Raw genomic sequence first — 68397 nt, 5'->3', positions numbered from 1 at the left:
TTTGTCTAACTGGGACTAGAAATGCTCCTTGCTGATTCACGTCTGGATGTTCGTAACCATCGGTTGAAGCAAACCCCACTGCTGTTGTTGAGACGCTGTGCACCAATAATGGTCCAACACATTGACGGCCTTCAGGCCAGGAAAGTCACAACATTTGCACACGAAGGACGCATTCACGCAAGTACCCCATGCTCCGTTTTGAAGTTTTAAAATGAAACATCTTTGAATTGTGTTGTGTTTTGAGTTAGATGATTTTATTTCTTCATTAAAAGCTTATATCAATTTACATCTGGAAGACTTCATTGAAAAGGACATTTCGGGTGAATTTTCTCTCGTCATTAAGTAGATGGCCTTGCCGGGGGTTCGGTTCAATGCGGACACAAACAGTGTACACACACACAATGTACACACACAGTGTACACACACACAGTGTACACACACAGTGTACACACACAATGTACACACACAGTGTACACACACACAGTGTACACACACACAGTGCACACACACAGTGTATACACACAGTGTACACACACAATGTACACACACAGTGTACACACTGCACAGTGTACACACACAGTGTACACACACAGTATACACACACATTGTGTAAACACAGTGTACACACACAGCATACACAGTGTATATACACAGTGTACACACAATGCACACACACAGTGTACACACATAGTGTACACACACAGTGTACACACACAGTGTATACACAGTGTATACACATAGTGTACATACATACACAGTGTACACACACACACAGTGTACACACACACACAGTGTATACACAATAATGTCCACGTTGTTGCTGAGCTCACACACCCGAGGGAGCAATGGAAAATGAATCTAAATCAACTTAAACTCCAACTCTGTTACGTCCCCACTCTTAATTACCTCATCGGCGTGAAACGCCAGGGTAAGGTGTACCTCGCTAGTGACGTCATGTCACCAAGGTTTTCACCCCTCCCCCGTCCACCGCGCTCTTGAGCGTGACGTCACCTCCGCTCGGGTTACCGCCGATATCGTTCCAGTGGCAATCCGTATTTGGGCAAAGCTACGCCCAGTGACCGGTGGCTCATTAACATAATGTGACCGTTAAAGCCGTCGCGAGTTTATTGCGACGGGTTCAGCGCCCACGCCCCCATCCCGCGACGTATGGGCCGGCCTCATTAACATAATTTATTCACTTAGCCGCTCGTGGAAGGGCAGTGACGTCATACTACTTCCTGCTGTCGCGAGGTAACAGGAAGTTGCCGTTTGCGCGCTTGCACTGAAATCCGAGGTGAGAAATTCTCATCGTTGTGGTGGTGGTGGTTGTTGTTGTTGTTTACCAAGGTAGAGCCTCGCTCTCTCTCTCGTAGGGATGTCAGTTGAGTAGCAGCGAGCATGGGAATCGATGTCCAGGTTGGAACTTTACAACGCGGGGCCTAGCCACGCGGGGCCTTGCCTCCTGCCCTCGCCTGATTGCATTCACTTTAATTATCTCGCTTAAGTTTAATTTGTCTTCACCCGGCTCGCCACTTTGTAACTTTGTTTTATTGTAAATATTCACGCAGTTTTTTTATTTTTTTCACCATGCCAAGCCCGCTTGAGCTGCTATACCGCTCTTGTTATCAGAAGCGACCTGCCCACAACAACACAAGGTGAGACTTTGTCAACGTGTGTGAATGTTTTGACTTAAAACTTTGGTGACTGCAGGAATTAATATTCTTGGTTCTTTCGGTAAAGTCACGTAGATAGAAAATTAAATAACGTAATAAAAATAAAAAATAGTAAATAAAGCAAAAAAACTCGCGTTTTGATCGCAACACAAGTGGTCTTTATTTAATTCAATTGTATTATCTGTTATTGTTATTTTCTGTCTACGTAACTTTACCGAAATCAACAAGAATACGTGTGTAAATGTCTATCGGTCAAAGACGCTATACGGAGAGACGCGCAAACTCCAAATATACAGCAGGCGTCAGGGTCGGGATCGAACCCACGACTTCCTGTACACCAGGTGAGGTAGTTAACATCTCACCACAGAGAGAGACACGCAAACTCCAGTTAGCCTCGGCTGTGTTCGTTGAGCCTCAATTACTTACTTGGTGGAGTGAGGAAGCATTCATGCCAAGCAGATGAAAGGTGGCCAGGCATGATTCTAGACACGCCACCAACTGTTTAACCAGTGACAGTGTACAGTTTGTGTTTGCAGTAACGTCTATTAACTCTGTTGAACACGGAGGTTATAGCATAACAATAGTTTGCTTTTGTTTTCCTCTGGAACTCTTTATAAGATTGGAAACAGGAAGTTTACACAGCACACACATTCAGCTGAAGTCGGAACTGTTCATCCCAGCATTCAAGGACATCTGAGCCTGGATTCACACCTCTAAGTTGCGATTGAACGTTAATTTATGAATTTCTGCATAACACAAATAGTATTTTTTCAACACTTTTTGCTATGTCAGCTGAATTTAGCTCTCATAAATATTCCTTTTGTAGCCAGACAGCTGAAATTGTGTACTCAGAGTTTTGGGTGAACATTCATTTTGAAGATACGAGGGCTTCCATGCATGTTTATAATAATTTGCCCTCTCATTGTGTGCCATAACAGCCCTGTGATGAACTTGGGACACTTTTATACTACATCCTGAATATATGAATAAGTATAGACGTGTAAGTCACATGTGACTATATATGCATTCCTCTGTGCATCGATACTGACGTGTCGATGGTGTGGATATTATTTTTTTCTGTCTGCAGCTGACGCTGGTCTGATGGAGCAAAGGCAGTCGGCACAGCTCGGTACGACAAGTCAACAATGCGACCAGCGTGCATACAGCACGGACCGGACTGGAAATTTGACACGGCACCAGAGAACTCGCACAGGAGAGAAACCCTTCAAGTGCAGTGTGTGTGGGAAGGCTTTTGCATGGCCATCTGCTCTTAAAATACACCAGAGAACACACACGGGAGAGAAACCCTTCAAGTGCAGTGTGTGTGGGAAGGCGTTTCCACGTTCATCTGCTCTTGTAATACACCAGAGAACACACACGGGAGAGAAACCCTTCAGATGCAGTGTGTGTGCAAAGGCGTTTGCACAGTCATCTGCTCTTGTAATACACCAGAGGACACACACAGGAGAGAAACCCTTCAAGTGCAGTGTGTGCGTGAAGGCGTTTGCACATTCATCTGATCTTGTAAAACACCAGAGAACACACACGGGAGAGAAACCCTTCTGGTGCACTCTGTGCGGGAAGGCGTTTTCACAGCAACAAAATCTTCAAGTACACCAGAGAACACAGAAGCATCAGAAGATCCACAAGGAGTGGAGTTTGAAATCAGCTTGTGAAAGTCAAAGTGCCACAATAAGCCCATCCCTCATGATACAAGAACCGGAGGAAAATCCCAGCTTTGACACTGAAAAGGAACTGAGGTGAAATATGAAGAGGTGAAGGTGAAGAGGGAAGAAGTGATGGTGAAGAGCAAAGAAGTGAAGGTGAAATGTGAAGATGAAGATTCAACTCCAAAATGGGACCTTCATATTGATAGAGGCAACGTGAAGCAGGAGGAGAATTCTGACTGTGAGGCAGAGCGAGGCAACTCCCAGCAGTTTTAGATTTGAAGCTTTCGTGACTGAAAGGATCCATACTATTTGGTTCTAATCGGTAAAGTCACGTAGGTAAAAAATAAAACAACAAAAAAGGCCACTTGTGTTGTGGCCGAAACGTTGTGATTTTTTGTTTTATTTTTTACCTACGTGACTTTACCGAATAGAACCAACGAGTATGGATCCCAGCAGTTTGTGGAAGTGTGGGTGGACTTACTCCTAGACAATACAACGTCAAGTGGAGACCCGGTAGATGTGAGAGCCAGAGACGATGTCGCTACAATAGATGCACCTTTGTCACAGGCCTTTAATGACAAGAATGTGAAGTTGAACACTCAGCTCCTAGGTTCAACCTGCAGAGTAAGGACGGCCAGTCTTTGTGGACCTGTGGGTTGGGTTGATCTCTAACCAGGAGCGAGAGCCAATAAGCTCCCAAGCATTCACTATTTTATCAATTGCATTTATATGGTGCCTGCTTAATCGCCTCTACGTGACTTTACCGAAAGAACCAAGGAGTATGGATCTCTGCAGTCACAAACTTCAAATCTAGATTGTCTCAGCAATTCGAAGTTTTGTATCCCGTTTCAAACACTCGAAGAGCACCCCCAAGTAGCAGCTGCCCCTGTGTGGCACAAGGTGGTGACCCTGCACCGGCCTGCATGTTGGCAAGAGCCTGTCAGTAGGGGGCATTGGTTGATGTGGCATCTTAGTTGTGGAGTTTGTAGGTAATTTTTCGATTTAAAGCTTTCGTGACTGCAGGGATTCATCTTCTTGGTTCTTTCGGTAACGTCACGTAGAAGGGAAATAATTAGGTAATAAAAATAAAACATGAAATAAAATTCTCACGACGTTTTGGCTACTTGCGAACGTCGTGAGAATTTATTTGATTATTATTCTCTTATTATTTCCCTTCTACGTGACTTTGTAGGTAATTTTTGATTTAAAGCTTTCGTGACTGCAGTAATTCATATTCTTAGTTTTTTCGGTAAAGTCACGTTGAAGAGAAACAACAAAATAACAAAATTTTGTTATTTTGTTGTTTCTCTTCAACGTGACTTTACCGAAAAAACTAAGAATTTGTAGGTAATGTTTAGAATTTCGATTTAAAGCTTTCGTGACTGCAATGATTAATCTTCTTTGGTTCTTTCGGTAAAGTCACGTAGAATGAGAATAAAATAATAAATTGATAAAATAAAATAACACAATAATATTCTCACGACGTTTTGGCCACAACACAAGCGGCCTTCATCAGGTGAAGGGGGCGAGACTGTCTGGTAGGACAGCGCTGGAGTGAGAGAGCCACGTTCAGATCACGGCTTTTAAGCTGTGTGAGAGGAACAAAGAGCCTTGACAAAGGAATTAGCATAAAATTTAGCATTGAAATGGCTGAATGATTAGCTTGTGACTGGTCACAGAAATAGCTATGTTAAAAGTTAAAGCATACACATCCGCAGAGGCACCCATTGTTAAAAGGAATTAGCATAGAATTTAGCATTGAAATAGCTAAGTTAAGGCATACACATCCGCAGAGGCACCCCTTGACAATGGGATTAGCATAGAATTTAGCATTGAAATGGCTGAGTGATTCGCTTGTAACTGCTACAGAAATAGTTACGTTGAAGTCAGAGCATACACATTCACCGAGGCACTTAGTACAAATCAAACAGGAGAATTTAGTATTGAAATAACTAGGCGAATTTAGCATTGAAATAACTGGGTGATTTGCTAGTGACTGGTCACAGAAATGACTACACATCTGAGCTATTCACAGTACTATATAGTGAACCAATAAAAACTAAAATATAAATTACCTTCATGTTATCAATAAACTCTATATTCTCCAATCAGCTAAGCTACCAACCATAAGTCGTTATATAAGAATCCACCCATTTTTTCGCCATATAGCATTGTGATATATAACGACTTATGGTTGGTAGCTTAGCTGATTGGAGAATATAGAGTTTATTGATAACATGAAGGTAATTTATATTTTAGTTTTTATTGGTTCACTATATAGTACTGTGAATAGCTCAGATGTGTAGTCATTTCTGTGACCAGTCACTAGCAAATCACCCAGTTATTTCAATGCTAAATTCGCCTAGTTATTTCAATGCTAAATTCTCCTGTTTGATTTGTACTAAGTGCCTCGGTGAATGTGTATGCTCTGACTTCAACGTAACTATTTCTGTAGCAGTTACAAGCGAATCACTCAGCCATTTCAATGCTAAATTCTATGCTAATCCCATTGTCAAGGGGTGCCTCTGCGGATGTGTATGCCTTAACTTAGCTATTTCAATGCTAAATTCTATGCTAATTCCTTTTAACAATGGGTGCCTCTGCGGATGTGTATGCTTTAACTTTTAACATAGCTATTTCTGTGACCAGTCACAAGCTAATCATTCAGCCATTTCAATGCTAAATTTTATGCTAATTCCTTTGTCAAGGCTCTTTGTTCCTCTCACACAGCTTAAAAGCCGTGATCTGAACGTGGCTCTCTCACTCCAGCGCTGTCCTACCAGACAGTCTCGCCCCCTTCACCTGATGAAGGCCGCTTGTGCTGTGGCCGAAACGTCGTGAGAATATTATTGTGTTATTTTATTTTATCAATTTATCATTTTATTCTCATTCTACGTGACTTTACCGAAAGAACCAAAGAAAATGTTTAGAATGTTATTAATTTTGACCGAGACGCCAGCGTGCAAATGGCAATAGTACGTTGTACATACACTGTTAAGTAGACGGTGCATATTTTTTAAAAATAGCTTATTGTTAATACGATGTAACCTGATGCAGTATATTTCACTGCTGTAATTAAATTTTGTTAAAATGCCTGTCAATAATTTAGAATGAATGCTTGTCTGATTGTGCGTGTGCATGTAACATTTTGTCTGAGGGCTAAACATTGAATAAGTGATGTTAGGACAAAGTGTGTCTGTTTGGAAGTAACCTGTACAGAGAACTCGGGTGAGACCTGTTGTTCTTGTGATACGGGTCAAAGGGTACTTTTGTGTTTCACGAAGCGTCGGCCTCTGAAGTAACTCATCGTCTTTGCAATAGGGAGCACGCTCGGATCATTCATCAGTTACAAGGCATACCACTTAAAAGTTACACGTATAGGGGGAGGTACATTCTCTACAACACGAATTGTAGTTTTGTTACGTGTTGATGTAGATTTTGTCTAACTAGGACTAGAAATGCCCTTTGCTGATTCACGTCTGGATGTTCGTACCTATCGGTTGAAGCAAGCCCCACTGCTGCTGCTGCTGAGACGCTGTGCACCAATGAGGGTCCAAGCATTTTAGGGCCTTCGGCCAGGAAAGTCACAACATTTACGGCACACGAAGGACGCATTCACGCAAGCGGCCCATGCTCCGTTTTCAAGTTTTAAAATGAAACATCTTTGAATCGTGTTGTGTTTTGAATTAGATGATTGTTATTTCTTCATTAAAAGCTTCTTTCAAGCATATTTCGTCTCTAACAGCGACTACAGGGACCACGTGATTGTTAAAAAAATGTCTTTGATTATAACTATATTTGCCTACAATTCGTATTGTGTAGCTTATTTAGACTATAACTCATTCACTACCCAAACTGTATTGACTTGAAAACATAGGAGCTGATATTTGTAAGCAATGTCTTTGTTATTTATACGTTTGACAAAAAAATATTTGCACAAATTGAACTTGTTCAGATACAAGGTGAATTCACAAGGCTTTGTAAAAAATCCAATATTTCAGAATTTTGCCTTAATGGAGAATATTTTTTTTTAAATGTTGGTAAAAATAAAGATTCAGAAATATATATTGTGCCGTGTCTACAATTTTATTGTAAAGTGGAATTGGTAGAAAAATATATATATTTGTACACGTAGAGGCGTTGTGGTCCATAAGTCTGGTGACACAGAAGTTTAATTTATTAGGTATAGCCCTGTGAGCCATGCGGCTCATAAGTCGGGTGCAACCGCAACAAACATAAGTCTGGTGACACAGAGACGTTGTGGTCCATAAGTCTGGTGACACAGAGACGTTGTGGTCCATAAGTCTGGTGACACAGAGGCGTTGTGGTCCATAAGTCTGGTGACAGAGACGTTGTGGTCCATAAGTCTGGTGACACAGAGGCGTTGTGGTCCATAAGTCTGGTGATACAGAGGCGTTGAGGTCCATAAGTCTGGTGACAGAGGCGTTGTGGTCCATAAGTCTATGGGCTGTGTTGAGTCTATGGCAGTGTTGAGTCCATGGGTAGTGCTGAATCTATGGGCAGTGTTGAGTCTATGGGCAATGTTGAGTCTATGGTAGTGTTGAGTCTATGGTAGTGTTGAGTCTGTGGGTGGTAGTGTTGAGTCTATGGGTGGTAGTGTTGAGTCTATGGTAGTGTTGTGTCTATGGTAGTGTTGAGTCTATGGGTGGTAGTGTTGTGTCTATGGTAGTGTTGAGTCTACAGTGAGGGAAAAAAGTATTTGATCCCCTGCTGATTTTGTACGTTAGCCCCATGACAAAGAAATGATCAGTCTATAATTTTAATGGTAGGTTTATTTGAACAGTGAGAGACAGAATAACAACAAAATCCAGAAAAAACGCTTCGCTACGTGGCCACGAGTGACGGTGAAATATGAAGAAGGGGCGACCCTGAAGCGTGAAGGTCAGGAATCTTCTCCGGGTGCTCCTCCTCCCACGTTTGCAGGCGCCTATCACCGTCATCACAGCATCCCAATGGCAGTATTCTCGACACGAATATCTCGAGACTCAAGGAGGCTATTCTGGACAAATTCATTCGCGTTATTCTTATTATTATTGTAATCCTCATGTGTGTATGTTGAACTTCTTTCGCACAGTACGTAGCAAACCTTGCTATACATCCTAAATAGAAGAGTCATTCTATGCAGAGGCCGGTGCCTGCCAATAAATGTATAATTTCCACCCTCAAGCTCAGATGAGAGCCGTCAAATGTATATTTGACAATGGTGACACTTTGATTTGTGTTTCTGGATAAGGTTAACATATAGGTTGCATTTTGCATTCAAACATGCTTATACAGGAATACAGCTTCTGACCTTCAAGTGTGCATAACGTTAATTTTATTTAAGCCGAGATGCCATTCATTAATGTGAATGGAAATAAGCTCAAATATATGTTTTATGAAAGTATACCACATTGATGAAATGTATGGTGTGCATTATTGAAGGTCTGTGAACTTTCTAACAGTTTTCCCAGGAAGTGAAGAAACTTGTCAAGCATTTCTAAAACACTTTATATAAACAAGGTTAATGTTTTAATGGTATCTGTGAAAGCAGAGGATGGAGCTCTTTTTTCATCAGCGGAGTACGGTGCCCACACTCCTCTTACACAGCAACTCTTTGAGTTATGGATCACGCAGAGATCGTAAAACTCTGCACGCCCGACTTGCAGGGCAGCACTGTGGTGTCTGTAAGAGCATTCATTTTTATCTATGCACGTAGTCTTCAGTCTCGGTGGTGCTTTCCTGGGTAAATATTCTAATGAAATATGGATGATGAACGTTAGCAACTGCTCAATCTGCTGTGTGTGTATATTTACATTTCTGCTCTAATTTGATGCGTGAGAAGGGGAGATCCATTTTTCACTTAATGGGAACCAGTCTCCCCGAAAAAAGACTGCAGTATAGTGGTTGTACAAATATACTTACAGCTTTGTTGAACAGCACCACTCACCTTCATTACAGTGGAGATAACCCATGTATATCAGTTCACCAACATTGATCTGTTGTTCACACATTAATAAGGTTGTGGTTATGGTGGTGGAAACAGAAAAATGCATTTGTGGGGGCTACCGTCCCCCGCCATCACCGAATTGTCGGGGCCGTTGGCCCCCGACTCCCCCGTTAAATTCATACCACTACCACAACTACAACACCCGTTGTATGATTATGCCCGTGGGTACCCGTGTACCTCACGGCGCAGCTCTACTCACGCGGTAACCACCGCCAGCAACATCGCGTACTTGAATTGTGTAATCTTGTTTCATTTACCTTCGCAGCCGGTCGGAAGCAACTAATTAGGCCGCGCTGCGCAATTCCCGGAACGCGCGGCGTGTGCCGTGAGCGCCGCTGCTCCTGCACGTCCCCGTACTGGCGCGGGCGAAGTGCAACCAGTACCACACAATGCAGAGGCTCACCACACCACGCACGAGTGCATTTAATGATCGAAGGACCCGTACTTTAATTCCCAGGGCGATAGCACGTTGCTGCTGCCCCGGCATGCGTGTCAAGCCCCGAGTGGACTCACCCGTGCGAGCGTAAACACGTGGGTAAAATTACTCACTCACGCGCAAACAAAAGAATCACCGCGGGCAGGCTCGCCACACCACGCACCGCCCCTCCGTACTCACAGAGACAACACGATACGGTTTATACCCTACGGACGGTTTATTCCCCACGAATAAACGAACTAGACTGTGCGTGTCAGTACGGACCAGCAGGACAGGTCTAACCTATCTCGCTACTGCCTGATACTTAATCGACCTGTCTGCCCTCTATTTTCTCTCCCCGTGCTTCCCCAAAGCGTCCCTTTTTATCCTCCTTTCAAAGCCCTCACACCGCCCATCCGCGGTGCATCACGGGTCAGGCCGTTAATTCGCGGTGCATCATGGGTAGGGCCGTTAATCCGCGGTGCATCATGGGTAGGGCCGTTAATTCGCGGTGCCTCATAGGTAGGGCCGTTAATCCACGGTGCATCATGGGTAGAGACGCTAACCCGCGGTGCACCATGGGTAGAGACGCTTAACCCGCGCTGCCCCGCTCCCCACCTGTCTGCTGGTCCGCGTGTGTCCTAGGCATCTCCTCACTGCAGTTCTCAGCGAGTTCTCCATGGTCATTTAATTCTAAGTTAAGCCACGGCGCCGCAGTGCCATTTGGCCTGGGGGGGGGGGTGCCTGCCAATTCCCTAACCCTGAGAAACCGTGGAGCACCCCCACGAGGGGGCCTCTCGGGTAACAACTCAGGGCAGGTGCCCCCCCCCTCCCCATGAGGCCCTACTTGAGTGTGTGTGTTTAGGTGGGGGGGGGGGCAGGGGAAGTGCTGTGATGGGAGCCAGGTGGCTTCTCGGTCGCAGCAGCACAGCGACTGCCCCGGTTTCGACGGAGCGGCTTCTCTGTTGTGGCACCACAATGGCAATTGTCATCCCGGCCGAGGGCCGCCTGACAGCGAGGGACATCCGTCGCTTCATTACTGAGAACTTCCCCTTCTATCAGAACAATGACAAGAAGCGGGGAAACTCTGTCCGTCGCTGCCTCACGTTTGAAGACTGCTTCGTTAAAGTGCCCAGAAGGCCGGGCCGGCCGGGCAGAAGCAATCACTGGGTCGTGGACCCGGCGGCTGCGAACATCTTTGATGACGGCTCGTATCAGCGCAGGAGGAAGAGGTTCAAACGGTGCGGTGTGGGGTGAGTGGGCGAATGACTGGATGGGTAGGTGAGTGGGTGGGTAGGTGAGTGGGTAGGTGAGTGGGTGGGTGAGTGGGTGGGTAGGTGAGTGGATGGGTAGGTGTGTGGGCGAATGACAGGGTGGGTAGGTGAGTGGATGGGTAGGTGAGTGGATGGGTAGGTGAGTGGGTGGGTAGGTGAGTGGGTGGGTAGGTGAGTGAGTGGGTAGGTGAGTGGGTAGGTGAGTGAGTGGGTAGGTAGGTGAGTGGGTGGGTAGATGAGTGGGTGGGTAGGTGAGTGAGTGGGCGAATGACTGGATGGGTAGATGAGTGGGTGGGTTGGTAGGTGAGTAGGTGGGTAGGTGAGTGGGTGGGTAGGTGAGTGGGTGGATAGGTGAGTGAGTGGGCGAATGACTGGATGGGTAGATGAGTGGGTGGGTGGGTAGGTGAGTGGGCGAATGACTGGATGAGTAGATGAGTGGCTGGGTAGGTGAGTGGGTAAGTGAGTGAAAGGGTGGGTGAATCGGTTGGTGGGTGAGTGGGAGGGTGGGTGTGGATGTGTACTGTGATGCATCTGCCAATTGTCTCAAGTGAGTCAACCCATGGCATCTGGGTCTGTCCCGTGACCTGTCAGCGAACTTGGCCTAAGCTCCGTGGTGATCTCACGGGTGGTCGGGGCATTTAAACTGGAGCATGATGTTTATTTTGCTCCCCATAGAATGTGGAGATTTTACGTGGTAACAACTTCTTTAAACACCACCGAGGCGTCGTTAAGCGTCTCTTTCAAACCGTGATAGTTTGCGAACGGTAGTTTCCCTTATCTCCAGATATATAAAAGGCAAAGTTGTGATTATGTGTGTCTGTTCAAAATGTTTAGCGTACTTCCCGACATGCAACAAACTTTAAATTTGCCATGTGGGTACTTTCCAGACTGTACACCGTGCAAACATTATAAAAATACACTTTTAGCTTCTATTTTAGGGGGGGGGGGGAGCTCAATAATGCATTTATTTTTTGCACGGCAAGTGAGCTGTGACATCAAATCTGTCACGTGACCCGCGCACGTGGAAGCGTAACGCATTGTAGTGTAGCGGTTAGCGTTGTCTGTGTGTCTGTGTGTGTGTCTGTGTGTCTGTGTGTGTCTGTGTGTGTGTCTGTGTGTGTCTGTGTGTGTGTCTGTGTGTGTCTGTGTGTGTCTGTGTGTCTGTGTGTGGCTGTGTGTGTGTCTGTGTGTGTCTGTGTGTGGGGGGGGGAGCGGTAGTGTAGTGGTTAGCGCTACGCTGCGCTACGAACCCGGCGACCCGAGTTCGATTCCCGCTCACGGCCACCACCGGTGACGATTATTTCAACCGGTCCTGGGCCTCCCCTAGGTCGACTCAGCCTCAAACGTGTAAATGTTGTGGTGTGAACATCGGGAGACAAAGGCGGCCGGACGTGGTGAATCCAAGTCCCGGGCGAAGCCGGGTAGTTAAAGCTCGTGCTGTTATATTCACAATCAGATGTTTTTATTTCGACTCGAGGAAAATCGGTGAAATCGGAAGCCAACGATAGGCCCCAGTTGTGGGCCCTTCTTAACCTGGTAACAAAATAATATTCTTAATCAGTGATGTCCTCACCTAAGCGTGTGAGACGAGACGGACGCACAAGACTCTAGTCTCCCTTTGCTGTACATCACTCACAGAGCACCACAGCGCCCCCCCCCCCCCCCACCAGATCCACAACAGCGTTCGCCCCGCAAGACTAAGGCAGCTTCTCCCTGCCTCAGCTGGACCATCAACAACGGCAACATTTGTGTCAACAACAGCAGCAACAGCTAACTTGGCGCCTTTATCATTACGTCTTCAGCACGGCAGCAGCAGCAGCACGGAACAACTTCAGGGCATGACTCAGTCGCAACTCGCGTTTAAAATCGTCACGCAAGACGGCTCTCCGCGAGACGTCGCGGGCACACGGCGAGTTACTTTTTTCCCCGAATAAAACTCGGGACAACGTGAATGCGTGGAAACGAGAAACGATGTCGGAACGCAACGGGGCATCGCAAATCGTAAAGATTTTTGCGAGAGCGAGAAAGAAAAGCTTCCTTCTAGACGTCGCCGCCGCGCGCCAACGACGGCACCAGCGCGAGCAGAAGCGCCGTGGGCCAAGCGGCACCGGGGCAGCAAGACGCCTTGCTGGTGGCGGACGCCCGCCCCGCTGACGTCGTCGCCGCTGACGTCGTCGCCGCTGCTGATGACGTCGTCGCCGCTGCAAAGGGGCAAGCGGAGAAACGAGACGTCAGTCGCCATCGCTACGATGAGAGCGATGTACGAGTACCGGGGGGCCTCTTACAACCCTCCGCCTCCTCCTCCATCTCCACCACCACCAACACCACCAACACCACCAACATCAACACCACCAACACCACCAACACCACCACCACCAACACCACCAACACCACCAACACCACCACCAACACCACCAACACCACCACCACCAACACCACCAACACCACCAACACCACCTACACCATCACCACCAACACCACCAACACCACCACGAACACCACCATCACCACCAACACCACCAACACCACCACCAACACCACCACCAACACCACCAACACCACCAACACCACCACCACCAACACCACCACCAACACCACCATCACCACCAACACCACCACCACCAACACCACCAACACCACCACAAACACCCCCAACACCACCACCAACACCACCATCACCACCAACACCACCACCACCAACACCACCAACACCACCACCACCAACACCACCAACACCACCAACCCCACCACCACCAACACCACCACCACCACCAACACCACCAACACCACCATCACCACCAACACCACCAACACCCCCAACACCACCAACACCACCAACACCACGAACACCAACACCACCAACACCACCAACACCACTAACACCACCAACACCACCAACACCACCAACACCACCAACACCACCACCAACACCACCACCGCCACCACCTCCTAGGGGATGGAAGATTTGTTGGAGGTTGTTGTTAGTTGAGACTGAAACCTCTTCCTCACTTGTTCACTCAGCCACTCACCCACCCACCCAATCACTCATTCAGAGAGACGATCCATCACACTACGTTTAAAACTATTTGGGAAATTAAAACGCCGACTGTCACATCATCGACGTCGGGTGCCCGATTGTAACTCCTCTGCGGTGAGCGGTGTACCACCACCACCACCCCCCGCGTGTCAACAACGCTCTTTGCCAAAACAGCAAACCCCTGCCCAGAGTTGCGATGCTGAGAATATTTTTAATGTCAAAGTGTTCTTTTATCTCCGTTTGACCGCAAATTGGTTGACTGCCCTCGATGTGTGCACCTCCGTGAGTCTATGGGAGCCTTTAACATTGAAGTCTATGGGAGCCTTTAACATTGAAGTCTGTGGGAGCTTTTAACATTGAAGTCTATGGGAGCCTTTAACATTGAAGTCTGTGGGAGCCTTTAACATTGAAGTCTGTGGGAGCCTTTAACATTGAAGTCTATGGGAGCCTTTAACATTAAAGTCTGTGAGAGCCTTTAACATTGAAGTCTATGGGAGCCTTTAACATTGAAGTCTATGGGAGCCTGTAACATTGAAGTCTATGGGAGGCTTTTACATTGAAGTCTATGGGAGCCTTTAACATTGAAGTCTGTGGGAGCCTTTAACATTGAAGTCTATGGGAGCCTTTAACATTGAAGTCTGTGGGAGCCTTTAACATTGAAGTCTGTGGGAGCCTTTAACATTGAAGTCTATGGGAGCCTGTAACATTGAAGTCTATGGGAGCCTTTAACATTGAAGTCTATGGGAGCCTTTAACATTGAAGTCTTTGGGAGCCTTTAACATTGAAGTCTGTGGGAGCCTTTAACATTGAAGTCTGTGGGAGCCTTTAACATTGAAGTCTATGGGAGCCTGTAACATTGAAGTCTATGGGAGCCTTTAACATTGAAGTCTATGGGAGCCTTTAACATTGAAGTCTTTGGGAGCCTTTAACATTGAAGTCTATGGGAGACTTTAACATTGAAGTCTATGGGAGCCTTTAACATTGAAGTCTATGGGAGCCTTTAACATTGAAGTCTATGGGAGCCTTTAACATTGAATCCAAACATGAATGGGGCAAGCACTTGGGAACCCGAGCAGCCAATGGAGATTCACGGAGTGGCCAGAAACCCAGTTTTTTTTAAACCCAGGACTTTCCGCGCCGCCGACCTCATTGGGCTGACCAGGGCCATTTGCATCATCTGGGTGGTCAGACGATCCAAGCCGCCGCCCTCCCGCGTACCTGGCGAGGTAGCTAACAGCTCGTCGTCGTCATCTTCGCCCTCGTCAGCACCGCCGTCACGGCCGCTACCGGCGTTGGGGGCCGATGGCGAGGACGTAGAGGCCTCCTTGCCATCGTCCTGGCCCTCGTCCTCCTCGTCCTCCTCGTCCTCCTCCTCATCCTCCTCCTCATCCTCCTTGTCCTCGTCCTCCTCCTCCTGCTCGTCCTCCTCCTCGTCCTCCTCCTCGGCCCCCTCCTCGTCCTCCTCGTCCTCCTCCTCGTCCTCCTCACCGTCCGACGCCACTGTGGGGGTGGTTGTGGGGGTGATGGTGGTGGTAGTTAATGGTGGTGGTGGTGGCGGCGGCGGCGGGTGTAGCGATCTACGCCGCGCTACGCCGCGCTACGAACCCGGCCGAACCCGAGTTCGATTCCCGCTCACGTCCACCAACATGCGGTGACGATTATCTGAACCGGTATTGGGCCTCCCCTAGGTCGACTCGGCCTCAAACGAGCACCCGGCGCGGTGTGTTGCGAACATCGCCAGCACCGGGGAGACAAAGGCGGTCGGGCGTGGCGCTGGCCACCCACCCCCTCGTGCGCCGTGCCGGCCTTCACAGGTGCTACTTGCTAACAGCACTTGCCCCTGCGGCCTGTTGAGGCTACACCAGACGTGGGCAAAGTACGGCCCCCGGGCCTTCTAGGGCCCGTTGGGCTTTTTAATCTGGCCCGCCGAACTTGTCCAAATATTATTATTATTAAATTAAATTTGACCTTTCTCCTGTAATGCCCCCGTTTCCCCATTAGACGGCGCTGTTTTCACGATGTTTGATCAGTCACGTTTCGACATGTTTTTGTATTGTTCATGTTCGTGCAATTTGTTAAATTGCCTTGCAAATAAATGCTTTGCTACCTGTTAAAGGCCAAATCCTTTCACGTAATGATTTTTAACACGTCATTTATATTTAGTTCACACAAACACTCCATCCATCTGTTCCTGGCCCGGCCCCTCTGTCAAATTTTAGAATCCACTGTGGCCCGCGAGTCAAAACATTTGCCCACCCCTGGGCTACACGGTGGGGGATCTTCATCTTCGATGGCGGCGGTTGCGGTGCGGCGGCGGTTAACGGCTCGGCGCCGGATCGGAGAGGGATTCCGGCCGACGGGTTTGTTGCCGGCGGCGACTTTGCTCACCTTCGACGGAGAGGTGCGCCCGCAGCTGGCCGGTGTTCAGGTTGTTGGTGGCGAAGCAGGTGTAAGTGTCCGTGTCCTCGCGCCGCAAGTCCACGATGTGAAGGGTGCCGTTCTCGAAGATCTGGAAGCGCTCGCCCTCAACATTCAAGCTCCGGTAGTTCCTGAACCTGGCGGTGCGCGGGAAGGCATGGGGGGGGGGGGCAGGCAGGGGGCGTGAACCGTTGAGGTTTGACGGCGATGCCGTCGGGGGTTTTGAGATCCGGGGTCGGCGGCTTCGGGAGACGCGGAGGCGAACGTCCCGCGGGACGTTGGAGCGGCGAGGTTCACGCGGCCCTCCGCCGCGTTGAGTGCCCCTCTCGCTCTCTCGCTCTGAGCCACGTCCGTGTGGCGGCCATCGACAGTCGCCCAACCCCGCCCCCGCGCGCGCGAAATTATAAATGTTAGCCTATGGGAGCCTTTAACATTGAAGCCTATGGGAGCCTTTAACATTGAAGTCTATGGGAATCTTTAACATTGAAGTCTATGGGAGCCTTTAACATTGAAGTCTATGGGAGCCTTTAACATTGAAGTCTATGGGAGCCTTTAACATTGAAGTCTACGGGAGCCTTCAACATTGAAGTCTATGGGAGCCTTTAACACTGAAGTCTATGGGAGCCTTTAACATTGAAGTCTATGGGAGCCTTTAACATTGAAGTCTATGGGAGCCTTTAACATTGAAGTCTATGGGAGCCTTTAACATTGAAGTCTATGGGAGCCTTTAATATTGAAGTCTATGGGAGCCTTTAACATTGAAGTCTATGGGAGTGTTCTATGTTGAACTTCTTTCGCTCCGTACGTAGCCAGCCATGCAAACCCGCTGGCGGCATTCACAAAACAGACTCAGCTCCCGTGCCTCTGATTAGCACGGTTGGCCACGTAGGGTGCGAAAGAAGTTCAGGGCACGTACACATACAGAGAGACCCACGGACACCCAGCTCCACGGAGGCACAGATTAGCACGGTTGGCCACGTAGGGTGCGAAAGAAGTTCAGGGCACGTACAGCCCTCGCGCCAGGGAGTGTCGAGGCGCGGTGACGGCGTGCCGAACGAACGAGGAGCCTCTTCGTCGTCAGGGCCGTCGTTTGCGACATGGCCCGGGTAGCTTCTGAAAAACAGCTGCACGGCTCGGTGGGCATCAGGCGGTGAAATAAACAAAAAGAGTCTCCAGCGAGCGGAGAGCGAGAGGAGAGGCGGAGAGGGACGGACGCTCAGGTGCGGCGTTCGGTCTCACCACAGGATGGTGGCGGGCGGCCACGCCAACACCGAGCACTCCATGTACACCGCCTCTCCCTCTCTCGCCCTGTACATCCTGTCTGGCTCCGACAGCATCTGCGGGGCGCTGGCTGTGTGAGGCGGTGGTGGGGGGGCAGAGACAGCGCGCGGGCAGAGGTCGCTCCCGAGGGGGGGGGGGGTGGTGGGGTCGCTCCGGGACGTCGGGGGGCTGCCGCGTCCCTCCTACGAGTCGTGGAGGGGGGGGGGGTCGTAGAAGGCGATTCGCACAAAGTGGGTTTTTAAAAAAAATATAAAAAAATCGATTTTCAGAACCCTCTCTCTCTCTCCCTCTCGCCTGCGAGGTTCTGCGGCTCGGAGTGGTGGTTTCTCGCGTTGGCCTCTCGTCACCGTGGCGGTCGCGTGGATTTCTTTCTCCGGGTCCTTCCGGGCGTCTCTCCCCGTGCGCCGCGCTCAGAATCGACGTCGCGCGTTTCAAAGCGTTTGGGCCGCAAAACGAAAAATGTCCACTCGCGCTGACGACGGCGACGGCCCGGTCGCCGGTGAAAAAGCGCCACGTAGCTCGGTGGGGCCCTTACCTGCCGGTCAAACACAAAAACAAAGTTTTTCGCAGTTTTAGTTTTCCTAACGAGGGGACGCCAGCCCGGCCCCCGGGGGTCTTCGTGGGGGGGTCACGCCGGGGTCGCGGGTCGTGAGCGACGACTCCGTTGTTGTCCACCCGGCGGTGGGAGTGAGCTCACCGCGGTGCTTCCCGTCTAGGCGGGTGGCACGTGGTGGGGGTGAAGTGTGGGGCACTTCAAGAGGTTTGGCTGGCGTGGTGGAGGAGTGGGGTCCAACGTGCACCTGCCTAGAGGGGAGCTACCTACAGCCCTCTGTGCAGTGAAGGACCTCCTCCTTATCCTCCTCCCCCTCCTCCTCCTCATCCTCCTCATCCTCCTCCCCCTCCTCCTCATCCTCCTCCTCCTCATCCTCCTCATCCTCCTCTACCTCCTCCCCCTCATCCTCCTCATCCTCCTCCCCCTCCTGCTCCCCCTCCTCATCCTCCTCCCTCCTATTCCTCCTTCCGCCAACAGGGGCACGAGCAAGTACTTGCAGTGCTGCACCTTAACAAACCGCGTACTCAACTGGGCCCTGTACGTGTGTGTGTGATGTCGCAACCGTGCACCTTTCCGTCGTGTGTCCGGAGGTTGCTGCTTTGCTGCATTCGCCAGATTTGAGCTTCTTTGGTACCGTACGTGGCCAGAGATGATAACCGCAGCTGCGGGCGAAAATACAGCAGAGTGTTAGTAGGGTCTCTGTGTGAGTAGTGTATGGGTCTCTCTGTGTGAGTAGTGTGTGGGTCTCTCTGTGTGAGTAGTGTGTGGGTCTCTCTGTGTGAGTAGTCTGTGGGTCTCTGTGTGAGTGTGGGTCTCTGTGTGAGTAGTCTGTGGGTCTCTGTGTGAGTAGTGTGTGGGTCTCTGTGTGAGTAGTGTGTGGGTCTCTCTGTGAGTAGTGTCTGGGTCTCTGTGTGAGTAGTGTGTGGGTCTCTGTGTGAGTAGTGTGTGGGTCTCTGTGTGAGTAGTCTGTGGGTCTCTGTGTGAGTAGTGTGTGGGTCTCTGTGTGAGTAGTGTGTGGGTCTCTCTGTGAGTAGTGTTTGGGTCTCCGTGTGAGTAGTGTGTGGGTCTCTGTGTGAGTAGTGTGTGGGTCTCTGTGTGAGTAGTGCGTGGGTCTCTGTGTGAGTAGTCTGTGGGTCTCTGTGTGAGTAGTGTGTAGGTCTCTGTGTGAGTAGTGTGTGGGTCTCTCTGTGTGAGTAGTGTGTGGGTCTCTGAGTGAGTAGTCTGTGCTTCTCTATGTGAGTAGTGTGTGGGTCTCTGTGTGAGTAGTTTGTGGGTCTCTGTGTGAGTAGTGTGTGGGTCTCTCTGTGAATAGTGACTGGGTCTCTGTGTGAGTAGAGTGTGGGTCTCTCTGTGAGTAGTGTGTGAGTCTCTGAGTGAGTAGTCTGTGCTTCTCTATGTGAGTAGTGTGTGGGTCTCTGTGTGAGTAGTGTGTGGGTCTCTCTGTTAGTAGTGTGTGGGTCTCTGTGTGAGTAGTGTGTGGGTCTCTGTGTGAGTAGTGCGTGGGTCTCTGTGTGAGTAGTCTGTGGGTCTCTGTGTGAGTAGTGTGTGGGTCTCTGTGTGAGTAGTGTGTGGGTCTCTCTGTGTGAGTAGTGTGTGGGTCTCTGAGTGAGTAGTCTGTGCTTCTCTATGTGAGTAGTGTGTGGGTCTCTGTGTGAGTAGTTTGTGGGTCTCTGTGTGAGTAGTGTGTGGGTCTCTCTGTTAGTAGTGCGTGGGTCTCTGTGTGAGTAGTGTGTGGGTCTCTCTGTGTGAGTAGTGTGTGGGTCTCTGAGTGAGTAGTCTGTGCTTCTCTATGTGAGTAGTGTGTGGGTCTCTGTGTGAGTAGTTTGTGGGTCTCTGTGTGAGTAGTGTGTGGGTCTCTCTGTTAGTAGTGCGTGGGTCTCTGTGTGAGTAGTGTGTGGGTCTCTCTGTTAGTAGTGCGTGGCTCTCTGTGTGAGTAGTTTGCGGGTCTCTTTGTTAGTAGTGCGTGGGTCTCTGTGTGAGTAGTCTGTGGGTCTCTCTGTTAGTAGTGTGTGGGTCTCTGTGTGAGTAGTGTGTGGGTCTCTGTGTGAGTAGTCTGTGGGTCTCTATGTGAGTAGTGTGTGGGTCTCTGTGTGAGTAGTGTGTGGGTCTCTGTGTGAGTAGTCTGTGGGTCTCTGTGTGAGTAGTGTGTGGGTCTCTCTGTTAGTAGTGCATGGGTCTCTGAGTGAGTAGTGTGTGTGTCTCTGTGTGAGTAGTGTGTGGGTCTCTCTGTGAGTAGTGTGTGGGTCTCTGTGTGAGTAGTGTGTGGGTCTCTGTGTGAGTAGTGTGAGGGTCTCTGTGTGAGTAGTGTGTGGGTCTCTGTGTGAGTAGTGTGAGGGTCTCTGTGTGAGTAGTGCGTGGGTCTCTGAGTGAGTAGTGTGTGGGTCTCTCTGTGAGTAGTCTGTGGGTCTCTCTGTGAGTAGTGTGAGGGTCTCTGTGTGAGTAGTCTGTGGGTCTCTGTGTGAGTAGTCTGTGGGTCTACTGTGTGAGTAGTATGTGGGTCTCTGTGTGAGTAGTGTGTGGGCCTCTGTGTGAGTAGTCTGTGGGTCTCTGTGTGAGTAGTCTGTGGGTCTCTGTGTGAGTAATCTGTGGGTCTCTATGTGAGTAGTGTGTGGGTCTCTCTGTGAGTAGTGTGTGGGTCTCTGTGTGAGTAGTGTGTGGGTCTCTGTGTGAGTAGTGTGTGGGTCTCTATGTGAGTAGTGTGTGTGTCTCTGTGTGAGTAGTGTGTGGGTCTCTATGTGAGTAGTGTGTGGGTCTCTGTGTGAGTAGTGTGTGGGTCTCTCTGTGAGTAGTGTGTGGGTCTCTGAGTGAGTAGTCTGTGCTTCTCTATGTGAGTAGTGTGCGGGTCTCTGTGTGAGTAGTGTGTGGGTCTCTGTGTGAGTAGTGTGTGGGTCTCTCTGTTAGTAGTGTGTGGGTCTTTGCGTGAGTAGTGTGTGGGTCTCTCTGTTAGTAGTGCGTGGGACTCTGTGTGAGTAGTCTGTGGGTCTCTGTGTGAGTGTGGGTCTCTGTGTGAGTAATCTGTGGGTCTCTCTGTTAGTAGTGCGTGGGTCTCTGTGTGAGTAGTGTGTGGGTCTCTCTATTAGTAGTGCGTGGGTCTCTGTGTGAGTAGTCTGTGGGTCTCTCTGTTAGTAGTGCGTGGGTCTCTGTGTGAGTAGTGTGTGGGTCTCTGTGTGAGTAGTGTGTGGGTCTCTGTGTGAGTAGTGTGAGGGTCTCTGTGTGAGTAGTGCGTGGGTCTCTGTGTGAGTAGTGTGTGGGTCTCTCTGTGAGTAGTGTGATGGTCTCTGTGTGAGTAGTCTGTGGGTCTCTGTGTGAGTAGTCCGTGGGTCTACTGTGTGAGTAGTCTGTGGGTGTCTGTGTGAGTAGTGTGTGGGCCTCTGTGTGCGTAGTCTGTGGGTCTCTGTGTGAGTAGTCTGTGGGTCTCTGTGTGAGTAATCTGTGGGTCTCTATGTGAGTAGTGTGTGGGTCTCTCTGTGAGTAGTGTGTGGGTCTCTGTGTGAGTAGTGTGTGGGTCTCTGTGTGAGTAGTGTGTGGGTCTCTATGTGAGTAGTGTGTGTGTCTCTGTGTGAGTAGTGTGTGGGTCTCTATGTGAGTAGTGTGTGGGTCTCTCTGTGAGTAGTGTGATGGTCTCTGTGTGAGTAGTCTGTGCGTCTCTGTGTGAGTAGTCCGTGGGTCTACTGTGTGAGTAGTGTGTGGGTCTCTGTGTGAGTAGTGTGTGGGTCTCTGTGTGAGTAGTGTGAGGGTCTCTGTGTGAGTAGTGTGTGGGTCTCTGTGTGAGTAGTGTGTGGGTCTCTCTGTGAGTAGTGTGATGGTCTCTGTGTGAGTAGTCTGTGCGTCTCTGTGTGAGTAGTCCGTGGGTCTCTGTGTGAGTGTGGGTCTCTGTGTGAGTAATCTGTGGGTCTCTCTGTTAGTAGTGCGTGGGTCTCTGTGTGAGTAGTGTGTGGGTCTCTCTATTAGTAGTGCGTGGGTCTCTGTGTGAGTAGTCTGTGGGTCTCTCTGTTAGTAGTGCGTGGGTCTCTGTGTGAGTAGTGTGTGGGTCTCTGTGTGAGTAGTGTGTGGGTCTCTGTGTGAGTAGTGTGAGGGTCTCTGTGTGAGTAGTGTGTGGGTCTCTGTGTGAGTGTGGGTCTCTGTGTGAGTAATCTGTGGGTCTCTCTGTTAGTAGTGCGTGGGTCTCTGTGTGAGTAGTGTGTGGGTCTCTCTATTAGTAGTGCGTGGGTCTCTGTGTGAGTAGTCTGTGGGTCTCTCTGTTAGTAGTGCGTGGGTCTCTGTGTGAGTAGTGTGTGGGTCTCTGTGTGAGTAGTGTGTGGGTCTCTGTGTGAGTAGTGTGAGGGTCTCTGTGTGAGTAGTGTGTGGGTCTCTGTGTGAGTAGTGTGTGGGTCTCTCTGTGAGTAGTGTGATGGTCTCTGTGTGAGTAGTCTGTGCGTCTCTGTGTGAGTAGTCCGTGGGTCTACTGTGTGAGTAGTCTGTGGGTGTCTGTGTGAGTAGTGTGTGGGCCTCTGTGTGCGTAGTCTGTGGGTCTCTGTGTGAGTAGTCTGTGGGTCTCTGTATGAGTAATCTGTGGGTCTCTATGTGAGTAGTGTGTGGGTCTCTCTGTGAGTAGTGTGTGGGTCTCTGTGTGAGTAATCTGTGGGTCTCTCTGTTAGTAGTGCGTGGGTCTCTGTGTGAGTAGTGTGTGGGTCTCTCTATTAGTAGTGCGTGGGTCTCTGTGTGAGTAGTCTGTGGGTCTCTCTGTTAGTAGTGCGTGGGTCTCTGTGTGAGTAGTGTGTGGGTCTCTGTGTGAGTAGTGTGTGGGTCTCTGTGTGAGTAGTCTGTGGGTCTCTGTGTGAGTAGTGTGTGGGTCTCTGAGTGAGTAGTGTGTGGGTCTCTCTGTTAGTAGTGCGTGGCTCTCTGTGTGAGTTGTGTGTGGGTCTCTCTGTTAGTAGTGCGTGGGTCTCTGTGTGAGTAGTGTGTGTGTCTCTGTGTGAGTAGTGTGAGGGTCTCTGTGTGAGTAGTGTGTGGGTCTCTGTGTGAGTAGTGTGTGGGTCTCTCTGTGAGTAGTGTGTGGGTCTCTGTTTGAGTAGTCTGTGGGTCTCTGTGTGAGTAGTGTGTGGGTCTACTGTGTGAGTAGTGTGTGGGTCTCTGTGTGAGTAGTCTGTGGGTCTCTGTGTGAGTAGTGTGTGGGTCTCTCTGTGAGTAGTGTGTGGGTCTCTGTGTGAGTAGTGTGTGGGTCTCTCTGTGTGAGTAGTGTGTGGGTCTCTATGTGAGTAGTGTGTGGGTCTCTCTGTGAGTAGTGTGTGGGTATCTCTGTGAGTAGTGTGTGGGTCTCTGTGTGAGTAGTGTGTGGGTCTCTGTGTGAGTAGTGTGTGGGTATCTCTGTTAGTAGTGTGTGGGTCTCTGTGTGAGTAGTGTGTGGGTCTCTCTGTTAGTAGTGCGTGGGTCTCTGTGTGAGTAGTGTGTGGGTCGCTCTGTTAGTGGTGCGTGGGTCTCTGTGTGAGTAGTCTGTGGGTCTCTCTGTTAGTAGTGCGTGGGTCTCTGTGTGAGTAGTGTGTGGGTCTCTGTGTGAGTAGTGTGTGGGTCTCTCTGTGAGTAGTCTGTGGGTCTCTATGTGAGTAGTGTGTAGGTCTCTGAGTGAGTAGTGTGTGGGTCTCTCTGTTAGTAGTGCGTGGCTCTCTGTGTGAGTAGTGTGTGGGTCTCTCTGTTAGTAGTGCGTGGGTCTCTGTGTGAGTAGTGTGTGTGTCTCTGTGTGAGTAGTGTGAGGGTCTCTGTGTGAGTAGTCTGTGGGTCTAATGTGTGAGTAGTGTGTGGGTCTCTCTGTGAGTAGTGTGTGGGTCTCTGTGTGAGTAGTGTGTGGGCCTCTGTGTGAGTAGTCTGTGGGTCTGTGTGAGTAGTCTGTGGGTCTCTGTGTGAGTAGTGTGTGGGTCTCTGTGTGAGTTGTGTGTGGGTCTCTATGTGAGTAGTGTGTGGGTCTCTGTGAGTAGTGTGTGGGTATCTCTGTGAGTAGTGTGTGGGTCTCTGTGTGAGTAGTGTGTGGGTCTCTGTTTGAGTAGTGTGTGGGTCTCTGTGTGAGTAGTCTGTGGGTCTCTGTGTGAGTAGTGTGTGGATCTCCGTGTGAGCAGTGTGTGGGCCTCTGTGTGAGTAGTGTGTGGGTCTCTGTGTGAGTAGTCTGTGGGTCGCTGTGTGAGTAGTGTGTGGGTCTCTGAGTGAGTAGTGTGTGGGTCTCTGAGTGAGTAGTGTCTGGGTCTCTATGTGAGTAGTGCGTGGGTCTCTGTGTGAGTAGTGTGTGGGTCTCTCTGTGAGTAGTGTGATGGTCTCTGTGTGAGTAGTCTGTGGGTCTCTGTGTGAGTAGTCCGTGGGTCTACTGTGTGAGTAGTCTGTGGGTGTCTGTGTGAGTAGTGTGTGGGCCTCTGTGTGAGTAGTCTGTGGGTCTCTGTGTGAGTAGTGCGTGGGTCTCTGTGTGAGTAGTGTGTGGGTCTCTCTGTTAGTGGTGCGTGGGTCTCTGTGTGAGTAGTCTGTGGGTCTCTCTGTTAGTAGTGCGTGGGTCTCTGTGTGAGTAGTGTGTGGGTCTCTGTGTGAGTAGTGTGTGGGTCTCTCTGTGAGTAGTCTGTGGGTCTCTATGTGAGTAGTGTGTACGTCTCTGAGTGAGTAGTGTGTGGGTCTCTCTGTTAGTAGTGCGTGGCTCTCTGTGTGAGTAGTGTGTGGGTCTCTCTGTTAGTAGTGTGTGGGTCTCTGTGTGAGTAGTGTGTGTGTCTCTGTGTGAGTAGTGTGAGGGTCTCTGTGTGAGTAGTCTGTGGGTCTAATGTGTGAGTAGTCTGTGGGTCTCTGTGTGAGTAGTGTGTGGGCCTCTGTGTGAGTAGTCTGTGGGTCTCTGTGTGAGTAGTCTGTGGGTCTCTGTGTGAGTAGTGTGTGGGTCTCTGTGTGAGTAGTGTGTGGGTCTCTATGTGAGTAGTGTGTGGGTCTCTCTGTGAGTAGTGTGTGGGTATCTCTGTGAGTAGTGTGTGGGTCTCTGTGTGAGTAGTGTGTGGGTCTCTGTGTGAGTAGTGTGTGGGTCTCTGTGTGAGTAGTCTGTGGGTCTCTGTGTGAGTAGTGTGTGGATCTCCGTGTGAGCAGTGTGTGGGCCTCTGTGTGAGTAGTGTGTGGGTCTATGTGTGAGTAGTCTGTGGGTCGCTGTGTGAGTAGTGTGTGGGTCTCTGAGTGAGTAGTGTGTGGGTCTCTGAGTGAGTAGTGTCTGGGTCTCTATGTGAGTAGTGCGTGGGTATCTCGGTGAGTAGTGTGTGGGCCTCAGTGTGAGTAGTGTGTGGGTCTCTGTGTGAGTAGTGTGAGGGTCTCTGTGTGAGTATTGCGTGGGTCTCTGTGTGAGTAGTGTGTGGGTCTCTCTGTGAGTAGTGTGATGGTCTCTGTGTGAGTAGTCTGTGGGTCTCTGTGTGAGTAGTCCGTGGGTCTACTGTGTGAGTAGTCTGTGGGTGTCTGTGTGAGTAGTGTGTGGGCCTCTGTGTGAGTAGTCTGTGGGTCTCTGTGTGAGTAGTCTGTGGGTCTCTGTGTGAGTAATCTGTGGGTCTCTATGTGAGTAGTGTGTGGGTCTCTCTGTGAGTAGTCTGTGGGTCTCTATGTGAGTAGTGTGTGGGTCTCTGTGTGAGTAGTGTATGGGTCTCTGTGTGAGTAGTGTGTGGGTCTCTCTGTGAGTAGTGTGTGGGTCTCTGTGTGAGTAGTCTGTGGGTCTCTATGTGAGTAGTGTGTGGGTCTCTGAGTGAGTAGTGTGTGGGTCTCTGTGTGAGTAGTCTGTGGGTCTCTATGTGAGTAGTGTGTGGGTCTCTGAGTGAGTAGTGTGTGGGTCTCTCTGTTAGTAGTGCGTGGGTCTCTGTGTGAGTAATGTGTGGGTCTCTGTGTTAGTAGTGCGTGGCTCTCTGTGTGAGTAGTGTGTGGGTCTCTCTGTGAGCAGTGTGATGGTCTCTGTGTGAGTAGTCTGTGGGTCTCTGTGTGAGTAGTCCGTGGGTCTACTGTGTGAGTAGTCTGTGGGTGTCTGTGTGAGTAGTGTGTGGGCCTCCGTGTGAGTAGTCTGTGGGTCTCTGTGTGAGTAGTCTGTGGGTCTCTGTGTGAGTAATCTGTGGGTCTCTATGTGAGTAGTGTGTGGGTCTCTCTGTGAGTAGTCTGTGGGTCTCTATGTGAGTAGTGTGTGGGTCTCTGTGTGAGTAGTGTATGGGTCTCTGTGTGAGTAGTGTGTGGGTCTCTCTGTGAGTAGTGTGTGGGTCTCTGTGTGAGTAGTCTGTGGGTCTCTATGTGAGTAGTGCATGGGTCTCTGTGTGAGTAGTGTGTGCGTCTCTCTGTTAGTGGTGCGTGGGTCTCTGTGTGAGTAGTCTGTGGGTCTCTCTGTTAGTAGTGCGTGGGTCTCTGTGTGAGTAGTGTGTGGGTCTCTGTGTGAGTAGTGTGTGGGTCTCTCTGTGAGTAGTCTGTGGGTCTATATGTGAGTAGTGTGTAGGTCTCTGAGTGAGTAGCGTGTGGGTCTGTCTGTTAGTAGTGCGTGGCTCTCTGTGTGAGTAGTGTGTGGGTCTCTCTGTTAGTAGTGCGTGGGTCTCTGTGTGAGTAGTGTGTGTGTCTCTGTGTGAGTAGTGTGAGGGTCTCTGTGTGAGTAGTCTGTGGGTCTAATGTGTGAGTAGTCTGTGGGTCTCTGTGTGAGTAGTGTGTGGGCCTCTGTGTGAGTAGTCTGTGTGTCTCTGTGTGAGTAGTCTGTGGGTCTCTGTGTGAGTAGTGTGTGGGTCTCTGTGTGAGTAGTGTGTGGGTCTCTATGTGAGTAGTGTGTGGGTCTCTCTGTGAGTAGTGTGTGGGTATCTCTGTGAGTAGTGTGTGGGTCTCTGTGTGAGTAGTGTGTGGGTCTCTGTGTGAGTAGTGTGTGGGTCTCTGTGTGAGTAGTCTGTGGGTCTCTGTGTGAGTAGTGTGTGGATCTCCGTGTGAGCAGTGTGTGGGCCTCTGTGTGAGTAGTGTGTGGGTCTCTGTGTGAGTAGACTGTGGGTCGCTGTGTAAGTAGTGTGTGGGTCTCTGAGTGAGTAGTGTGTGGGTCTCTGAGTGAGTAGTGTCTGGGTCTCTATGTGAGTAGTGCGTGGGTATCTCTGTGAGTTGTGTGTGGGCCTCAGTGTGAGTAGTGTGTGGGTCTCTGTGTGAGTAGTGTGAGGGTCTCTGTGTGAGTATTGCGTGGGTCTCTGTGTGAGTAGTGTGTGGGTCTCTCTGTGAGTAGTGTGATGGTCTCTGTGTGAGTAGTCTGTGGGTCTCTGTGTGAGTAGTCCGTGGGTCTACTGTGTGAGTAGTCTGTGGGTGTCTGTGTGAGTAGTGTGTGGGCCTCTGTGTGAGTAGTCTGTGGGTCTCTGTGTGAGTAGTCTGTGGGTCTCTGTGTGAGTAATCTGTGGGTCTCTCTGTGAGTAGTCTGTGGGTCTCTATGTGAGTAGTGTGTGAGTCTCTGTGTGAGTAGTGTATGGGTCTCTGTGTGAGTAGTGTGTGGGTCTCTCTGTGAGTAGTGTGTGGGTCTCTGTGTGAGTAGTCTGTGGGTCTCTATGTGAGTAGTGTGTGGGTCTCTGAGTGAGTAGTGTGTGGGTCTCTGTGTGAGTAGTCTGTGGGTCTCTATGTGAGTAGTGTGTGGGTCTCTGAGTGAGTAGTGTGTGGGTCTCTCTGTTAGTAGTGCGTGGGTCTCTGTGTGAGTAATGTGTGGGTCTCTGTGTTAGTGTGGGTCTCTGTGTGAGTAATCTCTGGGTCTCTCTGTTAGTAGTGCGTGGGTCTCTGTGTGAGTAGTGTGTGGGTCTCTCTGTTAGTAGTGCGTGGCTCTCTGTGTGAGTAGTGTGTGGGTCTCTCTGTGACTAGTGTGATGGTCTCTGTGTGAGTAGTCTGTGGGTCTCTGTGTGAGTAGTCCGTGGGTCTACTGTGTGAGTAGTCTGTGGGTGTCTGTGTGAGTAGTGTGTGGGCCTCTGTGTGAGTAGTCTGTGGGTCTCTGTGTGAGTAGTCTGTGGGTCTCTGTGTGAGTAATCTGTGGGTCTCTCTGTGAGTAGTCTGTGGGTCTCTATGTGAGTAGTGTGTGAGTCTCTGTGTGAGTAGTGTATGGGTCTCTGTGTGAGTAGTGTGTGGGTCTCTCTGTGAGTAGTGTGTGGGTCTCTGTGTGAGTAGTCTGTGGGTCTCTATGTGAGTAGTGTGTGGGTCTCTGAGTGAGTAGTGTGTGGGTCTCTGTGTGAGTAGTCTGTGGGTCTCTATGTGAGTAGTGTGTGGGTCTCTGAGTGAGTAGTGTGTGGGTCTCTCTGTTAGTAGTGCGTGGGTCTCTGTGTGAGTAATGTGTGGGTCTCTGTGTTAGTGTGGGTCTCTGTGTGAGTAATCTCTGGGTCTCTCTGTTAGTAGTGCGTGGGTCTCTGTGTGAGTAGTGTGTGGGTCTCTCTGTTAGTAGTGCGTGGCTCTCTGTGTGAGTAGTGTGTGGGTCTCTCTGTGACTAGTGTGATGGTCTCTGTGTGAGTAGTCTGTGGGTCTCTGTGTGAGTAGTCCGTGGGTCTACTGTGTGAGTAGTCTGTGGGTGTCTGTGTGAGTAGTGTGTGGGCCTCCGTGTGAGTAGTCTGTGGGTCTCTGTGTGAGTAGTCTGTGGGTCTCTGTGTGAGTAATCTGTGGGTCTCTATGTGAGTAGTGTGTGGGTCTCTCTGTGAGTAGTCTGTGGGTCTCTATGTGAGTAGTGTGTGGGTCTCTGTGTGAGTAGTGTATGGGTCTCTGTGTGAGTAGTGTGTGGGTTTCTCTGTGAGTAGTGTGTGGGTCTCTGTGTGAGTAGTCTGTGGGTCTCTATGTGAGTAGTGTATGGGTCTCTGAGTGAGTAGTGTGTGGGTCTCTGTGTGAGTAGTCTGTGGGTCTCTATGTGAGTAGTGTGTGGGTCTCTGAGTGAGTAGTGTGTGGGTCTCTCTGTTAGTAGTGCGTGGGTCTCTGTGTGAGTAGTGTGTGGGTCTCTGTGTTAGTGTGTGGGTCTCTCTGTGAGTAGTGTGAGGGTCTCTGTGTGAGTAGTCTGTGGGTCTAATGTGTGAGTAGTCTGTGGGTCTCTGTGTGAGTAGTCTGTGGGTCTCTGTGTGAGTAGTCTGTGGGTCTCTCTGTGAGTAGTGTGTGGGTCTCTATGTGAGTAGTGTGTGGGTCTCTCTGTGAGTAGTGTGTTGGTCTCTCTGTTAGTAGTGCGTGGGTCTCTGTGTGAGTAGTCTGTGGGTCTCTGTGTGAGTAGTGTGTGGGTCTCTGTGTGAGTAGTGTGTGGGTCTCTATGTGAGTAGTGTGTGGGTATCTCTGTGAGTAGCGTGTGGGTCTCTGTGTGAGTAGTGTGTGGGTCTCTGTGTGAGTAGTGTGTGGGTCTCTGTGTGAGTAGTGTGTGGGTCTCTGTGTGAGTAGTGTGTGGTTCTCTCTGTGAGTAGTGTGTGGGTCTCTATGTGAGTAGTGTGTGGGTCTCTGTGTGAGTAGTCTGTGGGTCTCTGTGTGAGTAGTCTGTGGGTCTCTGTGTGAGTAGTCTGTGGGTCTCTGTGTGAGTAGTCTGTGGGTCTCTGTGTGAGAAGTGTGTGGGTCTCTGTGTGAGTAGTCTATGGGTATCTCTGTGAGTAGTGTGTGGGTCTCTGTGTGAGTAGTCTGTGGGTCTCTGTGTGAGTAGTGTGTGGGTCTCCGTGTGAGTAGTGTGTGGGTCTCTGTGTGAGTAGTGTGTGGGTCTCTCTGTGAGTAGTGTGTGGGTCTCTATGTGAGTAGTGTGTGGGTCTCTGTGTGAGTAGTCTGTGGGTCTCTGTGTGAGTAGTCTGTGGGTCTCTGTGTGAGTAGTCTGTGGGTCTCTGTGTGAGTAGTCTGTGGGTCTCTGTGTGAGAAGTGTGTGGGTCTCTGTGTGAGTAGTCTATGGGTATCTCTGTGAGTAGTGTGTGGGTCTCTGTGTGAGTAGTCTGTGGGTCTCTGTGTGAGTAGTGTGTGGATCTCCGTGTGAGTAGTGTGTGGGCCTCTGTGTGAGTAATGTGTGGGTGTCTGTGTGAGTAGTCTGTGGGTCGCTGTGTGAGTAGTGTGTGGGTCTCTGAGTGAGTAGTGTCTGGGTCTCTATGTGAGTAGTGTGAGGGTCTCTGTGTGAGTAGTGCGTGGGTCTCTGAGTGAGTAGTGTGTGGGTCTCTGTGTGAGTAGTGTGTGGTTCTCTCTGTGAGTAGTGTGTGGGTCTCTGTGTGAGTAGTGTGTGGGTCTCTCTGTGAGTAGTCTGTGGGTCTCTGTGTGAGTAGTCTGTGGGTCTACTGTGTGAGTAGTCTGTGGGTGTCTGTGTGAGTAGTGTGTGGGCCTCTGTGTGAATAGTCTGTGGGTCTCTGTGTGAGTAGTCTGTGGGTCTCTGTGTGAGTAATCTGTGGGTCTCTATGTGAGTAGTGTGTGGGTCTCTCTGTGAGTAGTGTGTGGGTCTCTGTGTGAGTAGTGTGTGGGTCTCTGTGTGAGTAGTGTGTGGGTCTCTGTGTGAGTAGTATGTGGGTCTCTGTGTGAGTAGTGTGTGGGTCTCTCTGTTAGTAGTGCGTGGGTCTCTGTGTGAGTAGTGTGTGGGTCTCTCTGTTAGTAGTGTGTGGGTGTCTGTGTGAGTAGTCTGTGGGTCTACTGTGTGAGTAGTCTGTGGGTCTCTGTGTGAGTAGTGTGTGGGCCTCTGTGTGAGTAGTCTGTGGGTCTCTGTGTGAGTAGTCTGTGGTTCTCTATGTGAGTAGTGTGTGGGTCTCTGTGTGAGTAGTCTGTGGGTCTCTGTGTGAGTAGTCTGTGGGTCTCTGTGTGAGTAGTCTGTGGGTCTCTGTGTGAGTAGTCTGTGGGTCTCTGTGTGAGAAGTGTGTGGGTCTCTGTGTGTGTAGTCTATGGGTATCTCTGTGAGTAGTGTGTGGGTCTCTGTGTGAGTAGTCTGTGGGTCTCTGTGTGAGTAGTGTGTGGATCTCCGTGTGAGTAGTGTGTGGGCCTCTGTGTGAGTAATGTGTGGGTCTCTGTGTGAGTAGTCTGTGGGTCGCTGTGTGAGTAGTGTGTGGGTCTCTGAGTGAGTAGTGTCTGGGTCTCTGTGTGAGTAGTGTGTGGGTCTCTCTGTTAGTAGTGCGTGGGTCTCTGTGTGAGTAGTCTGTGGGTCTCTGTGTGAGTAGTGTGTGGGTCTCTGTGTGAGTAGTGTGTGGGTCTCTATGTGAGTAGTGTGTGGGTATCTCTGTGAGTAGTGTGTGGGTCTCTGTGTGAGTAGTGTGTGGGTCTCTGTGTGAGTAGTGTGTGGGTCTCTATGTGAGTAGTGTGTGGGTCTCTGTGTGAGTAGTGTGTGGGTCTCTCTGTGAGTAGTGTGTGGGTCTCTATGTGAGTAGTGTGTGGGTCTCTGTGTGAGTAGTCTGTGGGTCTCTGTGTGAGTAGTCTGTGGGTCTCTGTGTGAGTAGTCTGTGGGTCTCTGTGTGAGTAGTCTGTGGGTCTCTGTGTGAGAAGTGTGTGGGTCTCTGTGTGAGTAGTCTATGGGTATCTCTGTGAGTAGTGTGTGGGTCTCTGTGTGAGTAGTCTTTGGGTCTCTGTGTGAGTAGTGTCTGGGTCTCTATGTGAGTAGTGTGAGGGTCTCTGTGTGAGTAGTGCGTGGGTCTCTGAGTGAGTAGTGTGTGGGTCTCTGTGTGAGTAGTGTGTGGTTCTCTCTGTGAGTAGTGTGTGGGTCTCTGTGTGAGTAGTATGTGGGTCTCTCTGTGAGTAGTCTGTGGGTCTCTGTGTGAGTAGTCTGTGGGTCTACTGTGTGAGTAGTCTGTGGGTGTCTGTGTGAGTAGTGTGTGGGCCTCTGTGTGAGTAGTCTGTGGGTCTCTGTGTGAGTAGTCTGTGGGTCTCTGTGTGAGTAATCTGTGGGTCTCTATGTGAGTAGTGTGTGGGTCTCTCTGTGAGTAGTGTGTGGGTCTCTGTGTGAGTAGTGTGTGGGTCTCTGTGTGAGTAGTGTGTGGGTCTCTGTGTGAGTAGTATGTGGGTCTCTGTGTGAGTAGTGTGTGGGTCTCTCTGTTAGTAGTGCGTGGGTCTCTGTGTGAGTAGTGTGTGGGTCTCTCTGTTAGTAGTGTGTGGGTGTCTGTGTGAGTAGTCTGTGGGTCTACTGTGTGAGTAGTCTGTGGGTCTCTGTGTGAGTAGTGTGTGGGCCTCTGTGTGAGTAGTCTGTGGGTCTCTGTGTGAGTAGTCTGTGGGTCTCTGTGTGAGTAGTGTGTGGGTCTCTCTGTGAGTAGTGTGTGGGTCTCTGTGTGAGTAGTGTGTGGGTCTCTCTGTGAGTAGTGTGTGGGCCTCTGTGTGAGTAGTCTGTGGGTCTCTGTGTGAGTAGTCTGTGGGTCTCTGTGTGAGTAGTGTGTGGGTCTCTCTGTGTGAGTAGTGTGTGGGTCTCTGTGTGAGTAGTGTGTGGGTCTCTGTGTGATTAGTGTGTGGGTCTCTCTGTGAGTAGTGTGTGGGTCTCTGTGTGAGTAGTCTGTGGGTCTCTATGTGAGTAGTGTGTGGGTCTCTGTGTGAGTAGTGTGTGGGTCTCTGTGTGAGTAGTCTGTGGGTCTCTGTGTGAGTAGTGTGTGGGTCTCCGTGTGAGTAGTGTGTGGGTCTCTGTCTGAGTAGTGTGTGGGTCTCTGTGTGAGTAGTGTGTGGGTCTCTCTGTGAGTAGTGTGTGGGTCTCTGTGTGAGTAGTCTGTGGGTCTCTATGTGAGTAGTGTGTGGGTTTCTGTGTGAGTAGTGTGTGGGTCTCTGTGTGAGTAGTCTGTGGGTCTCTGTGTGAGTAGTGTGTGGGTCTCTGTGTGAGTAGTCTGTGGGTCTCTGTGTGAGTAGTCTGTGGGTCTACTGTGTGAGTAGTCTGTGGGTCTCTGTGTGAGTAGTGTGTGGGCCTCTGTGTGAGTAGTCTGTGGGTCTCTGTGTGAGTAGTCTGTGGGTCTCTGTGTGAGTAGTCTGTGGTTATCTATGTGAGTAGTGTGTGGGTCTCTCTGTGAGTAGTGTGTGGGTCTCTGTGTGAGTAGTGTGTGGGTCTCTGTGTGAGTAGTGTGTGGGTCTCTGTGTGAGTAGTGTGTGGGTATCTCTGTGAGTAGTGTGTGGGTCTCTGTGTGAGTAGTCTGTGGGTCTCTGTGTGAGTAGTCTGTGGGTCTCTGTGTGAGTAGTGTGTGGGTCTCTGTGTGAGTAGTCTGTGGGTCTCTGTGTGAGTAGTCTGTGGGTCTACTGTGTGAGTAGTCTGTGTGTCTCTGTGTGAGTAGTGTGTGGGCCTCTGTGTGAGTAGTCTGTGGGTCTCTGTGTGAGTAGTCTGTGGGTCTCTGTGTGAGTAGTCTGTGGTTCTCTATGTGAGTAGTGTGTGGGTCTCTCTGTGAGTAGTGTGTGGGTCTCTGTGTGAGTAGTGTGTGGGTCTCTGTGTGAGTAGTGTGTGGGTCTCTGTGTGAGTAGTGTGTGGGTATCTCTGTGAGTAGTGTGTGGGTCTCTCTGTGAGTAGTGTGTGGGTCTCTGTGTGAGTAGTCTGTGGGTCTCTATGTGAGTAGTGTGTGGGTCTCTGTGTGAGTAGTGTGTGGGTCTCTGTGTGAGTAGTCTGTGGGTCTCTGTGTGAGTAGTGTGTGGGTCTCCGTGTGAGTAGTGTGTGGGTCTCTGTCTGAGTAGTGTGTGGGTCTCTGTGTGAGTAGTGTGTGGGTCTCTCTGTGAGTAGTGTGTGGGTCTCTGTGTGAGTAGTCTGTGGGTCTCTATGTGAGTAGTGTGTGGGTCTCTGTGTGAGTAGTGTGTGGGTCTCTCTGTGTGAGTAGTGTGTGGGTCTCTGTGTGAGTAGTGTGTGGGTCTCTGTGTGAGTAGTGTGTGGGTCTCTCTGTGAGTAGTGTGTGGGTCTCTGTGTGAGTAGTCTGTGGGTCTCTATGTGAGTAGTGTGTGGGTCTCTGTGTGAGTAGTGTGTGGGTCTCTGTGTGAGTAGTCTGTGGGTCTCTGTGTGAGAAGTGTGTGGGTCTCCGTGTGAGTAGTGTGTGGGTCTCTGTCTGAGTAGTGTGTGGGTCTCTGTGTGAGTAGTGTGTGGGTCTCTCTGTGAGTAGTGTGTGGGTCTCTGTGTGAGTAGTCTGTGGGTCTCTATGTGAGTAGTGTGTGGGTCTCTGTGTGAGTAGTGTGTGGGTCTCTCTGTGAGTAGTCTGTGGGTCTCTCTCTGAGTAGTGTGTGGGTCTCTCTGTGAGTAGTCTGTGGGTCTCTGTGTGAGTAGTCTGTGGGTCTCTGTGTGAGTAGTCTGTGGGTCTCTGTGTGAGTAGTCTGTGGGTCTCTATGTGAGTAGTGTGTGGGTGTCTGTGTGAGTAGTGTGTGGGTCTCTCTGTGAGTAGTCTGTGGGACTCTCTCTGAGTAGTGTGTGGGTCTCTCTGTGAGTAGTCTGTGGGTCTCTGTGTGAGTAGTCTGTGGGTCTCTGTGTGAGTAGTCTGTGGGTCTCTGTGTGAGTAGTGTGTGGGTCTCTGTGTGAGTAGTGTGTGGGTCTCTCTGTGAGTAGTGTGTGGGTCTCTATGTGAGTAGTGTGTGGGTCTCTGTGTGAGTAGTCTGTGGGTCTCTGTGTGAGTAGTCTGTGGGTCTCTGTGTGAGTAGTCTGTGGGTCTCTGTGTGAGTAGTCTGTGGGTCTCTGTGTGAGAAGTGTGTGGGCCTCTGTGTGAGTAGTCTATGGGTATCTCTGTGAGTAGTGTGTGGGTCTCTGTGTGAGTAGTCTGTGGGTCTCTGTGTGAGTAGTGTGTGGATCTCCGTGTGAGTAGTGTGTGGGCCTCTGTGTGAGTAATGTGTGGGTCTCTGTGTGAGTAGTCTGTGGGTCGCTGTGTGAGTAGTGTGTGGGTCTCTGAGTGAGTAGTGTCTGGGTCTCTATGTGAGTAGTGTGAGGGTCTCTGTGTGAGTAGTGCGTGGGTCTCTGAGTGAGTAGTGTGTGGGTCTCTGTGTGAGTAGTGTGTGGTTCTCTCTGTGAGTAGTGTGTGGGTCTCTGTGTGAGTAGTGTGTGGGTCTCTGTGTGAGTAGTCTGTGGGTCTCTGTGTGAGTAGTCTGTGGGCCTCTGTGTGAGTAGTCTGTGGGTCTCTGTGTGAGTAGTCTGTGGGTCTCTGTGTGAGTAGTGTGTGGGTCTCTCTGTGAGTAGTGTGTGGGTCTCTGTGTGAGTAGTCTGTGGGTCTCTATGTGAGTAGTGTGTGGGTCTCTGTGTGAGTAGTGTGTGGGTCTCTGTGTGAGTAGTCTGTGGGTCTCTGTGTGAGTAGTGTGTGGGTCTCCGTGTGAGTAGTGTGTGGGTCTCTGTCTGAGTAGTGTGTGGGTCTCTGTGTGAGTAGTGTGTGGGTCTCTCTGTGAGTAGTGTGTGGGTCTCTGTGTGAGTAGTCTGTGGGTCTCTATGTGAGTAGTGTGTGGGTCTCCCTGTTAGTAGTGTGTGGGTGTCTGTGTGAGTAGTGTGTGGGTCTCTCTGTTAGTAGTGTGTGGGTGTCTGTGTGAGTAGTCTGTGGGTCTACTGTGTGAGTAGTCTGTGGGTCTCTGTGTGAGTAGTGTGTGGGCCTCTGTGTGAGTAGTCTGTGGGTCTCTGTGTGAGTAGTCTGTGGGTCTCTGTGTGAGTAGTGTGTGGGTCTCTCTGTGAGTAGTGTGTGGGTCTCTGTGTGAGTAGTGTGTGGGTCTCTCTGTGAGTAGTGTGTGGGCCTCTGTGTGAGTAGTCTGTGGGTCTCTGTGTGAGTAGTCTGTGGGTCTCTGTGTGAGTAGTGTGTGGGTCTCTCTGTGTGAGTAGTGTGTGGGTCTCTGTGTGAGTAGTGTGTGGGTCTCTGTGTGATTAGTGTGTGGGTCTCTCTGTGAGTAGTGTGTGGGTCTCTGTGTGAGTAGTCTGTGGGTCTCTATGTGAGTAGTGTGTGGGTCTCTGTGTGAGTAGTCTGTGGGTCTCTGTGTGAGTAGTGTGTGGGTCTCCGTGTGAGTAGTGTGTGGGTCTCTGTCTGAGTAGTGTGTGGGTCTCTGTGTGAGTAGTGTGTGGGTCTCTCTGTGAGTAGTGTGTGGGTCTCTGTGTGAGTAGTCTGTGGGTCTCTATGTGAGTAGTGTGTGGGTCTCTGTGTGAGTAGTGTGTGGGTCTCTGTGTGAGTAGTCTGTGGGTCTCTGTGTGAGTAGTGTGTGGGTCTCTGTGTGAGTAGTCTGTGGGTCTCTGTGTGAGTAGTCTGTGGGTCTACTGTGTGAGTAGTCTGTGGGTCTCTGTGTGAGTAGTGTGTGGGCCTCTGTGTGAGTAGTCTGTGGGTCTCTGTGTGAGTAGTCTGTGGGTCTCTGTGTGAGTAGTCTGTGGTTATCTATGTGAGTAGTGTGTGGGTCTCTCTGTGAGTAGTGTGTGGGTCTCTGTGTGAGTAGTGTGTGGGTCTCTGTGTGAGTAGTGTGTGGGTCTCTGTGTGAGTAGTGTGTGGGTATCTCTGTGAGTAGTGTGTGGGTCTCTGTGTGAGTAGTCTGTGGGTCTCTGTGTGAGTAGTCTGTGGGTCTCTGTGTGAGTAGTGTGTGGGTCTCTGTGTGAGTAGTCTGTGGGTCTCTGTGTGAGTAGTCTGTGGGTCTACTGTGTGAGTAGTCTGTGTGTCTCTGTGTGAGTAGTGTGTGGGCCTCTGTGTGAGTAGTCTGTGGGTCTCTGTGTGAGTAGTCTGTGGGTCTCTGTGTGAGTAGTCTGTGGTTCTCTATGTGAGTAGTGTGTGGGTCTCTCTGTGAGTAGTGTGTGGGTCTCTGTGTGAGTAGTGTGTGGGTCTCTGTGTGAGAAGTGTGTGGGTCTCTGTGTGAGTAGTGTGTGGGTATCTCTGTGAGTAGTGTGTGGGTCTCTCTGTGAGTAGTGTGTGGGTCTCTGTGTGAGTAGTCTGTGGGTCTCTATGTGAGTAGTGTGTGGGTCTCTGTGTGAGTAGTGTGTGGGTCTCTGTGTGAGTAGTCTGTGGGTCTCTGTGTGAGTAGTGTGTGGGTCTCCGTGTGAGTAGTGTGTGGGTCTCTGTCTGAGTAGTGTGTGGGTCTCTGTGTGAGTAGTGTGTGGGTCTCTCTGTGAGTAGTGTGTGGGTCTCTGTGTGAGTAGTCTGTGGGTCTCTATGTGAGTAGTGTGTGGGTCTCTGTGTGAGTAGTGTGTGGGTCTCTCTGTGTGAGTAGTGTGTGGGTCTCTGTGTGAGTAGTGTGTGGGTCTCTGTGTGAGTAGTGTGTGGGTCTCTCTGTGAGTAGTGTGTGGGTCTCTGTGTGAGTAGTCTGTGGGTCTCTATGTGAGTAGTGTGTGGGTCTCTGTGTGAGTAGTGTGTGGGTCTCTGTGTGAGTAGTCTGTGGGTCTCTGTGTGAGAAGTGTGTGGGTCTCCGTGTGAGTAGTGTGTGGGTCTCTGTCTGAGTAGTGTGTGGGTCTCTGTGTGAGTAGTGTGTGGGTCTCTCTGTGAGTAGTGTGTGGGTCTCTGTGTGAGTAGTCTGTGGGTCTCTATGTGAGTAGTGTGTGGGTCTCTGTGTGAGTAGTGTGTGGGTCTCTCTGTGAGTAGTCTGTGGGTCTCTCTCTGAGTAGTGTGTGGGTCTCTCTGTGAGTAGTCTGTGGGTCTCTGTGTGAGTAGTCTGTGGGTCTCTGTGTGAGTAGTCTGTGGGTCTCTGTGTGAGTAGTCTGTGGGTCTCTATGTGAGTAGTGTGTGGGTGTCTGTGTGAGTAGTGTGTGGGTCTCTCTGTGAGTAGTCTGTGGGACTCTCTCTGAGTAGTGTGTGGGTCTCTCTGTGAGTAGTCTGTGGGTCTCTGTGTGAGTAGTCTGTGGGTCTCTGTGTGAGTAGTCTGTGGGTCTCTGTGTGAGTAGTGTGTGGGTCTCTGTGTGAGTAGTGTGTGGGTCTCTCTGTGAGTAGTGTGTGGGTCTCTATGTGAGTAGTGTGTGGGTCTCTGTGTGAGTAGTCTGTGGGTCTCTGTGTGAGTAGTCTGTGGGTCTCTGTGTGAGTAGTCTGTGGGTCTCTGTGTGAGTAGTCTGTGGGTCTCTGTGTGAGAAGTGTGTGGGCCTCTGTGTGAGTAGTCTATGGGTATCTCTGTGAGTAGTGTGTGGGTCTCTGTGTGAGTAGTCTGTGGGTCTCTGTGTGAGTAGTGTGTGGATCTCCGTGTGAGTAGTGTGTGGGCCTCTGTGTGAGTAATGTGTGGGTCTCTGTGTGAGTAGTCTGTGGGTCGCTGTGTGAGTAGTGTGTGGGTCTCTGAGTGAGTAGTGTCTGGGTCTCTATGTGAGTAGTGTGAGGGTCTCTGTGTGAGTAGTGCGTGGGTCTCTGAGTGAGTAGTGTGTGGGTCTCTGTGTGAGTAGTGTGTGGTTCTCTCTGTGAGTAGTGTGTGGGTCTCTGTGTGAGTAGTGTGTGGGTCTCTGTGTGAGTAGTCTGTGGGTCTCTGTGTGAGTAGTCTGTGGGCCTCTGTGTGAGTAGTCTGTGGGTCTCTGTGTGAGTAGTCTGTGGGTCTCTGTGTGAGTAGTGTGTGGGTCTCTCTGTGAGTAGTGTGTGGGTCTCTGTGTGAGTAGTCTGTGGGTCTCTATGTGAGTAGTGTGTGGGTCTCTGTGTGAGTAGTGTGTGGGTCTCTGTGTGAGTAGTCTGTGGGTCTCTGTGTGAGTAGTGTGTGGGTCTCCGTGTGAGTAGTGTGTGGGTCTCTGTCTGAGTAGTGTGTGGGTCTCTGTGTGAGTAGTGTGTGGGTCTCTCTGTGAGTAGTGTGTGGGTCTCTGTGTGAGTAGTCTGTGGGTCTCTATGTGAGTAGTGTGTGGGTCTCCCTGTTAGTAGTGTGTGGGTGTCTGTGTGAGTAGTGTGTGGGTCTCTCTGTGAGTAGTCTGTGGGTCTCTCTCTGAGTAGTGTGTGGGTCTCTCTGTGAGTAGTCTGTGGGTCTCTGTGTGAGTAGTCTGTGGGTCTCTGTGTGAGTAGTCTGTGGGTCTCTGTGTGAGTAGTCTGTGGGTCTCTGTGTGAGTAGTGTGTGGGTCTCTGTGTGAGTAGTCTGTGGGTCTCTGTGTGAGTAGTCTGTGGGTCTACTGTGTGAGTAGTCTGTGGGTCTCTGTGTGAGTAGTGTGTGGGCCTCTGTGTGAGTAGTCTGTGGGTCTCTGTGTGAGTAGTCTGTGGGTCTCTGTGTGAGTAGTCTGTGGTTCTCTATGTGAGTAGTGTGTGGGTCTCTCTGTGAGTAGTGTGTGGGTCTCTGTGTGAGTAGTGTGTGGGTCTCTGTGTGAGTAGTGTGTGGGTCTCTGTGTGAGTAGTGTGTGGGTATCTCTGTGAGTAGTGTGTGGGTCTCTGTGTGAGTAGTCTGTGGGTCTCTGTGTGAGTAGTGTGTGGGTCTCTGTGTGAGTAGTGTGTGGGTCTCTCTGTGAGTAGTGTGTGGGTCTCTGTGTGAGTAGTCTGTGGGTCTCTATGTGAGTAGTGTGTGGGTCTCTGTGTGAGTAGTGTGTGGGTCTCTGTGTGAGTAGTCTGTGGGTCTCTGTGTGAGTAGTGTGTGGGTCTCCGTGTGAGTAGTGTGTGGGTCTCTGTCTGAGTAGTGTGTGGGTCTCTGTGTGAGTAGTGTGTGGGTCTCTCTGTGAGTAGTGTGTGGGTCTCTGTGTGAGTAGTCTGTGGGTCTCTATGTGAGTAGTGTGTGGGTCTCTGTGTGAGTAGTGTGTGGGTCTCTCTGTGTGAGTAGTGTGTGGGTCTCTGTGTGAGTAGTGTGTGGGTCTCTGTGTGAGTAGTGTGTGGGTCTCCGTGTGAGTAGTGTGTGGGTCTCTTTCTGAGTAGTGTGTGGGTCTCTGTGTGAGTAGTGTGTGGGTTTCTCTCTGTGAGTAGTGTGTGGGTCTCTGTGTGAGTAGTCTGTGGGTCTCTATGTGAGTAGTGTGTGGGTCTCTGTGTGAGTAGTGTGTGGGTCTCTCTGTGAGTAGTCTGTGGGTCTCTGTGTGAGTAGTGTGTGGGTCTCTCTGTGTGAGTAGTGTGTGGGTCTCTGTGTGAGTAGTGTGTGGGTCTCTGTGTGAGTAGTGTGTGGGTCTCTCTGTGAGTAGTGTGTGGGTCTCTGTGTGAGTAGTCTGTGGGTCTCTATGTGAGTAGTGTGTGGGTCTCTGTGTGAGTAGTGTGTGGGTCTCTGTGTGAGTAGTCTGTGGGTCTCTGTGTGAGTAGTGTGTGGGTCTCCGTGTGAGTAGTGTGTGGGTCTCTGTCTGAGTAGTGTGTGGGTCTCTGTGTGAGTAGTGTGTGGGTCTCTCTGTGAGTAGTGTGTGGGTCTCTGTGTGAGTAGTCTGTGGGTCTCTATGTGAGTAGTGTGTGGGTCTCCCTGTTAGTAGTGTGTGGGTGTCTGTGTGAGTAGTGTGTGGGTCTCTCTGTGAGTAGTCTGTGGGTCTCTCTCTGAGTAGTGTGTGGGTCTCTCTGTGAGTAGTCTGTGGGTCTCTGTGTGAGTAGTCTGTGGGTCTCTGTGTGAGTAGTCTGTGGGTCTCTGTGTGAGTAGTCTGTGGGTCTCTGTGTGAGTAGTGTGTGGGTCTCTGTGTGAGTAGTCTGTGGGTCTCTGTGTGAGTAGTCTGTGGGTCTACTGTGTGAGTAGTCTGTGGGTCTCTGTGTGAGTAGTGTGTGGGCCTCTGTGTGAGTAGTCTGTGGGTCTCTGTGTGAGTAGTCTGTGGGTCTCTGTGTGAGTAGTCTGTGGTTCTCTATGTGAGTAGTGTGTGGGTCTCTCTGTGAGTAGTGTGTGGGTCTCTGTGTGAGTAGTGTGTGGGTCTCTGTGTGAGTAGTGTGTGGGTCTCTGTGTGAGTAGTGTGTGGGTATCTCTGTGAGTAGTGTGTGGGTCTCTGTGTGAGTAGTCTGTGGGTCTCTGTGTGAGTAGTGTGTGGGTCTCTGTGTGAGTAGTGTGTGGGTCTCTCTGTGAGTAGTGTGTGGGTCTCTGTGTGAGTAGTCTGTGGGTCTCTATGTGAGTAGTGTGTGGGTCTCTGTGTGAGTAGTGTGTGGGTCTCTGTGTGAGTAGTCTGTGGGTCTCTGTGTGAGTAGTGTGTGGGTCTCCGTGTGAGTAGTGTGTGGGTCTCTGTCTGAGTAGTGTGTGGGTCTCTGTGTGAGTAGTGTGTGGGTCTCTCTGTGAGTAGTGTGTGGGTCTCTGTGTGAGTAGTCTGTGGGTCTCTATGTGAGTAGTGTGTGGGTCTCTGTGTGAGTAGTGTGTGGGTCTCTCTGTGTGAGTAGTGTGTGGGTCTCTGTGTGAGTAGTGTGTGGGTCTCTGTGTGAGTAGTGTGTGGGTCTCACTGTGAGTAGTGTGTGCGTCTCTGTGTGAGTAGTCTGTGGGTCTCTATGTGAGTAGTGTGTGGGTCTCTGTGTGAGTAGTGTGTGGGTCTCTGTGTGAGTAGTCTGTGGGTCTCTGTGTGAGTAGTGTGTGGGTCTCCGTGTGAGTAGTGTGTGGGTCTCTTTCTGAGTAGTGTGTGGGTCTCTGTGTGAGTAGTGTGTGGGTTTCTCTCTGTGAGTAGTGTGTGGGTCTCTGTGTGAGTAGTCTGTGGGTCTCTATGTGAGTAGTGTGTGGGTCTCTGTGTGAGTAGTGTGTGGGTCTCTCTGTGAGTAGTCCGTGGGTCTCTCTCTGAGTAGTGTGTGGGTCTCTCTGTGAGTAGTCTGTGGGTCTCTGTGTGAGTAGTCTGTGGGTCTCTGTGTGAGTAGTCTGTGGGTCTCTGTGTGAGTAGTCTGTGGGTCTCTATGTGAGTAGTGTGTGGGTGTCTGTGTGAGTAGTGTGTGGGTCTCTCTGTGAGTAGTCTGTGGGTCTCTCTCTGAGTAGTGTGTGGGTCTCTCTGTGAGTAGTCTGTGGGTCTCTGTGTGAGTAGTCTGTGGGTCTCTGTGTGAGTAGTCTGTGGGTCTCTGTGTGAGTAGTCTGTGGGTCTCTGTGTGAGTAGTGTGTGGGTCTCTGTGTGAGTAGTCTGTGTGTCTCTGTGTGAGTAGTCTGTGGGTCTACTGTGTGAGTAGTCTGTGGGTCTCTGTGTGAGTAGTGTGTGGGCCTCTGTGTGAGTAGTCTGTGGGTCTCTGTGTGAGTAGTCTGTGGGTCTCTGTGTGAGTAGTCTGTGGTTCTCTATGTGAGTAGTGTGTGGGTCTCTCTGTAAGTAGTGTGTGGGTCTCTGTGTGAGTAGTGTGTGGGTCTCTGTGTGAGTAGTGTGTGGGTCTCTGTGTGAGTAGTGTGTGGGTATCTCTGTGAGTAGTGTGTGGGTCTCTGTGTGAGTAGTCTGTGGGTCTCTGTGTGAGTAGTCTGTGGGTCTCTGTGTGAGTAGTGTGTGGGTCTCTCTGTGTGAGTAGTGTGTGGGTCTCTGTGTGAGTAGTGTGTGGGTCTCTGTGTGAGTAGTGTGTGGGTCTCTCTGTGAGTAGTGTGTGGGTCTCTGTGTGAGTAGTCTGTGGGTCTCTATGTGAGTAGTGTGTGGGTCTCTGTGTGAGTAGTGTGTGGGTCTCTGTGTGAGTAGTCTGTGGGTCTCTGTGTGAGTAGTGTGTGGGTCTCCGTGTGAGTAGTGTGTGGGTCTCTGTCTGAGTAGTGTGTGGGTCTCTGTGTGAGTAGTGTGTGGGTCTCTCTGTGAGTAGTGTGTGGGTCTCTGTGTGAGTAGTCTGTGGGTCTCTATGTGAGTAGTGTGTGGGTCTCTGTGTGAGTAGTGTGTGGGTCTCTGTGTGAGTAGTCTGTGGGTCTCTGTGTGAGTAGTGTGTGGGTCTCCGTGTGAGTAGTGTGTGGGTCTCTCTGTGAGTAGTGTGTGGGTCTCTGTGTGAGTAGTGTGTGGGTCTCTGTGTGAGTAGTGTGTGGGTCTCTCTGTGTGAGTAGTGTGTGGGTCTCTGTGTGAGTAGTGTGTGGGTCTCTGTGTGAGTAGTGTGTGGGTCTCACTGTGAGTAGTGTGTGCGTCTCTGTGTGAGTAGTCTGTGGGTCTCTATGTGAGTAGTGTGTGGGTCTCTGTGTGAGTAGTGTGTGGGTCTCTGTGTGAGTAGTCTGTGGGTCTCTGTGTGAGTAGTGTGTGGGTCTCCGTGTGAGTAGTGTGTGGGTCTCTTTCTGAGTAGTGTGTGGGTCTCTGTGTGAGTAGTGTGTGGGTTTCTCTCTGTGAGTAGTGTGTGGGTCTCTGTGTGAGTAGTCTGTGGGTCTCTATGTGAGTAGTGTGTGGGTCTCTGTGTGAGTAGTCTGTGGGTCTCTGTGTGAGTAGTGTGTGGGTCTCCGTGTGAGTAGTGTGTGGGTCTCTCTGTGAGTAGTGTGTGGGTCTCTGTGTGAGTAGTGTGTGGGTCTCTGTGTGAGTAGTGTGTGGGTCTCTCTGTGTGAGTAGTGTGTGGGTCTCTGTGTGAGTAGTGTGTGGGTCTCTGTGTGAGTAGTGTGTGGGTCTCACTGTGAGTAGTGTGTGCGTCTCTGTGTGAGTAGTCTGTGGGTCTCTATGTGAGTAGTGTGTGGGTCTCTGTGTGAGTAGTGTGTGGGTCTCTGTGTGAGTAGTCTGTGGGTCTCTGTGTGAGTAGTGTGTGGGTCTCCGTGTGAGTAGTGTGTGGGTCTCTTTCTGAGTAGTGTGTGGGTCTCTGTGTGAGTAGTGTGTGGGTTTCTCTCTGTGAGTAGTGTGTGGGTCTCTGTGTGAGTAGTCTGTGGGTCTCTATGTGAGTAGTGTGTGGGTCTCTGTGTGAGTAGTGTGTGGGTCTCTCTGTGAGTAGTCTGTGGGTCTCTGTGTGAGTAGTGTGTGGGTCTCTCTGTGTGAGTAGTGTGTGGGTCTCTGTGTGAGTAGTGTGTGGGTCTCTGTGTGAGTAGTGTGTGGGTCTCTCTGTGAGTAGTGTGTGGGTCTCTGTGTGAGTAGTCTGTGGGTCTCTATGTGAGTAGTGTGTGGGTCTCTGTGTGAGTAGTGTGTGGGTCTCTGTGTGAGTAGTCTGTGGGTCTCTGTGTGAGTAGTGTGTGGGTCTCCGTGTGAGTAGTGTGTGGGTCTCTGTCTGAGTAGTGTGTGGGTCTCTGTGTGAGTAGTGTGTGGGTCTCTCTGTGAGTAGTGTGTGGGTCTCTGTGTGAGTAGTCTGTGGGTCTCTATGTGAGTAGTGTGTGGGTCTCCCTGTTAGTAGTGTGTGGGTGTCTGTGTGAGTAGTGTGTGGGTCTCTCTGTGAGTAGTCTGTGGGTCTCTCTCTGAGTAGTGTGTGGGTCTCTCTGTGAGTAGTCTGTGGGTCTCTGTGTGAGTAGTCTGTGGGTCTCTGTGTGAGTAGTCTGTGGGTCTCTGTGTGAGTAGTCTGTGGGTCTCTGTGTGAGTAGTGTGTGGGTCTCTGTGTGAGTAGTCTGTGGGTCTCTGTGTGAGTAGTCTGTGGGTCTACTGTGTGAGTAGTCTGTGGGTCTCTGTGTGAGTAGTGTGTGGGCCTCTGTGTGAGTAGTCTGTGGGTCTCTGTGTGAGTAGTCTGTGGGTCTCTGTGTGAGTAGTCTGTGGTTCTCTATGTGAGTAGTGTGTGGGTCTCTCTGTGAGTAGTGTGTGGGTCTCTGTGTGAGTAGTGTGTGGGTCTCTGTGTGAGTAGTGTGTGGGTCTCTGTGTGAGTAGTGTGTGGGTATCTCTGTGAGTAGTGTGTGGGTCTCTGTGTGAGTAGTCTGTGGGTCTCTGTGTGAGTAGTGTGTGGGTCTCTGTGTGAGTAGTGTGTGGGTCTCTCTGTGAGTAGTGTGTGGGTCTCTGTGTGAGTAGTCTGTGGGTCTCTATGTGAGTAGTGTGTGGGTCTCTGTGTGAGTAGTGTGTGGGTCTCTGTGTGAGTAGTCTGTGGGTCTCTGTGTGAGTAGTGTGTGGGTCTCCGTGTGAGTAGTGTGTGGGTCTCTGTCTGAGTAGTGTGTGGGTCTCTGTGTGAGTAGTGTGTGGGTCTCTCTGTGAGTAGTGTGTGGGTCTCTGTGTGAGTAGTCTGTGGGTCTCTATGTGAGTAGTGTGTGGGTCTCTGTGTGAGTAGTGTGTGGGTCTCTCTGTGTGAGTAGTGTGTGGGTCTCTGTGTGAGTAGTGTGTGGGTCTCTGTGTGAGTAGTGTGTGGGTCTCACTGTGAGTAGTGTGTGCGTCTCTGTGTGAGTAGTCTGTGGGTCTCTATGTGAGTAGTGTGTGGGTCTCTGTGTGAGTAGTGTGTGGGTCTCTGTGTGAGTAGTCTGTGGGTCTCTGTGTGAGTAGTGTGTGGGTCTCCGTGTGAGTAGTGTGTGGGTCTCTTTCTGAGTAGTGTGTGGGTCTCTGTGTGAGTAGTGTGTGGGTTTCTCTCTGTGAGTAGTGTGTGGGTCTCTGTGTGAGTAGTCTGTGGGTCTCTATGTGAGTAGTGTGTGGGTCTCTGTGTGAGTAGTGTGTGGGTCTCTCTGTGAGTAGTCCGTGGGTCTCTCTCTGAGTAGTGTGTGGGTCTCTCTGTGAGTAGTCTGTGGGTCTCTGTGTGAGTAGTCTGTGGGTCTCTGTGTGAGTAGTCTGTGGGTCTCTGTGTGAGTAGTCTGTGGGTCTCTATGTGAGTAGTGTGTGGGTGTCTGTGTGAGTAGTGTGTGGGTCTCTCTGTGAGTAGTCTGTGGGTCTCTCTCTGAGTAGTGTGTGGGTCTCTCTGTGAGTAGTCTGTGGGTCTCTGTGTGAGTAGTCTGTGGGTCTCTGTGTGAGTAGTCTGTGGGTCTCTGTGTGAGTAGTCTGTGGGTCTCTGTGTGAGTAGTGTGTGGGTCTCTGTGTGAGTAGTCTGTGTGTCTCTGTGTGAGTAGTCTGTGGGTCTACTGTGTGAGTAGTCTGTGGGTCTCTGTGTGAGTAGTGTGTGGGCCTCTGTGTGAGTAGTCTGTGGGTCTCTGTGTGAGTAGTCTGTGGGTCTCTGTGTGAGTAGTCTGTGGTTCTCTATGTGAGTAGTGTGTGGGTCTCTCTGTAAGTAGTGTGTGGGTCTCTGTGTGAGTAGTGTGTGGGTCTCTGTGTGAGTAGTGTGTGGGTCTCTGTGTGAGTAGTGTGTGGGTATCTCTGTGAGTAGTGTGTGGGTCTCTGTGTGAGTAGTCTGTGGGTCTCTGTGTGAGTAGTCTGTGGGTCTCTGTGTGAGTAGTGTGTGGGTCTCTCTGTGTGAGTAGTGTGTGGGTCTCTGTGTGAGTAGTGTGTGGGTCTCTGTGTGAGTAGTGTGTGGGTCTCTCTGTGAGTAGTGTGTGGGTCTCTGTGTGAGTAGTCTGTGGGTCTCTATGTGAGTAGTGTGTGGGTCTCTGTGTGAGTAGTGTGTGGGTCTCTGTGTGAGTAGTCTGTGGGTCTCTGTGTGAGTAGTGTGTGGGTCTCCGTGTGAGTAGTGTGTGGGTCTCTGTCTGAGTAGTGTGTGGGTCTCTGTGTGAGTAGTGTGTGGGTCTCTCTGTGAGTAGTGTGTGGGTCTCTGTGTGAGTAGTCTGTGGGTCTCTATGTGAGTAGTGTGTGGGTCTCTGTGTGAGTAGTGTGTGGGTCTCTGTGTGAGTAGTCTGTGGGTCTCTGTGTGAGTAGTGTGTGGGTCTCTCTGTGTGAGTAGTGTGTGGGTCTCTGTGTGAGTAGTGTGTGGGTCTCTGTGTGAGTAGTGTGTGGGTCTCTCTGTGAGTAGTGTGTGGGTCTCTCTGTGTGAGTAGTGTGTGGGTCTCTGTGTGAGTAGTGTGTGGGTCTCTGTGTGAGTAGTGTGTGGGTATCTCTGTGAGTAGTGTGTGGGTCTCTGTGTGAGTAGTCTGTGGGTCTCTGTGTGAGTAGTCTGTGGGTCTCTGTGTGAGTAGTGTGTGGGTCTCTCTGTGTGAGTAGTGTGTGGGTCTCTGTGTGAGTAGTGTGTGGGTCTCTGTGTGAGTAGTGTGTGGGTCTCTCTGTGAGTAGTGTGTGGGTCTCTGTGTGAGTAGTCTGTGGGTCTCTATGTGAGTAGTGTGTGGGTCTCTGTGTGAGTAGTGTGTGGGTCTCTGTGTGAGTAGTCTGTGGGTCTCTGTGTGAGTAGTGTGTGGGTCTCCGTGTGAGTAGTGTGTGGGTCTCTGTCTGAGTAGTGTGTGGGTCTCTGTGTGAGTAGTGTGTGGGTCTCTCTGTGAGTAGTGTGTGGGTCTCTGTGTGAGTAGTCTGTGGGTCTCTATGTGAGTAGTGTGTGGGTCTCTGTGTGAGTAGTGTGTGGGTCTCTGTGTGAGTAGTCTGTGGGTCTCTGTGTGAGTAGTGTGTGGGTCTCCGTGTGAGTAGTGTGTGGGTCTCTCTGTGAGTAGTGTGTGGGTCTCTGTGTGAGTAGTGTGTGGGTCTCTGTGTGAGTAGTGTGTGGGTCTCTCTGTGTGAGTAGTGTGTGGGTCTCTGTGTGAGTAGTGTGTGGGTCTCTGTGTGAGTAGTGTGTGGGTCTCACTGTGAGTAGTGTGTGCGTCTCTGTGTGAGTAGTCTGTGGGTCTCTATGTGAGTAGTGTGTGGGTCTCTGTGTGAGTAGTGTGTGGGTCTCTGTGTGAGTAGTCTGTGGGTCTCTGTGTGAGTAGTGTGTGGGTCTCCGTGTGAGTAGTGTGTGGGTCTCTTTCTGAGTAGTGTGTGGGTCTCTGTGTGAGTAGTGTGTGGGTTTCTCTCTGTGAGTAGTGTGTGGGTCTCTGTGTGAGTAGTCTGTGGGTCTCTATGTGAGTAGTGTGTGGGTCTCTGTGTGAGTAGTCTGTGGGTCTCTGTGTGAGTAGTGTGTGGGTCTCCGTGTGAGTAGTGTGTGGGTCTCTCTGTGAGTAGTGTGTGGGTCTCTGTGTGAGTAGTGTGTGGGTCTCTGTGTGAGTAGTGTGTGGGTCTCTCTGTGTGAGTAGTGTGTGGGTCTCTGTGTGAGTAGTGTGTGGGTCTCTGTGTGAGTAGTGTGTGGGTCTCACTGTGAGTAGTGTGTGCGTCTCTGTGTGAGTAGTCTGTGGGTCTCTATGTGAGTAGTGTGTGGGTCTCTGTGTGAGTAGTGTGTGGGTCTCTGTGTGAGTAGTCTGTGGGTCTCTGTGTGAGTAGTGTGTGGGTCTCCGTGTGAGTAGTGTGTGGGTCTCTTTCTGAGTAGTGTGTGGGTCTCTGTGTGAGTAGTGTGTGGGTTTCTCTCTGTGAGTAGTGTGTGGGTCTCTGTGTGAGTAGTCTGTGGGTCTCTATGTGAGTAGTGTGTGGGTCTCTGTGTGAGTAGTGTGTGGGTCTCTCTGTGAGTAGTCTGTGGGTCTCTGTGTGAGTAGTGTGTGGGTCTCTCTGTGTGAGTAGTGTGTGGGTCTCTGTGTGAGTAGTGTGTGGGTCTCTGTGTGAGTAGTGTGTGGGTCTCTCTGTGAGTAGTGTGTGGGTCTCTGTGTGAGTAGTCTGTGGGTCTCTATGTGAGTAGTGTGTGGGTCTCTGTGTGAGTAGTGTGTGGGTCTCTGTGTGAGTAGTCTGTGGGTCTCTGTGTGAGTAGTGTGTGGGTCTCCGTGTGAGTAGTGTGTGGGTCTCTGTCTGAGTAGTGTGTGGGTCTCTGTGTGAGTAGTGTGTGGGTCTCTCTGTGAGTAGTGTGTGGGTCTCTGTGTGAGTAGTCTGTGGGTCTCTATGTGAGTAGTGTGTGGGTCTCCCTGTTAGTAGTGTGTGGGTGTCTGTGTGAGTAGTGTGTGGGTCTCTCTGTGAGTAGTCTGTGGGTCTCTCTCTGAGTAGTGTGTGGGTCTCTCTGTGAGTAGTCTGTGGGTCTCTGTGTGAGTAGTCTGTGGGTCTCTGTGTGAGTAGTCTGTGGGTCTCTGTGTGAGTAGTCTGTGGGTCTCTGTGTGAGTAGTGTGTGGGTCTCTGTGTGAGTAGTCTGTGGGTCTCTGTGTGAGTAGTCTGTGGGTCTACTGTGTGAGTAGTCTGTGGGTCTCTGTGTGAGTAGTGTGTGGGCCTCTGTGTGAGTAGTCTGTGGGTCTCTGTGTGAGTAGTCTGTGGGTCTCTGTGTGAGTAGTCTGTGGTTCTCTATGTGAGTAGTGTGTGGGTCTCTCTGTGAGTAGTGTGTGGGTCTCTGTGTGAGTAGTGTGTGGGTCTCTGTGTGAGTAGTGTGTGGGTCTCTGTGTGAGTAGTGTGTGGGTATCTCTGTGAGTAGTGTGTGGGTCTCTGTGTGAGTAGTCTGTGGGTCTCTGTGTGAGTAGTGTGTGGGTCTCTGTGTGAGTAGTGTGTGGGTCTCTCTGTGAGTAGTGTGTGGGTCTCTGTGTGAGTAGTCTGTGGGTCTCTATGTGAGTAGTGTGTGGGTCTCTGTGTGAGTAGTGTGTGGGTCTCTGTGTGAGTAGTCTGTGGGTCTCTGTGTGAGTAGTGTGTGGGTCTCCGTGTGAGTAGTGTGTGGGTCTCTGTCTGAGTAGTGTGTGGGTCTCTGTGTGAGTAGTGTGTGGGTCTCTCTGTGAGTAGTGTGTGGGTCTCTGTGTGAGTAGTCTGTGGGTCTCTATGTGAGTAGTGTGTGGGTCTCTGTGTGAGTAGTGTGTGGGTCTCTCTGTGTGAGTAGTGTGGGTCTCTGTGTGAGTAGTGTGTGGGTCTCTGTGTGAGTAGTGTGTGGGTCTCACTGTGAGTAGTGTGTGCGTCTCTGTGTGAGTAGTCTGTGGGTCTCTATGTGAGTAGTGTGTGGGTCTCTGTGTGAGTAGTGTGTGGGTCTCTGTGTGAGTAGTCTGTGGGTCTCTGTGTGAGTAGTGTGTGGGTCTCCGTGTGAGTAGTGTGTGGGTCTCTTTCTGAGTAGTGTGTGGGTCTCTGTGTGAGTAGTGTGTGGGTTTCTCTCTGTGAGTAGTGTGTGGGTCTCTGTGTGAGTAGTCTGTGGGTCTCTATGTGAGTAGTGTGTGGGTCTCTGTGTGAGTAGTGTGTGGGTCTCTCTGTGAGTAGTCCGTGGGTCTCTCTCTGAGTAGTGTGTGGGTCTCTCTGTGAGTAGTCTGTGGGTCTCTGTGTGAGTAGTCTGTGGGTCTCTGTGTGAGTAGTCTGTGGGTCTCTGTGTGAGTAGTCTGTGGGTCTCTATGTGAGTAGTGTGTGGGTGTCTGTGTGAGTAGTGTGTGGGTCTCTCTGTGAGTAGTCTGTGGGTCTCTCTCTGAGTAGTGTGTGGGTCTCTCTGTGAGTAGTCTGTGGGTCTCTGTGTGAGTAGTCTGTGGGTCTCTGTGTGAGTAGTCTGTGGGTCTCTGTGTGAGTAGTCTGTGGGTCTCTGTGTGAGTAGTGTGTGGGTCTCTGTGTGAGTAGTCTGTGTGTCTCTGTGTGAGTAGTCTGTGGGTCTACTGTGTGAGTAGTCTGTGGGTCTCTGTGTGAGTAGTGTGTGGGCCTCTGTGTGAGTAGTCTGTGGGTCTCTGTGTGAGTAGTCTGTGGGTCTCTGTGTGAGTAGTCTGTGGTTCTCTATGTGAGTAGTGTGTGGGTCTCTCTGTAAGTAGTGTGTGGGTCTCTGTGTGAGTAGTGTGTGGGTCTCTGTGTGAGTAGTGTGTGGGTCTCTGTGTGAGTAGTGTGTGGGTATCTCTGTGAGTAGTGTGTGGGTCTCTGTGTGAGTAGTCTGTGGGTCTCTGTGTGAGTAGTCTGTGGGTCTCTGTGTGAGTAGTGTGTGGGTCTCTCTGTGTGAGTAGTGTGTGGGTCTCTGTGTGAGTAGTGTGTGGGTCTCTGTGTGAGTAGTGTGTGGGTCTCTCTGTGAGTAGTGTGTGGGTCTCTGTGTGAGTAGTCTGTGGGTCTCTATGTGAGTAGTGTGTGGGTCTCTGTGTGAGTAGTGTGTGGGTCTCTGTGTGAGTAGTCTGTGGGTCTCTGTGTGAGTAGTGTGTGGGTCTCCGTGTGAGTAGTGTGTGGGTCTCTGTCTGAGTAGTGTGTGGGTCTCTGTGTGAGTAGTGTGTGGGTCTCTCTGTGAGTAGTGTGTGGGTCTCTGTGTGAGTAGTCTGTGGGTCTCTATGTGAGTAGTGTGTGGGTCTCTGTGTGAGTAGTGTGTGGGTCTCTGTGTGAGTAGTCTGTGGGTCTCTGTGTGAGTAGTGTGTGGGTCTCCGTGTGAGTAGTGTGTGGGTCTCTCTGTGAGTAGTGTGTGGGTCTCTGTGTGAGTAGTGTGTGGGTCTCTCTGAGTAGTGTGTGTGTCTCTGTGTGAGTAGTGTGTGGGTCTCTCTGTGAGTAGTGTGTGGGTCTCTCTGTGAGTAGTCTGTGGGTCTCTCTGTGAGTAGTCTGTGTGTCTCTGTGTGAGACCCACAGAGACCCACACACTACTCACACAGAGACCCACACACTACTCACACAGATACCCAGACACTACTCACACAGATACCCACACACTACTCACACAGATACCCACACACTACTCACGCAGATACCCACACACTACTCACACAGATACCCACAAGTGTTTCGAGTACTCGGCCCCGCTTGAACGTCGAAGTGCTTCGTTGAAGCCATCATTTGCAGGAGCCGGGGCGCTTCTGAAAAAAAAAAGAGCCACGAAGCTCAGTGGGCATTGCCTGGTGAAGTCAAAAGAGTCGAGTTTAGTCGATGGCCTTTACTGGGAGTAGCGTTGAGAGGGGGCATCGTCTCAAGTGGGGTAGCGGCGCTGTTTGCTACTCACGGTCAAGGGGCAGGGCGAAGGGGTTGTGACGGTCGCCCAGCACAACGACCAGCAAGGCCACTAAACGGGTGGTGTGGAAAGTCTCCATTGGGGGGGGGGGGGTGGCAGATGGTCGGCCTGGCGGCTTCCTTCACTTGGCTAGGAGGGGTGAAGGGGAGGGAGTAGGAGGAGCAGTGGGAATTATATTTATTTAGACTGCAAGAGGAGGAATCCAAAGCGCTACGAAGCTCTTTTTGTCACAGGTGTCCAGCTGTGGCGCTGGGTCAGAAACATGACAACAAACACAAAACAAAAACACGGCGTGAGTGCAGAGTTACAGGAAGAGTAAAACAAATAACTTTAAAAAATATATATACTAATAAAACTAACCAATGTTTAATCTTGCCACGCGAAGCACACCACCGTGCTACATAGCTCTTTTTAAGAAGAGACATTGAACCATAAACGGTGGGCTGATATCAAGTGGACATTCAGGGCAAAATACTCTAAACGCGTGGCGTTTCTGAATGTGGAGGGGAAAAAATCGGAGGACTCTGGGAGAGAAATCCACGCGGCCGCGGGGCGCGAGAAACGTCAACTCCAAAGATAGAGCAGGGAGTGTCAGGGTCGGTATCAAACCCCACGACCTCCTGTACACCAGGTGACAACCATGCCGGGTTAAAGACCTCCTCCTTCACAACGGGACAATTGGATGCATGCCTAAGGCTCCATCACTGATGGACACGTTCCTCCTGTGTTGAGCAAAATGTTTAGGTTCTCATCGTTTCGCAGAGGCTGCATTTTTTGCCACCGCAGAAAACGAACGTTGGGGGAAACGCCTCCTCGCATCGGACTCTTTCTTTTTTTTTTTGCTAAGGTCACGTAGGTAAAAAAAAATCTATAAAATAAATAAATGAAAAAAACAACTCAATTAAAATCACGACGTTTCGGAGGCAGCAGCACAAGCTTCCGTCTTGAGGTGGAAACCGTCACGGCAAAATTGCTGCATCAAGTGAAGAGAACTCTAAGACACCCGAGATTGTATACAGGTTAAGAAGGGGGGGGGAGATAAGAAGGGCCGTGGGGGGGGGGCTAAGTTAAGCCGCCTTCTGTTATGCTGCAGGGGGTTGGGGGGGACGGAGAGATGGCCGTGTGCAGGTTGAAGAGCGTTACACACGTGAACCGGAGGCAGGAGGCAGTAGTTAAGCCGACAAACTGGTTGCCTTGCAGAGCATACTGCTGTAAACTATAAGGCTGCTAAAGTTTAACTTGGGTTTAACTTTATTTTTTTTACCTCCGCGGCTTTACCGAAAAAAATCCAAAGAGTATGAATCCTTGCACATCACGAAAGCTTCAAATCTAGCGCCTCACATCGTGTTAGTTTGGCACCGATGTTCGTACTGATTGTTTTAAACTAGATCAATAAAACAACATTGATTACAGCCCCAGCTCAGGTTTTTTTCCCATAAATGAAACAGCCCCTGAAGTGAGAGCACCTCCCAGGGTATAAACCAACACTGCCGCACGTCTGTCCAAGAGCTGTGTAAAAAAACAATTGAGTTGAAAAAAATGTCAAGCCGACAGGGAAAGGGGCTCCTGGCAAGTGTGACCACCAGCCAGGTCGATGTATTGGTAATGAGAATGTGCAATTGTTTTTGTCCTTGGAAACACGAACTATGAATAAAACGAGATATTCTTAGCTCTTTCGGTAAAGTCACGTTGAAGGGAAACAATAAAATAAAAAAATATATATAAAACAATAAAATTTCTCACGACGTTTCGACCATAACACAAACGGTCGTCATCAGGTCGAAACGTCGTGAGAATTTTAATTATTTTATATATTTTTTATTATTTTATTGTTTCCCTTCAACGTGACTTTACCGAAAGAGCTAAGAATATGAATTACTGCAGTCACGAAAGCTTCAAATCAAAATTTAAAACGAGATACTCACAGAGTTTACGCTTCTGAATGTGCCCTTGTTCAAGCGGTTCACTCAGCCTAAGAGGCAGACGCACGGTAAATTATTGGGCGGCACTTTGTAAGCTGCTAAGGTAGACAAAGTGAGCTTGAACACGACGCGCTCGAGTGAAGTCTTTGAGCGACGCATCACCACGTTGACACGCGTGCATCGCAAACAATTAAAGTTTAAAACACGCAGCAAAGATTCGTTACAAAAAGCCGAGCGGCAGCCTTCACGCATCCTTTGGAAGCTTGCTAACCCACAACATAACCTAGAGACCATCTTCCAGGTCTCCATGGAGACCATCGCATGACAGCGGCATCTGTAGCCGGCCAAAGTGCCGCCTCGGCCGGCTGGGCAATCTAGCCGAGACCGGTGACACTCCCGGAATAGGCCTCAACGCGGCACTCACCAGCGCAACGCTGCGTAGGTGCTGGGGAGGGGGTCTTGAGCTATATCCTCCTTCGTGGTGAGGTTACAAACAAAACAATGTCCTCGTGTGGTCGTGGTGGAGGAGGAGATTCGACGTTCCGTGCCTCGAATCACGGGCAGGCGACTCGGCGGGGCTGTTATCACGTGAGGCCTTAGCAGGGCGCTTTTATAAATCGTAGTGTGGATAGGCGAACACGCAGTGCGAGCGAGGCTCAGATTCTGTAGAATTGATAAACACTGCCCATAGACTCAGCACTGCCCATAGACTCAACACTGCCCATAGACTCAGCACTGCCCATAGACTCAGCACTGCCCATAGACTTAACACTGCCCATAGACTCAACACTGCCCATAGACTCAACACTGCACCATATACTCAACACTGCACCATAGACTCAACACTGCCCATAGACTCAACACTGCCCATAGACTCAGCACTGCCCATAGACTCAACACTCCCCATAGACTCAACACTGCACCATAGACTCAACACTGCACCATAGACTCAGCACTGCCCGTAGAGTCAACACTGCCCGTAGACTCAACACTGCCCGTAGACTCAACACTGCCCATATACTCAACACTGCCCATAGACTCAACACTGCCCCATAGACTCACCACTGTGATCTCTACATTGGGTCAAACTTAACATATCTTAATGTTCGACGGCTTGTGCACCAGATCTTATTTATTCACGATGTACTTACAAAAAATTCCGCAGACTACCTACTGGATCTCCTCTCTGTTTCAAAGAACAAATTTGACCTCAGGTCTTCGCTCATTTACCAGCTTCACATTCCCTATTGCCGTACAAAAACAGGAGGAAGGGCCTTTGCTATTGATGCCCCCAGGGTCTGGAATGCTATTGCCAATAAACTGCAACTTGAATCACTACCTATGAGATCTTCACTCAAAACTGCTCTAGAGGAGTTGTACACCCCTAGCTGCCACTGCTATTCAGTGGCCTAAAATATGGCTCTAGATTTTGGTGTTATAATTTATTTATGTAGTTTATTGTTAAAAATTCGGTCACAGTCCCTATGATCACTGTTACATTGCATTTATGGCTTTTATTTTGGTGATTTCGAAAAGTTTTTATTTTATTTTTGGCCATGTTTTTGTTTATTGTAGTACGGAGTTAGACTGATGGCCTTAATCTTAGTTGTCTTGTGGTTGTTGTTGTTGTTTGACTTGCATCCCACTGGGATTTTTTGCACACAGCGTTGGTGTACGGTGCTATTTCAGGAATATTTTTGATGTTTTTTTTTCCTGTATTTTCTGTTTGCACAGTCACACATAATCACTTTAAGATGTTTTCATGTTCATGTTTTTTTGTTTGTTGAGGTTGCACCCGATTCAAGAGCAGAATGGCTCACAGGGCTATACCAAATAAATGAAACTATGAACTACGACCTCCTGTAGACCAGGCGAGGTTTTTCAAATTTCCCGCGCTTTTATTGACTCCGGGTCACGTGGCCCCGGCTGCCCCCCCCCCCTCGCGCCCTCGGCAGCGCCTCTCAGTCCCTGAAGGCCACCGCGAGGTTGTTTTAACAAAGTAAATAATCTCCTCATCGTGTAAATGTACACACGCGTGTGTATAGAGAGAGAGTGAGTCACGAGTGATAGATAATTAATAATTAAGCTGAAGTTAGCCGTCCAAGTGGGAACGTGAAGAGTTTGCGGTGTTGGTTTTGGTGACGGTTTGTTTTTGGCGGAAAAAGTGGAAACGGCTGAGCTGGGGGCTCGCGTGAGGTAAACTTTTAATTAAACACAACTCTTAAATTACACGCCCAATGTTTATTTTATCATCGTAATATACACGGCATTTAATATTTGCGCAGGTTGAGCACGTTTTGGGCAAAGGGGGGAGCGGTGGCACAATGGTTAGCACGCATTGACCAGCGTGGTGAAGTATGGTCAGGTCACATTGACCAGCGTGGTGAAGTATGGTCAGTACACATTGACCAGAGTGGTGAAGTATGGTCAGTACACATTGACCAGAGTGGTGAAGTATGGTCAGGTCACATTGACCAGCGTGGTGAAGTATGGTCAGTACACATTGACCAGGGTGGTGAAGTATGGTCAGTACACATTGACCAGAGTGGTGAAGTATGGTCAACCCACATTGACTAGGATGGTGAAGTATGGTCAGTACACATTGACCAGAGTGGTGAAGTATGGTCAGTACACATTGACCAGCGTGGTGAAGTATGGTCAGTCCACATTGACCAGCGTGGTGAAGTATAGTCAGGTCACATTGACCAGCGTGGTGAAGTATGGTCAGTACACATTGACCAGCGTGGTGAAGTATGGTCAGTACACATTGACCAGCGTGGTGAAGTATGGTCAGTCCACATTGACCAGCGTGGTGAAGTGTGGTCAGTAAACATTGACCAGGGTGGTGAAGTATGGTCAGTCCACATTGACCAGCGTGGTGAAGTATGGTCAGGTCGCATTGACCAGCGTGGTGAAGTATGGTCAGTACACATTGACCAGCGTGGTGAAGTATGGTCAGTACACATTGACCAGCGTGGTGAAGTATGGTCAGTCCACATTGACCAGCGTGGTGAAGTATGGTCAGTACACATTGACCAGGGTGGTGAAGTATGGTCAGTCCACATTGACCAGCGTGGTGAAGTATGGTCAGGTCGCATTGACCAGCGTGGTGAAGTATGGTCAGTACACATTGACCAGCGTGGTGAAGTATGGTCAGGTCACATTGACCAGCGTGGTGAAGTATGGTCAGTCCACATTGACCAGGGTGGTGAAGTATGGTCAGTACAGATTGACCAGCGTGGTGAAGTATGGTCAGTACACATTGACCAGCGTGGTGAAGTATGGTCAGGTCGCATTGACCAGCGTGGTGAAGTACGGTCAGGTCACATTGACCAGGGTGGTGAAGTATGGTCAGTACACATTGACCAGCGTGGTGAAGTATGGTCAGTCCACATTGACCAGCGTGGTGAAGTATGGTCAGTACACATTGACCAGCGTAGTGAAGTATGGTCAGTTACACATTGACCAGAGTGGTGAAGTATGGTCAGGTCACATTGACCAGCGTGGTGAAGTATGGTCAGGTCACATTGACCAGCGTGGTGAAGTGTGGTCAGTAATCATTGACCAGGGTGGTGAAGTATGGTCAGTACACATTGACCAGGGTGGTGAAGTATGGTCAGGTCGCATTGACCAGCGTGGTGAAGTACGGTCAGGTCACATTGACCAGGGTGGTGAAGTATGGTCAGTACACATTGACCAGAGTGGTGAAGTATGGTCAGTACACATTGACCAGCGTGGTGAAGTATGGTCAGTACACATTGACCAGGGTGGTGAAGTATGGTCAGTACACATTGACCAGCGTGGTGAAGTATGGTCAGTACACATTGACCAGCGTGGTGAAGTATGGTCAGTCCACATTGACCAGGGTGGTGAAGTATGGTCAGTACACATTGACCAGCGTGGTGAAGTATGGTCAGTCCACATTGACCAGGGTGGTGAAGTATGGTCAGTACACATTGACCAGCGTGGTGAAGTATGGTCAGGTCACATTGACCAGCGTGGTGAAGTATGGTCAGTCCACATTGACCAGCGTGGTGAAGTATGGTCAGTACACATTGACCAGAGTGGTGAAGTATGGTCAGTACACATTGACCAGCGTGGTGAAGTATGGTCAGTACACATTGACCAGCGTGGTGAAGTATGGTCAGTACACATTGACCAGAGTGGTGAAGTATGGTCAGTACTCATTGACCAGCGTGGTGAAGTATGGCCAGTACACATTGACCAGCGTGGTGAAGTGTGGTCAGTAATCATTGACCAGGGTGGTGAAGTATGGTCAGTACACATTGACCAGGGTGGTGAAGTATGGTCAGGTCGCATTGACCAGCGTGGTGAAGTATGGTCAGTACACATTGACCAGAGTGGTGAAGTATGGTCAGTACACATTGACCAGAGTGGTGAAGTATGGTCAGGTCACATTGACCAGCGTGGTGAAGTATGGTCAGTACACATTGACCAGGGTGGTGAAGTATGGTCAGTACACATTGACCAGAGTGGTGAAGTATGGTCAACCCACATTGACTAGGATGGTGAAGTATGGTCAGTACACATTGACCAGAGTGGTGAAGTATGGTCAGTACACATTGACCAGCGTGGTGAAGTATGGTCAGTCCACATTGACCAGCGTGGTGAAGTATAGTCAGGTCACATTGACCAGCGTGGTGAAGTATGGTCAGTACACATTGACCAGCGTGGTGAAGTATGGTCAGTACACATTGACCAGCGTGGTGAAGTATGGTCAGTCCACATTGACCAGCGTGGTGAAGTGTGGTCAGTAAACATTGACCAGGGTGGTGAAGTATGGTCAGTCCACATTGACCAGCGTGGTGAAGTATGGTCAGGTCGCATTGACCAGCGTGGTGAAGTATGGTCAGTACACATTGACCAGCGTGGTGAAGTATGGTCAGTACACATTGACCAGCGTGGTGAAGTATGGTCAGTCCACATTGACCAGCGTGGTGAAGTATGGTCAGTACACATTGACCAGGGTGGTGAAGTATGGTCAGTCCACATTGACCAGCGTGGTGAAGTATGGTCAGGTCGCATTGACCAGCGTGGTGAAGTATGGTCAGTACACATTGACCAGCGTGGTGAAGTATGGTCAGGTCACATTGACCAGCGTGGTGAAGTATGGTCAGTCCACATTGACCAGGGTGGTGAAGTATGGTCAGTACAGATTGACCAGCGTGGTGAAGTATGGTCAGTACACATTGACCAGCGTGGTGAAGTATGGTCAGGTCGCATTGACCAGCGTGGTGAAGTACGGTCAGGTCACATTGACCAGGGTGGTGAAGTATGGTCAGTACACATTGACCAGCGTGGTGAAGTATGGTCAGTCCACATTGACCAGCGTGGTGAAGTATGGTCAGTACACATTGACCAGCGTAGTGAAGTATGGTCAGTTACACATTGACCAGAGTGGTGAAGTATGGTCAGGTCACATTGACCAGCGTGGTGAAGTATGGTCAGGTCACATTGACCAGCGTGGTGAAGTGTGGTCAGTAATCATTGACCAGGGTGGTGAAGTATGGTCAGTACACATTGACCAGGGTGGTGAAGTATGGTCAGGTCGCATTGACCAGCGTGGTGAAGTACGGTCAGGTCACATTGACCAGGGTGGTGAAGTATGGTCAGTACACATTGACCAGCGTGGTGAAGTATGGTCAGTACACATTGACCAGCGTGGTGAAGTATGGTCAGTACACATTGACCAGGGTGGTGAAGTATGGTCAGTACACATTGACCAGCGTGGTGAAGTATGGTCAGTCCACATTGACCAGGGTGGTGAAGTATGGTCAGTACACATTGACCAGCGTGGTGAAGTATGGTCAGGTCACATTGACCAGCGTGGTGAAGTATGGTCAGTCCACATTGACCAGCGTGGTGAAGTATGGTCAGTACACATTGACCAGAGTGGTGAAGTATGGTCAGTACACATTGACCAGCGTGGTGAAGTATGGTCAGTACACATTGACCAGCGTGGTGAAGTATGGTCAGTACACATTGACCAGAGTGGTGAAGTATGGTCAGTACTCATTGACCAGCGTGGTGAAGTATGGCCAGTACACATTGACCAGCGTGGTGAAGTATGGTCAGTTCACATTGACCATGGTGGTGAAGTATGGTCAGTACACATTGACCAGAGTGGTGAAGTATGGTCAGCACGCATTGACCAGGGTGGTGAAGTATGGTCAGTACACATTGACCAGGGTGGTGAAGTATGGTCAGTACACATTGACCAGCGTGGTGAAGTATGGTCAGTACACATTGACCGGGGTGGTGAAGTATGGTCAGTACACATTGACCAGCGTGGTGAAGTATGGTCAGTACACATTGACCAGCGTGGTGAAGTATGGTCAGGTCACATTGACCAGGGTGGTGAAGTATGGTCAGTACACATTGACCAGCGTGGTGAAGTATGGTCGGTCCACATTGACCAGGGTGGTGAAGTATGGTCAGGTCACATTGACCAGCGTGATGAAGTATGGTCAGGTCACATTGACCAGGGTGGTGAAGTATGGTCAGTACACATTGACCAGCGTGGTGAAGTATGGTCAGTACACATTGACCAGGGTGGTGAAGTATGGTCAGTACACATTGACCAGGGTGGTGAAGTATGGTCAGGTCACATTGACCAGAGTGGTGAAGTATGGTCAGTACACATTGACCAGGGTGGTGAAGTATGGTCAGGTCACATTGACCAGCGTGGTGAAGTATGATCAGGTCACATTGACCAGCGTGGTGAAGTATGGTCAGGTCACATTGACCAGGGTGGTGAAGTATGGTCAGTACACATTGACCAGCGTGGTGAAGTATGGTCAGTACACATTGACCAGGGTGGTGAAGTATGGTCAGTACACATTGACCAGGGTGGTGAAGTATGGTCAGGTCACATTGACCAGAGTGGTGAAGTATGGTCAGTACACATTGACCAGCGTGGTGAAGTATGGTCAGTCCACATTGACCAGGGTGGTGAAGTATGGTCAGTACACATTGACCAGCGTGGTGAAGTATGGTCAGTCCACATTGACCAGGGTGGTGAAGTATGGTCAGTACACATTGACCAGCGTGGTGAAGTATGGTCAGGTCACATTGACCAGCGTGGTGAAGTATGGTCAGTCCACATTGACCAGCGTGGTGAAGTATGGTCAGTACACATTGACCAGAGTGGTGAAGTATGGTCAGTACACATTGACCAGGGTGGTGAAGTATGGTCAGTACACATTGACCAGCGTGGTGAAGTATGGTCAGTACACATTGACCAGAGTGGTGAAGTATGGTCATTACTCATTGACCAGCGTGGTGAAGTATGGCCAGTACACATTGACCAGCGTGGTGAAGTATGGTCAGGTCACATTGACCAGCGTGGTGAAGTATGGTCAGTCCACATTGACCAGGGTGGTGAAGTATGGTCAGTACAGATTGACCAGCGTGGTGAAGTATGGTCAGTACACATTGACCAGCGTGGTGAAGTATGGTCAGGTCGCATTGACCAGCGTGGTGAAGTACGGTCAGGTCACATTGACCAGGGTGGTGAAGTATGGTCAGTACACATTGACCAGCGTGGTGAAGTATGGTCAGTCCACATTGACCAGCGTGGTGAAGTATGGTCAGTACACATTGACCAGCGTAGTGAAGTATGGTCAGTTACACATTGACCAGAGTGGTGAAGTATGGTCAGGTCACATTGACCAGCGTGGTGAAGTATGGTCAGGTCACATTGACCAGCGTGGTGAAGTGTGGTCAGTAATCATTGACCAGGGTGGTGAAGTATGGTCAGTACACATTGACCAGGGTGGTGAAGTATGGTCAGGTCGCATTGACCAGCGTGGTGAAGTACGGTCAGGTCACATTGACCAGGGTGGTGAAGTATGGTCAGTACACATTGACCAGCGTGGTGAAGTATGGTCAGTACACATTGACCAGCGTGGTGAAGTATGGTCAGTCCACATTGACCAGGGTGGTGAAGTATGGTCAGTACACATTGACCAGCGTGGTGAAGTATGGTCAGTCCACATTGACCAGGGTGGTGAAGTATGGTCAGTACACATTGACCAGCGTGGTGAAGTATGGTCAGGTCACATTGACCAGCGTGGTGAAGTATGGTCAGTCCACATTGACCAGCGTGGTGAAGTATGGTCAGTACACATTGACCAGAGTGGTGAAGTATGGTCAGTACACATTGACCAGCGTGGTGAAGTATGGTCAGTACACATTGACCAGCGTGGTGAAGTATGGTCAGTACACATTGACCAGAGTGGTGAAGTATGGTCAGTACTCATTGACCAGCGTGGTGAAGTATGGCCAGTACACATTGACCAGCGTGGTGAAGTATGGTCAGTTCACATTGACCATGGTGGTGAAGTATGGTCAGTACACATTGACCAGAGTGGTGAAGTATGGTCAGCACGCATTGACCAGGGTGGTGAAGTATGGTCAGTACACATTGACCAGGGTGGTGAAGTATGGTCAGTACACATTGACCAGCGTGGTGAAGTATGGTCAGTACACATTGACCGGGGTGGTGAAGTATGGTCAGTACACATTGACCAGCGTGGTGAAGTATGGTCAGTACACATTGACCAGCGTGGTGAAGTATGGTCAGGTCACATTGACCAGGGTGGTGAAGTATGGTCAGTACACATTGACCAGCGTGGTGAAGTATGGTCGGTCCACATTGACCAGGGTGGTGAAGTATGGTCAGGTCACATTGACCAGCGTGATGAAGTATGGTCAGGTCACATTGACCAGGGTGGTGAAGTATGGTCAGTACACATTGACCAGCGTGGTGAAGTATGGTCAGTACACATTGACCAGGGTGGTGAAGTATGGTCAGTACACATTGACCAGGGTGGTGAAGTATGGTCAGGTCACATTGACCAGAGTGGTGAAGTATGGTCAGTACACATTGACCAGGGTGGTGAAGTATGGTCAGGTCACATTGACCAGCGTGGTGAAGTATGATCAGGTCACATTGACCAGCGTGGTGAAGTATGGTCAGGTCACATTGACCAGGGTGGTGAAGTATGGTCAGTACACATTGACCAGCGTGGTGAAGTATGGTCAGTACACATTGACCAGGGTGGTGAAGTATGGTCAGTACACATTGACCAGGGTGGTGAAGTATGGTCAGGTCACATTGACCAGAGTGGTGAAGTATGGTCAGTACACATTGACCAGCGTGGTGAAGTATGGTCAGTCCACATTGACCAGGGTGGTGAAGTATGGTCAGTACACATTGACCAGCGTGGTGAAGTATGGTCAGTCCACATTGACCAGGGTGGTGAAGTATGGTCAGTACACATTGACCAGCGTGGTGAAGTATGGTCAGGTCACATTGACCAGCGTGGTGAAGTATGGTCAGTCCACATTGACCAGCGTGGTGAAGTATGGTCAGTACACATTGACCAGAGTGGTGAAGTATGGTCAGTACACATTGACCAGGGTGGTGAAGTATGGTCAGTACACATTGACCAGCGTGGTGAAGTATGGTCAGTACACATTGACCAGAGTGGTGAAGTATGGTCATTACTCATTGACCAGCGTGGTGAAGTATGGCCAGTACACATTGACCAGCGTGGTGAAGTATGGTCAGTTCACATTGACCATGGTGGTGAAGTATGGTCAGTACACATTGACCAGAGTGGTGAAGTATGGTCAGCACGCATTGACCAGGGTGGTGAAGTATGGTCAGTACACATTGACCAGGGTGGTGAAGTATGGTCAGTACACATTGACCAGCGTGGTGAAGTATGGTCAGTACACATTGACCGGGGTGGTGAAGTATGGTCAGTACACATTGACCAGCGTGGTGAAGTATGGTCAGTACACATTGACCAGCGTGGTGAAGTATGGTCAGGTCACATTGACCAGGGTGGTGAAGTATGGTCAGTACACATTGACCAGCGTGGTGAAGTATGGTCGGTCCACATTGACCAGGGTGGTGAAGTATGGTCAGGTCACATTGACCAGCGTGGTGAAGTATGGTCAGGTCACATTGACCAGGGTGGTGAAGTATGGTCAGTACACATTGACCAGCGTGGTGAAGTATGGTCAGTACACATTGACCAGGGTGGTGAAGTATGGTCAGTACACATTGACCAGGGTGGTGAAGTATGGTCAGGTCACATTGACCAGAGTGGTGAAGTATGGTCAGTACACATTGACCAGGGTGGTGAAGTATGGTCAGGTCACATTGACCAGCGTGGTGAAGTATGATCAGGTCACATTGACCAGCGTGGTGAAGTATGGTCAGGTCACATTGACCAGGGTGGTGAAGTATGGTCAGTACACATTGACCAGCGTGGTGAAGTATGGTCAGTACACATTGACCAGGGTGGTGAAGTATGGTCAGTACACATTGACCAGGGTGGTGAAGTATGGTCAGGTCACATTGACCAGAGTGGTGAAGTATGGTCAGTACACATTGACCAGGGTGGTGAAGTATGGTCAGGTCACATTGACCAGAGTGGTGAAGTATGGTCAGTACACGTTGACCAGGGTGGTGAAGTATGGTCAGTACACATTGACCAGCGTGGTGAAGTATTGTCAGTCCACATTGACCATGGTGGTGAAGTATGGTCTTTACACATTGACCAGCGTGGTGAAGTATGGTCAGTACACATTGACCAGCGTGGTGAAGTATGGTCAGTACACATTGACCAGCGTGGTGAAGTATGGTCAGTACACATTGACCAGCGTGGTGAAGTATGGTCAGGTCACATTGACCAGAGTGGTGAAGTATGGTCAGTACACATTGACCAGGGTGGTGAAGTATGGTCAGGTCACATTGACCAGAGTGGTGAAGTATGGTCAGTACACGTTGACCAGGGTGGTGAAGTATGGTCAGTACACATTGACCAGCGTGGTGAAGTATTGTCAGTCCACATTGACCATGGTGGTGAAGTATGGTCTTTACACATTGACCAGCGTGGTGAAGTATGGTCAGTACACATTGACCAGCGTGGTGAAGTATGGTCAGTACACATTGACCAGCGTGGTGAAGTATGGTCAGTACACATTGACCAGCGTGGTGAAGTATGGTCAGGTCACATTGACCAGAGTGGTGAAGTATGGTCAGGTCACATTGACCAGCGTGGTGAAGTATGGTCAGTACACATTGACCAGCGTGGTGAAGTATGGTCAGTACACATTGACCAGCGTGGTGAAGTATGGTCAGTACACATTGACCAGCGTGGTGAAGTATGGTCAGTACACATTGACCAGCGTGGTGAAGTATGGTCAGTACACATTGACCAGCGTGGTGAAGTATGGTCAGTTCCCATTGACCAGCGTGGTGAAGTATGGTCAGTTCACATTGACCAGCGTGGTGAAGTATGGTCAGTACACATTGACCAGCGTGGTGAAGTATGGTCAGTACACATTGACCAGAGTGGTTAAGTATGGTCAGTACACATTGACCAGGGTGGTGAAGTATGGTCAGTACACATTGACCAGCGTTGTGAAGTATGGTCAGTACACATTGACCAGGGTGGTGAAGTATGGTCAGTACACATTGACCAGCGTGGTGAAGTATGGTGAGTCCACATTGACCAGGGTGGTGAAGTATGGTCAGTCCACATTGACCAGCGTGGTGAAGTATGGTCAGTCCACATTGACCAGGGTGGTGAAGTATGGTCAGTACACATTGACCAGCGTGGTGAAGTATGGTCAGTATACATTGACCAGCGTGGTGAAGTATGGTCAGTACACATTGACCAGCGTGGTGAAGCATGGTCAGTCCACATTGACCAGCGTGGTGAAGTATGGTCAGTACACATTGACCAGGTTGGTGAAGTATGGTCAGTACACATTGACCAGCGTGGTGAAGTATGGTCAGTCCACATTGACTAGCGTGGTGAAGTATGGTCAGGTCGCATTGACCAGCGTGGTGAAGTGCGGTCAGGTCACATTGACCAGCCTGGTGAAGTATGGTCAGTACACATTGACCAGCGTGGTGAAGTATGGCCAGTACACATTGACCAGCGTGGTGAAGTATGGTCAGTTCACATTGACCATGGTGGTGAAGTATGGTCAGTACACATTGACCAGAGTGGTGAAGTATTGTCAGCACGCATTGACCAGGGTGGTGAAGTATGGTCAGTACACATTGACCAGGGTGGTGAAGTATGGTCAGTACACATTGACCAGCGTGGTGAAGTATGGTCAGTACACATTGACCGGGGTGGTGAAGTATGGTCAGTACACATTGACCAGCGTGGTGAAGTATGGTCAGTACACATTGACCAGCGTGGTGAAGTATGGTTAGGTCACATTGACCAGCGTGGTGAAGTATGGTCAGGTCACATTGACCAGGGTGGTGAAGTATGGTCAGTACACATTGACCAGCGTGGTGAAGTATGGTCAGTACACATTGACCAGGGTGGTGAAGTATGGTCAGTACACATTGACCAGGGTGGTGAAGTATGGTCAGGTCACATTGACCAGAGTGGTGAAGTATGGTCAGTACACATTGACCAGGGTGGTGAAGTATGGTCAGGTCACATTGACCAGCGTGGTGAAGTATGATCAGGTCACATTGACCAGCGTGGTGAAGTATGGTCAGGTCACATTGACCAGGGTGGTGAAGTATGGTCAGTACACATTGACCAGCGTGGTGAAGTATGGTCAGTACACATTGACCAGGGTGGTGAAGTATGGTCAGTACACATTGACCAGGGTGGTGAAGTATGGTCAGGTCACATTGACCAGAGTGGTGAAGTATGGTCAGTACACATTGACCAGCGTGGTGAAGTATGGTCAGTCCACATTGACCAGGGTGGTGAAGTATGGTCAGTACACATTGACCAGCGTGGTGAAGTATGGTCAGTCCACATTGACCAGGGTGGTGAAGTATGGTCAGTACACATTGACCAGCGTGGTGAAGTATGGTCAGGTCACATTGACCAGCGTGGTGAAGTATGGTCAGTCCACATTGACCAGCGTGGTGAAGTATGGTCAGTACACATTGACCAGAGTGGTGAAGTATGGTCAGTACACATTGACCAGGGTGGTGAAGTATGGTCAGTACACATTGACCAGCGTGGTGAAGTATGGTCAGTACACATTGACCAGAGTGGTGAAGTATGGTCAGTACTCATTGACCAGCGTGGTGAAGTATGGCCAGTACACATTGACCAGGGTGGTGAAGTATGGTCAGTACACATTGACCAGCGTGGTGAAGTATGGTCAGTACACATTGACCGGGGTGGTGAAGTATGGTCAGTACACATTGACCAGCGTGGTGAAGTATGGTCAGTACACATTGACCAGCGTGGTGAAGTATGGTCAGGTCACATTGACCAGGGTGGTGAAGTATGGTCAGTACACATTGACCAGCGTGGTGAAGTATGGTCGGTCCACATTGACCAGGGTGGTGAAGTATGGTCAGGTCACATTGACCAGCGTGGTGAAGTATGGTCAGGTCACATTGACCAGGGTGGTGAAGTATGGTCAGTACACATTGACCAGCGTGGTGAAGTATGGTCAGTACACATTGACCAGGGTGGTGAAGTATGGTCAGTACACATTGACCAGGGTGGTGAAGTATGGTCAGGTCACATTGACCAGAGTGGTGAAGTATGGTCAGTACACATTGACCAGGGTGGTGAAGTATGGTCAGGTCACATTGACCAGCGTGGTGAAGTATGATCAGGTCACATTGACCAGCGTGGTGAAGTATGGTCAGGTCACATTGACCAGGGTGGTGAAGTATGGTCAGTACACATTGACCAGCGTGGTGAAGTATGGTCAGTACACATTGACCAGGGTGGTGAAGTATGGTCAGTACACATTGACCAGGGTGGTGAAGTATGGTCAGGTCACATTGACCAGAGTGGTGAAGTATGGTCAGTACACATTGACCAGGGTGGTGAAGTATGGTCAGGTCACATTGACCAGAGTGGTGAAGTATGGTCAGTACACGTTGACCAGGGTGGTGAAGTATGGTCAGTACACATTGACCAGCGTGGTGAAGTATTGTCAGTCCACATTGACCATGGTGGTGAAGTATGGTCTTTACACATTGACCAGCGTGGTGAAGTATGGTCAGTACACATTGACCAGCGTGGTGAAGTATGGTCAGTACACATTGACCAGCGTGGTGAAGTATGGTCAGTACACATTGACCAGCGTGGTGAAGTATGGTCAGGTCACATTGACCAGAGTGGTGAAGTATGGTCAGTACACATTGACCAGGGTGGTGAAGTATGGTCAGGTCACATTGACCAGAGTGGTGAAGTATGGTCAGTACACGTTGACCAGGGTGGTGAAGTATGGTCAGTACACATTGACCAGCGTGGTGAAGTATTGTCAGTCCACATTGACCATGGTGGTGAAGTATGGTCTTTACACATTGACCAGCGTGGTGAAGTATGGTCAGTACACATTGACCAGCGTGGTGAAGTATGGTCAGTACACATTGACCAGCGTGGTGAAGTATGGTCAGTACACATTGACCAGCGTGGTGAAGTATGGTCAGGTCACATTGACCAGAGTGGTGAAGTATGGTCAGGTCACATTGACCAGCGTGGTGAAGTATGGTCAGTACACATTGACCAGCGTGGTGAAGTATGGTCAGTACACATTGACCAGCGTGGTGAAGTATGGTCAGTACACATTGACCAGCGTGGTGAAGTATGGTCAGTACACATTGACCAGCGTGGTGAAGTATGGTCAGTCCACATTGACCAGCGTGGTGAAGTATGGTCAGTCCACATTGACCAGGGTGGTGAAGTATGGTCAGTACACATTGACCAGCGTGGTGAAGTATGGTCAGTATACATTGACCAGCGTGGTGAAGTATGGTCAGTACACATTGACCAGCGTGGTGAAGCATGGTCAGTCCACATTGACCAGCGTGGTGAAGTATGGTCAGTACACATTGACCAGGTTGGTGAAGTATGGTCAGTACACATTGACCAGCGTGGTGAAGTATGGTCAGTCCACATTGACCAGCGTGGTGAAGTATGGTCAG

The 68397-nt window shown here is 50.1% G+C and overlaps 1 protein-coding gene across 3 annotated transcripts; it reads right to left on the bottom strand.

The window, feature by feature from the left end:
- Nucleotides 1-12482: 12482 nt before the first annotated feature.
- Nucleotides 12483-54072, bottom strand: LOC142915653 (uncharacterized). 3 transcript variants are annotated; one of them, XM_076061379.1, is made up of 9 exons: nt 53848-54072; nt 53427-53473; nt 51493-51630; nt 51272-51349; nt 18901-18993; nt 17737-17848; nt 16468-16634; nt 15298-15579; nt 12483-13243 (listed from the first exon to the last, which is right to left on the bottom strand). In XM_076061379.1, the coding sequence occupies exons 3-9, from the start codon at nt 51578-51580 to the stop codon at nt 13083-13085; spliced, it is 981 nt and encodes a 326-aa protein (XP_075917494.1). In that variant the 5' UTR covers nt 51581-51630; nt 53427-53473; nt 53848-54072; the 3' UTR covers nt 12483-13082. The 3 variants fall into 3 exon arrangements, with proteins under 3 accessions (XP_075917494.1, XP_075917495.1, XP_075917496.1); XM_076061380.1 differs by lacking the exon at nt 53427-53473; XM_076061381.1 differs by lacking the exons at nt 51493-51630; nt 53427-53473.
- Between the last annotated feature and the right edge of the window lie 14325 nt (nt 54073-68397).

This window comes from Petromyzon marinus, unplaced genomic scaffold, assembly GCF_048934315.1.
Source record: "Petromyzon marinus isolate PM22_M1 ecotype Great Lakes invasive population unplaced genomic scaffold, UKy_Petmar_22M1.pri1.0 PM_G_Scaffold_33, whole genome shotgun sequence".
Classification (NCBI taxonomy): Eukaryota; Metazoa; Chordata; class Hyperoartia; order Petromyzontiformes; family Petromyzontidae; genus Petromyzon; species Petromyzon marinus.
Note: the sequence above shows the minus strand (reverse complement) of the source record. Positions and strands in the feature narration are given on the sequence as shown.

What these genes read in the sequence shown, in the direction of transcription:
- LOC142915653 (XM_076061379.1), bottom strand. Translation starts at nt 51,580, where the DNA reads ATGGAGACTTTCCACACCACCCGTTTAGTGGCCTTGCTGGTCGTTGTG. An exon ending in TCCGGACACACGACGGAAAG is followed by an intron (nt 17,849 to 18,900) that starts GTGCACGGTTGC and finishes CGCCTCACACAG; the next exon opens with CCAGCGCCCCGCAGATGCTG. An exon ending in CCGCCCGCCACCATCCTGTG is followed by an intron (nt 16,635 to 17,736) that starts GTGAGACCGAAC and finishes GCGCACCGCCAG; the next exon opens with GTTCAGGAACTACCGGAGCT.